General features: G+C 40.4%; 2 protein-coding genes across 2 annotated transcripts in view; both read left to right on the top strand.

The window, feature by feature from the left end:
• The window catches only part of LOC105038137 (protein POLAR LOCALIZATION DURING ASYMMETRIC DIVISION AND REDISTRIBUTION), a 17,546-nt gene extending 13,448 nt beyond the window's left edge, over positions 1–4,098 (top strand). Inside the window, exons 3-4 of the mRNA XM_029262501.2 lie at positions 3,489–3,765; positions 3,870–4,098. Coding sequence (XP_029118334.1) covers positions 3,489–3,755 — 267 coding nt within the window. The 3' untranslated portion in view covers positions 3,756–3,765; positions 3,870–4,098. The remainder of the gene's footprint in view (positions 1–3,488; positions 3,766–3,869) is intronic.
• Positions 4,099–27,285: 23,187 nt separating this feature from the next.
• Positions 27,286–31,335, top strand: LOC105038149 (uncharacterized). Its single transcript, XM_073256041.1, has 3 exons — positions 27,286–28,256; positions 29,264–31,032; positions 31,144–31,335. Exons 1-2 carry the CDS (start codon positions 27,404–27,406, stop codon positions 30,991–30,993), a joined length of 2,583 nt encoding a protein of 860 aa, XP_073112142.1. The 5' UTR covers positions 27,286–27,403; the 3' UTR covers positions 30,994–31,032; positions 31,144–31,335.
• Positions 31,336–72,089: the final 40,754 nt, after the last annotated feature.

Here is a 72,089-nt window from a genome sequence, read left to right as displayed (position 1 = left end):
TTCAAAAGAGAAAGTTTACAATCTCCAAAATTAAAAAAAGAATTTCAGACAAATATTAGATCAAAATTATTCATCCAAAAGAACTAATGGATTTTCTTTAGGTCCTAGACTCCTCTCTGCTCAACCCCAATCCCATTTCTTCCTCTGCATTTGAAAAATGGAATAGAGAGTGAGTTTTACAGGCTTAGTAAGTTACCTTTACCTCTAGCTGAATCAATATTATGTATGAAAAATAAATTTTCAGAGTACAGAAATTTCAATTATAAATAAAAGTATGTTGATTAATACATGATCTAGTATATGTCTATCAATATAGATTCCAAGATATTTAATACATCTGATCAAAATAAATTTTTAAATCAATATAGATGGACTATCCACTTTCACTCCCCTAGTCTTTACAGCAATAGCCACAATTGGCCCATTGCAAGCCTTGAAAGAGACTAGATCTTGATTACAACATGCCATCATTTGGCATGCACCAGCAATCTGCCATGACTAGTTAGGCCTAGAAGAAAACCATCTTTGTAATCACAAGAAAAAGAAATACTTCTATCATCATGCACTAGGGATCAATCTCTAAAAAAACTAGCTCCTGACTATAATACACTGTCAATTGACATACACTAGTGATCTCTCTGTTGGAGGCCCAAAAAGAGATTAGATCCAGAACCCATGTGAGCATAGTTGGAATAGAGAGCATATATGATTAATCGATGCAATAAAATCCAGTTCATGCCCTTGTGAATCATGTCATACTTGGTCCAATATTTTAAAAATCATTTTTATGCAGAGCATATAACATATATGCATAGATAATATCTATAATGTATATTGTAGATAACAATTATAAATCAGATCATGTGCATGATAAAATATTAGGGGTAGAGGCAACTTGGAAATTTTGTGCTACAATCCCTCAAAATTCATCCAAGAGGAAAATTGTTCAAAACCTAAAATAATTTAAGTGACTTATTAAGAAAGATTGTCCAAAACGTAAAATAATTTAAGTGACTGACTAAATTTCTCTAGGATATTATATATTATGTAATGTCTTATTTAGTTGCTAGACCTTCTCAAGCTCCATAACTTAGGGCTCTTTTCGAGATGTATGTGGTGATGCTAGATCTGTGAATCGGTGACATTGTCCCAAATGTAAGGTTCAATCTATGTCTAGACTACCAATTCTAGTCTAACATCCTAGGATCTCAATCATCCCTTGGATCTTACAATCCTCATGCTAACACGACTATTTCATAACAAAATAGAGTTGCTTGATTACTTGGATGTGAAGGGGTTGGTTCCAATCACACCTCTTAGCTATCAGAGGTTATGCCTTCCCCCCAATCAGATTAAGAATTTGGGTTAGATCTAATTGGCAATTAAAAGATAATTAAGCTAAATGGAAGGGATTAAACTCGATTTGGGTCGACCAATTAGGGGAAGAGAAACTTGGTCTAGGTTCAATTGGGTTTTGAGCTTGACCTACTAGGTCGGGGTTGACCAATAGGGGAAAGAAGAGAGTGACTTGGTCTGGGTCCAATCGGAGGTTCAGAGAATAGAAGCTTGGGAGCCTTCACCGAGTCCCCTGGACTAGTCAGTGTGACAGGGAGAGGGAGAGAAACAGAGAGGGAGAGGAAGAAGAAAATAGGGGACTCTTGCTTTTTCTCTTCTTTCTTTTTATAAATGGAATAAATTGTGTTGTTCTTGTAGCCTTCTCAAAGAAAGAGGAAGAGAAAGAATGAAAGGGGTTGTGGTTATGGTGGTGGTGGGTCAAAGACTAGTCGACGACGGTCGACGATAGTGGTGGTTGGTGGGAATGGGACAAAAACAAAAAAGAAATAGGTGGGACAAGGCACTTACGCTTGGCTGAAAATCAGAGGGATAGGGGCTCAGCTTTGAGAAGAAAAGGAAGATGAGGGAAGGGGCTTGCCAGCATCGATGAGGGCTGTGGTATCGATAGGAGGTGGCACCTTTCGGCAAAGAAAAGTAGGTGGTGGTGGATATCAAAATATGGCAAAACGAGGGCTAGTTTTGCCACTGGCGATCCTAGGTTTTGGCATCAGTCGCAGCTCGGCTTACTCGCCGATGGCCAAGTCCCCAATGTTGGCTATGGAGCATCAAGCACCTAGCTAGGGTTCTTGCTACAGAACAAGGAAGAGGGATTTGAAACAAAAGCAGAAAAATAGGGGCGTTTGGCCATGACGGGGCGGTTATGCTCAATTGTGGCGCCACAATGGCCACCAGAAAGGAGGAAGAAAGGAGAGGGAAAGGCTAGGGAGGCTCGAGGATTGGTAGTGTCTTGGCCGCAGGGAGAGAAGATAGATTTAAAAAAAATGTTTGAAAAGGTTATTGTCAGTGATTTCATGATTTTGATGGTGGTTGCGAATAGCCCCAATGGTTAGGCGACCATCCTTTCTGGCCTCGTGGATTCCACACTGGCCATAGGTGTCTGACTGTGGCCGTATCTTCTCACTAAGGCTCTAATAGAGGATCACAATTGTAATCCTCTTAACCCTCTTTTTTTTAATTTTTGAATTTGGGCCATCTCATAGTCAGACAAGTCAATGGACTTGGCTTGGTTTAGGGATAAGGTCAGGCCAAAGGGGTTAGGCCTCGTAATCCTTGCGCTCTAGTCACACATTTTCTTCTCTTTCTCTTCGCTTACATGCAGCTATTTTTATTCTTATTTTTAACATAGGGCCTGCATATTATCAGTGTTTCTCATGTTGATCATTGCTGTCCCTGCTTGGCCTTCAGGTGGTACATGCATTGTTTGGCATTTATTTATTCTAAGGCTTTGCATAATTGTAAAATTCAAAAGAAAATTAAAAAAAAAAAGAATTAGAGTGAAATGACAAACTAGATATATAGGAGAAAAGGGACATGAGTAACTAGATATGTAAGAAGTTCCAGTGGTAGAAAGTATACACTCTTTACCTAGCTAGTGTATTCTAGCTAATATGATGCAGTGCTATTTCACTGATACTTATTCAATTACTGCATAATACTAATAGTATTTTTCATCTAACCAAAATTTGTAACCTAGCATATGCCCTTTTCATTCTCATGTTTGTTTTTTGCCGACATTTTTTTCAAATTTTGTAACCAAAATGTATTAGTTATGCATAATACTAATAGTGTTTTCATCTAAACAAAATTTGTAACCTAGCTTAATGCCTTTTTCATTCTCATGTTTGTTTTTGGCCAACAATTTTTTCCAAATTTTTTAACCAAAATGTGACTGCATAGTCTTAAGCTTTCATCAATTATGGTTGTATATTAGTACTACCATTCTATACACTTCTCTTTATTGGTGACTTCAATGTGTATTAAATTAGTTTCCATCTCAACGCCATGATGATCTAGTAGTACCTAGGTTTACTTTATGTTGAAAGTAATTTGGCATTGAGATTCACCCGTATACACACTTTTTTAATTCAATATATATTTCTTTATGTTTTCTTATATGTTCTTCAAATACACAGTTGGCCAGTGAGAGCCATGATTCTTCTGAAAGCTTCAGTTTCAGTTTTGGACAAAATGTGGAACCTAAAAATGAAGACATTGGTGAATTTTCGGGAGTTCCTGCACTTGATCTGGAGAGAAGGTTGCATGAGCTTCTACATGCAAGACAGCAAGAGCAGATAGCAGAGTTGGAGTATGCATTAGAGTGTACCAAGAGGAAGCTTGTTGACAAAGAAATTGAGTTATGTAGCCTGAGGGACAGTGCTTGCTTCACATCACAAGGGTGAAACAATATGGGTAAGCATCAAAGAATGAACCTCTTTGGCCCTTGATTGTCGTTTTTGTTGTTGTTAGCAAGCATGTTGTGCCATGTTGGGAGTAAAATGTACCTTCATTTCTAGGTGAAGCCACATAGAAGAGAGCCGCTGTGCATCCCAAGTGAATGTTTGCTTCCAAATGAAGTGTGAGATTAGAACAGTCATGCACGAAGATATGAAATGCGACATTGAGAAACTACTCATTCCAAGTGAAGGATTCAAAGAAACAGCATGATGGTTGCTTGTAGATCTAATCATGGACCGGGCTTGGCACAAAAAATATCAAATTTTAAATATGCCTGGTCCAAAGCCCGACTAAAAATGAATATAGTTTAGGCTTGAGGCCCGGCCCATGATCAGCTCTAATTGCTTGGTATGTAGCTATTCCATGAAATGTATCAGACGTAAACTCTACACCTTGTGTTTTCCATATATTGGAACTCTTTTGCTTGTTTCAGCTCCATTTTCAAAAGTTCGAGTTGTAAGGCTGCAGGTTGAGTCACTTGCTGTAGAGTGTGAGTGCCTGGTGATTATCCTGATCTTTATGGGATGGTAGCAGCTCTTCCTGTCACAAAGGAAACCATTATTTGTTGAAGAGGCTAAATCTATATTATGATGGTATGATGTGTCAGCATGTCTTGATTGTCTACTTTGTTCATTTTTTGAGGCGAAAAGGCCAAGTTCAATGTGTATATAAATTTTTAGCATGACTAGCCAATGAGGCATATTATAATGGTGGTTGTGGTTTATCTTTCTTAGCCTTCTCATATGAGCTTCAATAGAATTGATGGTAGGGTCATGGAAGCAAATTGCTACAAATCTGTCGGAGGTGCATTGTATTACTGCTTCTCTAAATTTTTGCTTATTTCAAGCCTCATGCACCTAACATCTCTCTAGAAGGTTTTCAGGATGCAGATGCTATTAGTGTAACCAACTCTTGGAGTACAGCAAAATTTGGGCAATGGTAAACAAGAGTTGATCTCTGTTTGATAGGTCATGGTGAATAATATTGCAAATAGTGCAAATTTTTTCATGGTGAGTAAAGAAGGTAATATCTTTATTGAGGATAATTTCTTATTCTTGCATTTCATTGTTCTCCAATAGGAGTATATATAGATTACAAGATCTAGCTATTGTAGCAATTACAAGAAGAAGGAATATCTCGATTACATACTAAGTAAAGAAAAATCAAATGTAGAATAGCTAAACAAGGAGAAAGATCAAATAGGAGTGCCAGCCAAATATGAATGTGTTGACTTGCTAAACATAGAAAAGAGCCAAATAAGAGTACAAGTCAAAATAGAATGTTGGGTTGGAATGAGTGTGTGCTGATACACCCCCTCAAGATGAAGAATCGGGAGCACGAATCTTCAGCTTGTCCCTTAGGAACCTAAGACTGGAGGTACCCAAGGGCTTGGTGAGAATATCGGCAAGCTGATCTTGGGTGGAGATGAACTGAACAGATAGTTGATGTCTTGCAACACGTTCACGAACGAAATAAAAATCAATTTCGACATGCTTCGTGCGAGCATGGAAAACAGGATTGGCCGACAGATAAGTGGCCCCAATATTGTCACACCATAGAATCGGGGGACCATGTAAGGGATGGTCAAGTTTCTAAAACAATGACTCAAGCCAGATAAGTTCAGCTGATGCATATGCTAAGGCTTTATATTCAGACTCTGTGGACGAGCGGGCAACTATTTTCTGTTTACGAGATGTCCAAGAAATGAGGTTGGGGCCGAGAAAGATTGCATAGCCCCCAGTGAAACGCCTATCAGTCCCACTACCCGCCCAATCTGCATCCGAGAAAGCTTGGAAAGAGCGAGAGGTGGATCGGCGAATGTGTAACCCATGATCAGCTGTAGCTTGAAGGTACCGTAAGATGCGTTTGACCATAATCCAGTGATCAGTATTAGGAGACTGTATAAACTGACATACTTTATTCACTGCAAAGGAAATATCTGGACGTGTCAATGTAACATACTGAAGAGCTCCAACAATGGAGCGATACTGTGTGGAGTCCGGATGGGGAGCACCCCCTGAATCAGAATCCTTTGTCATGGCCATTGGGGTCTGAACATGTTTACAATCAACCATGCCTGCCTTTAAAAGAAGATCTTTAATGTAGCAGTTTTGAGATAATAATAATCCAGTAGAGTTCCGAACAACCTCAATTCCTAAGAAAAAATGAAGATCACCAAGATCCTTAATAGAAAATTCCTTAGCAAGCTGTTGAAGGAGAAGAGAGATCTGACTGGAGTCATTGCTGGTTACCAAAATATCATCAACATAGATGAGCACATAAAGGACATGAGACCTCATCCTTAAAATAAATAATGAAGGATCAGTTTTGCTGGCAACAAACCCTAGTCGGAGAAGAAACTGGGAGAGACGGTGAAACTAGGCACGGGGTGCTTGTTTTAACCTATATAAAGATTTGTGGAGATGTAATCTGGATGGTCGCGGTCCTCAAACCCTGGTGGTTGGGACATGTAGACTTCTTCTATTAGGTTGTCATGTAAAAAGGCATTATGAACATCTAATTGCCGGATGGACCAACCTTGAGAGATTGCAATACTTAGAATAGACCGAATGGTGGTAGGTTTGATAACCGGACTGAATGTCTCGTTGTAGTTGAGGCCAAGTTGCTGATGGAACCCTTTAGCAACTAGACGCGCTTTGTAACGCTCGAGAGACCCATCAGCTTTTTTCTTGATCCTGTACACCCATTTACACCCGACCAAATTCTTTTGATGAGATGAACGTGGAACAAGAGACCACGTACCATTACGAATTAAGGCATTAAATTCTTCAGTCATTGCAGCACGCCACTCAGAGTATTTAGAGGCTTGAGTAAAGCAAGTAGGTTCTATGGTGAGGATAGTGGTGGTGAGGACGGATGGCTGGTTGGAATGGGGTCGAAGTACCATGGAATGTGTACGGGTGGGTTAGGCAGGTGGGTCAGGGGAGGTTTTGTCTTGCTGGGAGCTAGTTGTAGGGGAAGGCGTAGGAAGGGAAGGTTTTGCTGATGAGGAATTGCAATAGAGGTCAGTAAGTAATCTGGTCCGAACAGGTGCAGAGTCGTTAATGCTAAAAGGGCTTGGAGTGGGATCGATCATAGGAGAAGGTGTTGAGGCAGACCGAGAAAAGGAGATGCAGCCGATGATGAGTTGGACAGACGATGCAAAGGAGAATGTGGAATCGGTGGAGGAACGGATGGTAGTGGGGTGGCCTCTTGTAGAGGTTGAAGTAATGTAACGCCCCAAGGTGGGGAAGAGGGAGATGATGGTGGTGGACAAGTTAATGAAGACTGAGATTGAAAAGGAAAGGTAGATTCGTCGAAGCGAACGTGCCTAGCGATATATGTACGATTTGTTTTTAAATCGAGACATCGATAGGCACTATGAGAGGGACTATAGCCGAGAAACACACACGGTTGAGACCAATACTCCATTTTATGCCGAGTGTAAGAATGAAGAAGAGGATAGCAAAGACATCCAAAAATTCGTAGGAAGGCATAGGATGGTGGTTTGTTGTGAATGAGTTCGAAGGGGGATACATCACTAGAGACTTTAGATGGCATCCTATTAATGAGAAAAACAGCCGTTTCAAAGGCATAGTGCCAGTATGACATGGGCACGGATCCATGAGCAAGAAGGGATAGGCCGGTTTTCGTAATATGACGGTGACGACGTTCAACAGCCCCTTGTTGCTCGTGGGTGTGAGGAGCAGCAACACGATGGGTAATGCCAATTTTACGAAAAAATTGAGGAAGAGAGCAAAATTCTCCTCCCCAGTCAGTTTGGATTGATTTAATAGTACGAGAGAAATACCGTTCAACCAAAGCTTGAAATTGTAAGAAAGTAGAGAATACATCAGATTTGCGCATTAATGGATAAAACCAAATATATTTACTTTGATCATCAACAAAAATTATGTAGTAGCGGTGTCCTAACAAAGATGGAGTAGGAGAAGGACCCCAAACATCACTATAAATAAGATCTAATGGAAACTGACTGCGACGATGGGACGGAGGTAAATGCAACTTACTAGACTTGCCTAATTGACATGAGGGACAAAGGGGACGAAGATGTGCAGACTTGCAGGATAGATTATTGGTCTTCACCATGGAGCGAAGCAAGCGATAATGGGGATGGCCCAAACGGTTGTGCCAGCCATCAAGAGTGGTGCTCTCGGCTACGTGAACAGATGCAGACAATGGAGAAGGGCTGGAATGGAGAGTGTATAATCCTCTTTTACTCGGACCGGATAACACTATGGTCTTGGTAGTTTGATCCTTCACAAGAAAATGAGAGGGGTGAAATTCAAAAAAGGCATTGTTGTCTCTTGCAAACTGTTGTACGGAAAGTAAATTTTTAGAAATAGAAGGAATGTGTAAGATGTTAGATAACTGAAAAGAAAGAGAAGAGTAGGGAGAGGAAAAAGAACCATGACCAATATGTGATATATGTAATCCCTTACCATTGCCTACATGCACCTGATCAGGACCAGTGTACTCATCATAGGAGGACATAGAATGAATGTCAGGAGTGATATGGTGAGATGCTCCTGTATCTGGGTACCAAGTGAGGGCAGTGGAGGGGTGAGGGGTAGGGAGAAGTGGTGGATTAGGGTGACGTTGAGATGGATTTGGATTTGGATATGGTGAATATGAAAAATTGGCATTGGGTTGTGGAGAGAAAAAGTATGGATATAGTTGTTGAGGGCGATAGAAGCAGGTGGCATTAGAGTGGTTGTTACGATTGCAAAACGAACACCATTGAGAACCACGGCCACCAGGTGGACTAAAACGACCACGACCTCGACCAAACTTGCCACGTCCTCCATGACCTCGAGTAAAGCCACGGCTAATAGAGGGCCTAGGGTCTTTAGAAGAATGGACGAACCATTGAGCAGTATTGACGGTAGGATTGGTAGGAGTGGCATCAGCAACAGTTAATTTTCTAAATGTCCGCATGCTTTCATGGCTAAGTAATAGCCCATGAAGTTTAGTGTATGTCGGAGGGGTGTGTCGGTTGAGAATGCCAGGGATCGCATCTTGTAGATCATCACATAGAGCACGCAATACATGAAGATTAAATTCGGTTGGCTTGAGGGCATTACCAGAGGCAGCAAGTTCATCAGCCACAGCTTTGGCACGTCGGAGCAGAGAGGTGACGGTCTCATCTGATTTTTGACGTAGATTCTGCAACTCTAGATGCAGAGACATGAGCCTGGTAGGAGATGTTGAACCAAAGGCTTCATGAAGAGTGCTCCAGCACTCAAAACTAGTCTCTTTGTCAAGAAGAAGAAGAACCAAATCTTCAGATAATGAAGCAACAAGAAGGCTTACGAGTTGGGCATCTTGTTGTTGCCAAGCAGTAGCGGCAATCGGATCGGTGGGCTGTGGGTGAGAGCCATCAAGGAACCCAAACAGGCCTTGACCCTTTAAGAAGGGAGTAATTTGCTTTCTCCAGATCAAAAAATTGGATGCATTTAATTTGATAGATAGAAAATGCTGTGCCGATGGAAAGGTGAGAGGGGTCGTTGTGTTGGGTGGAGGAGGAGAAGAGGGATTGGAGGAGGTGGAGATAGATGAACTGGTGGCCATGAGAGAGCACAGAAGGAGGAAGAAGAAGAGATGCTCGTTGGAGCTTCAAGGCTCTGATACCATAAAGAAGGTAATATCTTTATTGAGGATAATTTCTTATTCTTGCATTTCATTGTTCTCCAATAGGAGTATATATAGATTACAAGATGTAGCTATTGTAGCAATTACAAGAAGAAGGAATATCTCGATTACATACTAAGTAAAGAGAAACCAAATGTAGAATAGCTAAACAAGGAGAAAGACCAAATAGGAGTGCCAGCCAAATATGAATATGTGTTGACTTGCTAAACATAGAAAAGAGCCAAATAAGAGTACAAGCCAAAATAAAATGTTGGATTGGAATGAGTGTGTGCTGATAGTGAGTAATTCATTTCAGTTTTGCTGGGCAAATTGTGCGTAATTTTAGTTTTGTTGGCTGAAAGGTATTGAGTTCCAACTTCCAAACATGCCCAAGATCGTCAGGGCCCGGGCTTCAGGCTCTGTACGAAGTCTCCAGCGTCCACACCTTTGGCATTTTACCAAGCCACCATTCGGACAGCTGACATTACGTCTGGACTAGATTTTTTGCTTTATAACTTGAGGATTTTTTTTTCAGAAAACTCTACTTTTTTTTTTTTCATATACGTTGAAAAATACAAGTTCTCGATCGAAAGTGGATTTTGATAAAAAAAATGCACTTAATTATTGATTTTTTTTTTTTAGATTTGTTTTATTTTTGCAAAATGACATAGATCCTAATGCGAATCTGTCCTAGGTTCAAGGATGAGATGGACGATGGTAAATATATCTGATGTTCGGATGGATATGCGTTCCGTGTTTAGTTAATACCAATCGCTTGTCTCATGTGGTCCAAGAATAAAATTATATTAGAAAATTTTAAATATATACCTCCTTGGATGACAATGTTTTCTATAAAATTAATACTTTAGTGTGTTTTATGCCAAGTTCACTCATGGGAACAATTATTTTTTAAAGTGATCATATCTGCCCCATGCTCATCTTACGTCAGATCAAGGTGGTACAGATCGGCTCGGGTTGGATAGATAAGATAGGTTGAGTCGGATCATACTGACTTAATTTTTCTTTCATACAAATATTATCAAATGATTGTGAATGTAAAAGAAAAATTTAAATTAAAATTATATTAGTTCGGATTCGAAACATAGCATATTATTATTCATATCCAATTTAATTTGATTTAAATATTTTATTTAGAATTCAAACTCGTTTTAATTTTTTTTGGATCGGATCGAGCCCGGTGGATCGATTATAATTGCTATTCTCAAGGAATAGACAAGTTAGTAATCGATGCGTGTCCGCTACAAGTTGGTGCATGTGTTGAGCTACACTTAGCAGTCGTCAGGTATAAACCTTCATCAAATTTCGAGCCGGATAATTTCTATGAAGATGAAAATAGAATGCTCTTTCTTGCAAAATTTACTTGAAACAAAAAGAAGGAAGAATCCCTTGAGAGGGCACTGGCCCTCCCCTAAACCCACCTCGCGGAGGTGCCTCGCAGACGACATGAGGCTTGGATCACCCATTGGGTTCATTCCGGTCTGTTCCTCGGCCCTAGGAGGTTGAGGGAAAGGCCTGCTTGATGTCTTAAAGCATCCAAAGAATGCCAAAGAAAGCTTGCATGGAGTCAAAGCTTCATGTACCTCTGGATTCGACCATGATAGCATCTCTATAAATTATCCGCGAAGTTTTCCCAAAGATTAATAGTAATCTTCATATATGTCTGGGTGTGATGGAAAAAATTAGGGTTTTATGGATCCACAAGATGAGGTGCTTTGGAATAAGGCGATGCCAGAATCACGGCTTTCTTTTAGAGCGATCATGAAAGCCAACACTCTAGTTTAATTAGACCTTAGACCGTGGTGACATGCCTTAAAGCGAGCTGATCTTTTGGGCGTAAACATCAAGACTCAAGAGCACAAGCATAAAGGATGAGAGAAGAGCAGAGATTAATTTTTATACATAAATTGGTAATCTTGAGCAAGCAACATGATGCCTCTCTCTTGCACATATTCTCACTAGGTTGCAGCCTTGCACCATAGACACAGCTATGAGGCATCCTTTCTTTTTTTATTCAAGATATTAGTTAAATATGAGGAAAGTTTGCTACCAATCTTATCACTAATCTACCTACTATATGCAACATCAAAGCCTGAGTCAAACAACACTGAGGTCCACATTACTTTATTATGCCTCCAAAACTCAGAGAGAGAGAGAGAGAGGATATGCACATCCCTTCCAACAAAACCTACGTTTCTTCTAATAAATAACATGGAAACCTTGATCAAAGGGCATCACAGTCCTCCATCAAATACTCTCACTTATTCGGTAAGCCATGCGAGGACAGCATAAATGATAAAAAGTTAATCAAATTCAGGAATCACGATGGGTGCTCCTATCATACGCGTTCACAAAAAATCATCAAAACGTGCAGATGTTTCCTATTTTCCTAGTTACTGCAACGGGAAACAGAAGATCTATCTATTTTATTTATGCATGAAATAAAAATATCCATTCATGAAATAGTGATGGGCAGCTAGTGGCAGTAGGGTATCCCTAAGCACCAAATTGTACTCTTATAGCTGCAATAAGCGTCAAATAACAAGAGAAAAAGCTTCATAAGTGTCTTCAGTTCTTATACCAAATTTACCTGGAGATAATTACAAGGTTGCGATGTCCGCTCTGGTATTGGAGGTACAAAGTAGGCTAAAAAGTTTATCTAAAACGCTGAGAAATCATAGGGAAAATATGATATTTCATCTCTCCATCTTGTTTCTAATATATTTATATGTTGTATACAAAAGATTATACATACATACATATATAATCCTACTATTATCATGTGTTTCTGTGTACATACGTCTAATTTATTCTCCGTTTATGGAAAGCCAAAATTATTTGTCTCATAGATATCAGAGAAATGCCCATAATATTAAAAAAATACATGCACGGGCAACTAATTTAAAACTTCAGTAATTTTAGGTTTTGGTTAATTGACATAATTCAAGATCTAACTAAGTCTATTTCACTAATTCTTTCATTAGTATTATTATGGATCTTGATACACGTCAAAATTAATCTCTGCTGACAAAGCAAACCAACCAATCAAGCTCACCACTTGGTTGCAGGTTGAACTTTCAGAACTTGCTACATGGCTGACTTTAAAGTTGCACGAAAAGTTTTTTACATTTCAAACTTTCCTCCACAGTTGGCAACAACTGCACGATGATCCTAACTATTTCCTAACAAACATGATACTCGGGCATATCTTGCGGTCGAGAAGCGTGGGCTGCATACGTATTATGTCACTATATCAATTGCATATAGTCCCAAACTACTCGATGATGGGGTTTGATCCTTTCCTACATATGATGATCTAGGGGCTCTCCAAATAAGTTCTCCTTCAACACTCTTATACTTGAGAGTCTTATCTAACTCAAGTATCGAAGGATTTTTTATTGGACATGCTCGAGTGGACAAATTTTTTTGCTTTTATTGTTTTAGATTGAAGCCAGTACCACTCTAAGCAATTCTTCCACCATCCAACATTGACTTGAGGATACTCATCCGATCTCTTTGATTTGGATGGTGGACAAGCTGAGATCTCCAATGGCCACCACCAACTCCTAGGCCGGCTTGGTTTCCTATGCCAACAGAACTATAAGAGGATGAGATAGTAGTACCCAATTTAGAGGGTAGAAGTCATATTCTTAGCTCCTTGAGTTACTATAGAATCTTTCTCTAGTAGATTTCTGCAAAATTCCCGCATTACAAGGGCATCACATTTACTAGCATCTAATCTAAACCTTTATTATATCCACACCGCGTTAATTAACCTCATCCAAAATCTAAAACCCCAGCCCTCCAACACATTTCAACCTATCCAGATTTGGAGTAGACCTAAAAGTGGGTGAAATGATGGTCCCCTGTTCAAAAGGCAACTCTAATTGCATATGATTTAGGGTCCATGTTCGTGCAAACTTTAGGACTGGACAGGTGATAAAGCAGCAGAGAATACCAAGGCATCTCACATGAATAGGAAAGGAAAAAAGAAGAAAGGACAACAATCTCCCTTGAAAGAAGAGAAAGGATAAAGAAAATGGGACATGGTATTTAAAGACAAAGCAAAGATCAAAGCAGTCAATGAGGATTCTAAAATTCACCAGATGCGCCAACCAATGCGGACGAGGTTATTAAATAATTAAGGATTTCATTCATCAAAAGGAGCGAACAATCTGTGGCATGGTGTCATAAGCACTAGCTGCTATATTTTTTACGAGACCATGTGTACCAGGCATCAATGGAGCACACTTTCGCAATGACCTGATTTTTTTAGAAGATGATAGAAAGCTCGACCGATAATTGAGAGGTAGAGGCCATCAATGCTTTTTGTTTCTTTTTTCTCTAGCAATTAATGCATGTTATTTCCACTGGCATTGTATTGGAAGCGAGGAGCTTGGGACAACTCTCTACAATTTTTGACCGTTTGATATAGGAACAACCGAGCCGTATTGATAACTGAAAAGGTATTGAAGAAACAGGATAGTTTTTGGACAATGGCATGGGTATAAATAAACAATTATTGAACTTATTATCTTAATGAACAAGTTATTTCAATTATTTGATCAATTATGATTAAAGGCCACAGGGAAGACATAAAGAGAGAGGATGATTGACGTAGAGAAATGAAGGGGTAAAAGAATGATTTTGCTTTGTTTAAGAATGAGGGATAAGTTCAAATATATGCCAAGTGATTGAAATACAATCCTTAGAGGTAGGGATGCAGCCTGGCTTGCATGTGTACGTAGATTAGCAATCATGTTTTCAGAAACTCCGTATCGAATCCAGTGGGGTTAAGTGAGAGAGAGAAAATGATCGAGGGCACACAAGACTCCATCTCCATAAGTTAAAAAATGAGTCCGATCATTTGTAGTGTAGTTTTGCACCATAGAGAGCAGCACAATTTTAGATGATCATCATATCATCTAACCATAAAAATAGATGGCTATCAAAATATATGTTTTGAGTGATGTTGAGAAAAACACCTCGAATTCGACCTAAAGCGGAAACCCATGCGAGAAGGGAGCCCAGAAGGACGGAAAAGAGGCCCGAAGGCCAGCAGGGGGGCCCAGGCCTGCAAGTGTGGCCCAGCAGTGCACGGGCTCGGCCCAAGCGCGTGTGGGCCAGTCCAGGTGCGCGTGGATATACACAGCACGCCCAGGCGGACAAGTGCACAGGCACGCCCAGGCCTAGGTGATGCATGGGGCGTGCGACCAAGGCCCGAGCATCGGTCCACCGTGGTCTAAAATCACGATCCATGAAAACGGCTCCAGTGGTCCATGGGGCAAGCATGGTTCACGGTGGTCCATGAAGCCCATTTGTGCGATCAGATGGTTGAGAACCGATTTGACGGAGATCGGACGGCCAGGATGAGCGGATGTGCATGATCAATGGTAGTGAGTGCGAGAGAGAGCCTATTGTGAGCGATCGAACGGCCCAGAGATGAGCTGATCATGATTTGACGGTTCAGAGGTTGGTTTGAGTTGTAATTGGAGTCCTATCTCCGATCAGGGCTTGAATTCAGGTCTTTAAAAGGCCCTGGGTGATAGAATACCTGTGGACAGTCAGCAGAGATCCCAGGAGCCGAGAGAGAGAGCTTGACAACAGCAGCTGTAAACCGTGGAGAGGAGCCACTAGAGAGCAGAAGCAGGAGTGCTTCAGGCAGACTGTAAGGCGGCGGTTGGTACTACAGAGGGTCTTTTAGAGAGAGAGAGTTTTTGTGAGAGAGTGCTTCTTGTCGAGAGAGAAGAATTGATGTACAAGGGTTGAAAGTATAATCTCTTCTTGTAAATTTTTTTTTCTCATAGTGAAGTTTGCATGCTCCGTGGAGATGAGCCTTTTGGTAGATCTACATATTTAATTGTATTTCTTCTTTTATTTCTCTTTTCTTCTTGCTGCAACGAGTGGTACCGGATCTTGCATAATAAGTGGTATCAGAGCTAGGTGATACCAGGACGTAGGTTATGATGGTGGTGATCAAGATTGAAGATGGAGAAGATAGGCTCAATCAAGATAGAGATCAACAGGTTTGATGGAAAGAGCAAATTCTTCTTGTGACAAGCGAGGATAAAGGACGTGCTCATCTAGCAAGGATTGATCGATGCTCTCTTATGCGAGGAGGAGTCGAATACCATGGAGGTGCAGGATTGGAGACGGTTCGAGATGCAGACGGTGAGTATGATCTACTTATATCTAGCAGATGATATGGTGATCCATGTGCTTGGCAAGACTTCTCCAATAGCGATGTGGTCGAACCTCGAGGAGTTATACATAACGAATCCCTCACCAACACTCTCTTCCTCTGGAGGTAGTTTTACGAACAGCGAATGACCGAGAGACAGAGCATGCAGAAGCATCTCAGCCACTTTCAGAAAATTCTTACCGACTTTCTTAGTATTGGCGAGAAAGTTGAGAAAAAAATCAAGATATTGATCTTGCTAGCGTCGCTTCCCCTTCATATGAGTCCTTGGTGACTGCTCTTTTAGTGGAAAAGAGCACCATCAAGATGGATGAAGTCATTGTAACGATCCTCTAGAATGAGAACCTCAAGAGGGAGAACTCAGTTTCAAGCTCAATTGGTGGTAGCTCAACTTTGGTGATTTCTAAAGGAGTAGATGGCAATAGACAAAATGGCAGGAGATCGAGAGGTGGGCAGTCCAAGTTCAGGACGAGGGACTTGTGCAAGATCAGATATTACTGATGCAATAAGTTAGGGCATCTAGCCAAAGATTATTCACAACAAAGAGATTGAACGAGGGCTATTGCAATGATGGTCAGTAGCGAGTCAGAGGATGATGTCTTGATGATATCTGATGAGGTATCTACTTTTTTTCAACAGTGGATTTTAAATTTTGCATTCATCTATCATGTATGTCACAGAAAAGAGCTATTTGACTCTCTGAAGAGCAGTGAGGGTACTATTTCTTTATTGGATAGATCGAGCTGTGCAATCAAGGGCATTGAGATGGTTAGCTGGAGGATACATGACGGTGTAGGAGGAGATTGGGGGAGGTTCGATTCATATCCGATTTCAGAAGAAATCTTACCTCACTGAGCAAACTGGATTCGATTGGCTACAGGTGGAGAGCTAATGGAGAATCTTGAAGGTTTTGCACGATGATAAGATGATATTGGAGGGGAAGAAGAGGATGAGAGGATATTATATCTGATGGGGAGCTCAGTGCGAGATGAAACTTCAGGAGCCAGGAGGAGTCCGGAGCGAGATGGAGCTTCAGGTGGAGGTGGATCAGGCATGAGATGAAGACTCGAAAGGATGACAAGAGATATCATAAGGTAAAATTTTTATTACTATAAGAGGCTATCTCAAGCAAATCTCAGGTCAAGAGGAGCATAGCATACGATGGAGATGAGATCAAGCAGCCTGACTCGACTTTCATGTTTGTCCATCCATGATCAGTAGACATTTGCCTCAGGACATGGGGGTGAGAAGATTCAAAGTTAAGAGGAGGCCGAATATCGAGTCGAGATGAAGATTGTTGAAAAAAATACTTCAAATTCGACCCACAGGAGTGGAAACCCACGCGAGAAGGGAGCCCAGAAGGACGGAAAGAAGGCCCAAAGACCAGCAGGGGGGCCTAGGCCCACAAGTGCGGCCCAACAGCATGCGGGCTTGGCCCAGGAGTGCACGGGCATGCGGGTCAGCCTAGGTGCGTGTAGCAGGCCTAGGCGGGCGTGCATGCAGGTGCAACACAGACCCAGTCGACGCACGAGGCACGTGACCCAGGCTTGAGCACCAGTCCACCGTGGTCTAAAATCGTGGTCCATGAAAATGGCTCCAGTGGTCCATGGGGCAGGTGTGGTTCACAGTGGTCCATGAAGTCCTTTTACGCAATCGGGTGGCTAAGAATCGATCTAGCAGAGATCGGACGGCCAGGATGAGTGGATGCATGTGATCAACAGCAGTGAGCACTGGAGAGAGCCGATTGTGTGTGATCGAATAGCCTAAGGATGAGCCGATCATGATCTAATGGTTCGAAGGCTGGTTTGAGTTGCAATCGGAGTTCTATCTTCGATCATAGCTCGAATTCAGATCTTTAAAAGGCCCTGTAGGTGATAGGATACCTATGGGCAGTTGGCAGAGATCTTAGGAGTCGAGAAAGAGAGCTCGACAACAGCAGCTACAAACCATGGAGAGGAGCCAGTAGAGAGTAGAAGCAAGGGTGCTTTGGGCAGACTATCAGACAGCGGTCAATGCTGTAGAGGGTCTCCTAGAGAGAGAGCTTTTGTGAGGGAGTACTTCTTATTGAGAGAGAGAGATTGGTGTACGAGAGTTGAAGGTATGATCTCTTCTTATAATTTTTTTTTTCTCATAGTGAAGCTTGCATGTCCCATAGAGACAAACTTTTTGGCTGATCCACATATTTGATTATATTTCTTATTTTATTTCTTATTTTTTCTTTTTGCAACGAGTGGTATCGGATCCTGCATAACAAGTGCCATACACCATGTCCTGTTAGTTAGCCATATGAGTCTGTATTTGGATGATATGACATCCATCCAAGAATGTATCAATTGATATATCTAGAATACTTCATCTATCATGATGCTGGCATCCCAATAGCGGCTCTATGCATGTCCCTATTGATAGATACTAGAGTAGCCCCCGAATTGTCGCTACATGGACCCCCACGATCTCACTAGAGAAATTCCAGAGCCTTCCGCCTACTAGATGATAAGCTGCCAATTCTATACCTCCACTAGTTAACTCCAACAAATTCAAAACATGCAAGCTATTATTCCCTAACTGCTTAGGCATGCCTTTGCGGTCTCTAAGAGGGAGAAACGATTGTCCTCCAAATAATGTGTACCTACTTTCATCTATAAACTCTAAGTTCTTTGGATCCTCTAGGTAAGTGAACACTTTCTCTACGTGCCATCTTTGAGAAACAGATTCTATATGTACTAGATTCATCTCTCCCACACTCTAAGCTCACTTCGAAACCCACTGGTACACTTCAACTATTACTCGAAGTGTGCAGAATCTTTATAGTTTATGTCTCCATCTCTCTATTTCACTTCATACTCAATACTGATCACCGTAAATTCAACTAAAAAAGCTCAGATCTCTTCTGTTTACTTCTATAAAAAGCTAATTTAGATATTGGGGAGTTCGCCACTGGGAGCCCTCTATCTAGTGTGAGGACTTTTCCTATCTTTGGTAGTTTTGTAGGGTCTAGCTTAAGGATTGGGTGCTGACTTGTGCGCACATCAGAGATCTTGGCGAGCCCTCCAGAGACCACCGCTCCTCTCCTTCTCAATTCCAGCTCAACAGCTTAGGCTAGATTATCTCTCCGGCGGCAACACTAATATTTGTAGTGCAAAATACGTGTCATAGAGGATGCATGGGGCGTGCGACCTAGGCCCGAGTGCCAGTCCACCGTGGTCTAAAATCGCGGTCCATGAAAATGGCTCCAGTGATCCATGGGGCAAGCGTGGTTCACAATGGTCCATGAAGTCCTTTTGCATGATTGGATGGCTAAGAACTGATCTGGCAGAGATCGGACGGCTAGGATGAGCGAACACATGTGATCAGTGGTAGTGAGCGCGGGAGAGAGCCGATTGTGCGTGATCGAACAGCCCAGGGATGAACCGATTGTGATCTGACAATTTGGAGGCTGGTTTGAGTTGTAATCGGAGTCCTATCTCCGATTAAGGCTCGGATTCAGGTCTTTAAAAGGCCCTAGGTGACAGAATACCTGTGGGCAGTCGGCAGAGATCCTAAGAGCCGAGAGAGAGAGCTCGACAACAGCAGCTGTAAACCATGGAGAGGAGCCAGCAAAGAGCAGAAGCAGGGGTGCTTCGGACAGACTGTAAGACGGCGGTCAGTACTACAGTGGGTCTCCTAGAGATAGCTTTAGTGAGAGAGTGCTTCTTGTTGAGAGAGAGATTGGTGTACGAGGGTTGAAAATGTAATCTCCTCTTATAAATTTTTTTTTTTCTCATAGTGAAGTTTGTATGCTCCATGAAGGTGAGCTTTTTGGTTGATCTACGTATTTGATTATGTTTCTTATTTTATTTATTTACTTTTTTTGTTGCAACGAGTGGTACCAGATCTTACACAATAAGTGATATCAGAGCTAGGTGGTACCAGGATGCAGGTTATGGCGGTGGTGATCAAGATTGAAGATAGAGAAGACATACTCAATTAAGATAGAGATCAACAGATTCGATGGAAAAAGTAATTTCTTCTTATGGCAAGTGAGGATAAAAGATGTGTTCATCTAGCAAGACTTGATCGATACTCTCTTGTGTGAGGAGAAGTTGACTACCATAGAGGTGGAGGATTGGAGGAGGCTCGAGATGCAAGCGGTGAGTATGATCCGCTTGTACTTAGCGGATGATGTGGTGATCCATATGCTTGGTAAAACTTCTCTAATAGCGATATGATCAAAGCTCAAAAAGTTATACATAGCGAAGTTCCTCACCAATACTCTCTTCTTCTGGAGGTAGTTCTACTAATTGCGATGATCGAGAGATAGCATGCAGAAGCATCTCAGTCACTTTCAAAAAATTCTCATCGATCTTCTCAGTATTGACGAGAAAGTTGAGGAGAAGATCATGATATTGGTCTTGCTAGTATCGCTTCCTTCTTTGTATGAGTCCTTGGTGACTACTCTTCTAGTGGAGAAGAGCACCATCAAGATGGACGAGGTCATCGTGATGATTCTCTAGAATGAGGCAATTTTGAGCTCAGACGGTGGTAGCTCAGCTTTGGCGATTTTTGAAGGAGCAGATGGCAGCAGACGAAGCAGCAGGAGATCATGAGGTGGGTAGTCCAAGTCCAGGATGAGGAACTTGAGCAAGATCAGATATTACCGATGCGATAAGTTAGGGCATCTAGCTAGAGATTATCCACAATGAAGAGATCGGATGAGGGCTACTGCAGCGATGACTAATAGTTAGTCGGAGGATGATATCCTGATGATATCTGATGAGGTATCTACTTCTTTTCAGTAGTAAATTTTAGATTCTGCATGCATCTATCATGTATGTTGCAGAGAGGAGCTATTTGTCTCCTTGGAGAGCAGGGAGGGCATTGTTCATTTGTTGGATAGATCAAGCTGTACGATCAGGAGCATCGAGATGGTTAGCTAGAGGATATATGATGGTGCAGGAGGAGATTGGGGGAGGTCCGATATATATCCGATTTCAGAAAAAATTTTATCTCACTGAGCAGACTGGATTCGATCGACTACGGATGGAGAGCTGATGGAGGATCTTAAAAGTTTTGTGCAGCGATAAGATGATATGGAGGAGAACAAAAAGATGAGAGGACATTACTATCTGATGGAGAGCTCAGTGTAAGGTAAAGCTTTAGGGGCCAGGAGGAGTCTGGAGCAAGGTGGAGATCCAGGTAGAGGTGGATTGGGCATGAGATGCAAGACTCGGAAGGATGACAGGCAATATCGTAAGGTGAAATTTCTATTACCGTAAGAGGCTATCCCAAGTAGATCTCAGGTCAAGAGGAGCATAGCATACAACGAAGATGAGATCGAGCAATCTAACTCGACTCCCATATTTGTCCATCCATGATCAGCAGGTATTTGCCTCAGGACATGGGGGCGAGAAGATCCAGAAACTCTCAAAGTTAGGAGGAGATCAAATGTCGAGTTAAGATGGAGATTATTGAAAAAAATATTTTAAATTCGACTCATAGGAGCGAAAACCCATGCGAGAAGAGAGCCCAAAAGGATGGAAAGAAGGCCCGAAGGCCAGCATGGGGGCCTAGACCCACGAGCACGGCCCAACAGTATGCAGGCTCGGCCCAGGTGCGTGTAGGCATGCGGGTCAGCCCAGGTGCGTGCTGGTGCGTGTAGCAGGCCCAGGCAGGCGTGCGTGCAGGTGCGGCCCAGGCCCAGGCGACGCAGGGGATGCGTGACCCAAGCTCGAGCGTTGATCTATCATGGTCTAAAATCATGGTCCATGAAAACGACTCTAGTGGTCCATGGGGCAGGTGTGGTTCACAGTGGTCCATGAAGTCTTTTTACGTGATCGGGTGGCTGAGAACCAATCTAGTGGAGATCGGACGGCCAGGATGAGTGGACGCACGTGATCAGTAGCAGTGAGCACAGGAGAGAGCCGATTGTGCATGATCAAATGGCCTAGGGATGAGTCGATCATAATCTGACGGTTCGAAGGTTGGTTTGAGTTGCAATCGGAGTCCTATCTCTGATCATGGCTCGAATTTAGATCTTTAAAAGGCCTTGTGGGTGGCAGGATACCTGTGGGCAGTCGGTAGAGATCCCAGGAGTCGAGAAAGAGATCTCGGCAACAGCAACTATAGACTATGGAGAGGAGCTAGTAGAGAGTAGAAGTAGGGGTGCTTTAAGCAGACTGTCAAGCAGCAGTCAGTGCTACAGAAGATCTCCTAGAGAGAAAGAGCTTTTATGAGGGAGTACTTCTTGTTGAGAGAGAGAGATTGGTGTACGAGAGTTGAAGGTGTGATCTCTTCTTATAAATTTTCTCTTTTCTCATAGTGAAGTTTGCATGTCCCATAGAGATGAATTTTTTGATCGATTCACATATTTGATTATATTTTTTATTTTATTTCTTCTTTTTTCTTCTTGCAATGAGTGGTACCGGATCTTGTACCACAAGTGCCATACACCATGTCTTGTTAGTTAGCCATTTGAGTCTATATTTGGATGATATGACATCCATCCAAAAATGTACCAATTGATACATTCAGAATACTTCATCTATCGTGATGTTGGCATCCTAATAGCGGCTCTATGCATGTCCCTATTGATAGATGCTAGAGTAGCCCCCGAATTGTCGCTATATGGACCCCCACGACCGCACTAGAGAAATTCCAGAGCCTTCCGCCTACTAGATGATAAGCGGTCAATTCTATACCTCCACTAGTTAACTCCAATAAATTCAAGACGTGCAAGCTATTATTCTCTAACCGCTTAGGCATGCCTTTGCGGTCCCTAAGAGGGAGAAACGATTGCCCTCCAAATAACAGATACCTACTTTCATCTATAAACTCCAAGTTCTCTGGATCTTCTAGGTAAGTGAACACTTTCTCCGCGTGCCATCTTCGAGAAACAGATTCTATATGTACTAGATTCATCTCTCCCACACACTCTAAGCTCACATCGAAATCCACTGGTACACTTCGACTATTACTCAGAGACTGCAGGATCTTTATATTTTATCTCTCCATATCTCTATTTCACCTCATACTCAATACCGATCACCACAAATTCAACTAAAAATGCTCAGACCTCTTCTATTTACTTCCGCAAAAAGCTAATTTAGATATTGGAGAGTTCACCATCGGGAACCCTTTATCTAGCGTGAGGATTTTTCCTATCTTTGATAGTTTTGTAGGATCTAGCTTGAGGATTAGGTGTTGACTCGTGCGCACATCAGAGATCTCGACTAACCCTCCAAAGACAACCACTCCTCTCCTTTCCGACTCCAACTTAGCAGCTTAGGCTAGATTATCTCTCCGGTGGCAATACTAATATTTGTAGTGCAAAATACGTGTCATAGGGGATTTCAGGTCCAACGAAACACCTTGTGAGATTTTTGTTTCATGTTGGGGCCATGGGACCTGGATCATCCTTTCCGACTCTCCTACTCCGTTCCTTCTTTGACGCTCCCTTTCACCAACAAATACACCATAATTGGGTTTTATTCGAGCTAAAGGCACTCAACTGTTAATATCTTTTCAAAATAGGCATGTTATAAATAATCACGCTCGGGCTGGGCTCGAGGTGAATCAATTTAAATCCGAGCCTAGCCTATTTAATGGGTGAGCTCAAATTTTGATTTGCAGGCTAAAAAATCAGGTACAAATCTGTCTAAAATATTTCCAGCTCAGATAGGCCAGACAGTATTTGATCAGATCTACCTGCACCAATAGAAACCAAGTTCTCTGCCAATCTGGCCCAAGACAAACCTAATTTTGGAGCAACTTCTAAGAACCACAAAGAAACACTTGGAAAAAAAGACGACACTTTTTGTCAGTTGTCAGAGAAGGCTGCAGAGGGCTGTTTCAGCTCCAAAGTTGCAAGCTTGCGGTGGAATGTCTGGAGGGTTCCACGGCTCAACTGGTGGAGGTCATCATGGTAGACAGCTGCAGCGCAACTTCCGGAAATCTCTTGGGATGAACCCGATCAATTTGTGGATTTTCGCGACAAAATCAATTTGAGGATTCCAAATTTTAAGCGGTCTAACGGTCGCTTTTCGTGTGTCCTCGTACGAGGCCTGGTTTCTTACTCTAATGCGACGAGTGGAAGCTTCATCGGAACCTCCAGGTAAGGAGGTTGCCACCACGATTAATGTGCCCTTCCGAATGGTCAAGAGAGCTTCGCATGCCGTTGCCGGCGGATGACCAACTCCCATGGATTTGAGGCTATGCCTAATGCTCAAAGGCCTCGGTCTACCCTTCCACTTTCAATGGCCCGTATGCCCTTTTACTTTCTCCAAATTATTACCATCAAGTAAAAAGGCACTTGATACCTCACTGTCTGGCATGCTAGACTTGTCTGTAAAACTTTAGTCCTAGTGGAGGAAGAGGGAGCCCAAAAATTTGAATTTAAGTTCTAATATTTTTTGGATATGTTTATGATGCATATTTCCTATTCTTGAAATTTTTGCAAAGTGGTTCAATCAATTGTACATCCACCATCTGACATGTTCACTCTTCATAATGAAAATTTTTAATTAGATTTTATTTGAGAGAAACCTGTGGAATAACCTCCTCAAATTTCACTCGATGAAATTGTAGCACACCAAGAAGAAGAAGGTGGAAAGAGGGGAAGAAAAATATTCCGACAGAACTGCAGAAGCAAATTACATCTTAAACAAAAAGCCTGCACATTGATAAAAGAGATTCTGGTTCAATACTGCACTTTTCACCCATCCAAGATTTCAAAAGAAATATTTCTTATTAAGAAGAACTTAAGTTTGGACAAATAATGACCGCAAAATACCATTATAATAATAATAAACAATATTTTTAGAGCAAGGGTTATCCATGTTATAATTTATATTCACATTTTATTAGTTTAAAGTTCACAACTAATCATACGTGGAGACATCTTGGTGGTTGGAAGAAGGGGTGTGTGCCCGGAGGCGGCTACAGGACAAGGGGAATAAAAGAGAACAGCGACCGTACCATAAAAAAACTAGGTAAGAAGATAATTAAGAACGTGAATACGTGGCAAAATGCAAGAAATTTTAGTTATCATAAAAAATTAAGCACTATCTTTTCCTCTATTTGAGAACCTACATAGAAATTAGAACTATTTTTCATTCATAGTCTAAGTAGAAATTAATGTTGATGTGTCCCTAGAAAATGAAAGATATTGATGTAAACTACATAAACAAACAAAGAAATATTAAGGGAGAAACAAATATAAAGCAAGTTGTAAACCATAAATTAAAAGAGTAAACTTTTGGCGGGACTTTCCCTACAATGCTAATAAGATGTTCTTCATCGTAATTGTGAGAGATCAATGCATTGCTCACCGCACTTATTGGTTGGTTGAGTGTTCTAAACGATGCTACGAGGAGATTCACACGTAGTTTGATAATGTACAATTTTTCCTTTTGAAGTTTTATGTTTGAAGATTCAACATGAAGCATTTTGTGAAGGCAAATTCTAGAAGCTGATTGTAGCTATTCATCTTTGAATTAAGTCGCAGACAACCATGGTGCACGCCACTTTTTTTGATAAAATGGATAAATTAAATAATTTGAGGATAAATATATCCATAGAAATCAGAAATAAAAATATTTGACAATTAAATAAGAATAATTAACCATGGCCCGCTCTTTGCAATATTATTTTGCAACTAAAACAAAACAAAAAAAAAAGAGGGAAGAATCCTTGTGCCACCAGTAGATTGCCAAGGAAAATTGCAGAAAACACATCCATTTTCTGTTTCAGGATTATTTTCGCAATCAGATATTTCTTAGACTTTTTGAGAATTCCATGGACATATTTACAGCCAACTGCCACAAGATGGTTTGACTATGTTTCAAAAGGTAGACCTATTCTAGGGTCCCTATGATCAAGACCCACCAATGGCTTGTCATTAATTTATAGAAAGCTGACGGATAAATGTAATTAGCATAATGAGACATGATGAGGAGAAATGGAAAAGTAAAGGCTGAAGCTATCTATATATATCATATATAAAAGAAGGTGATATATATATATATATATATATGAAAAAAGTTCAAACAGTAAATCCATAGGGTTTAAAGGTGTTGTGGTCCCTTCCAAGCATCCTAATCTTACATGCTGGCAGGTGGACCCAGCTAGTTTCTGCTACTTTGGTGGTCAAGTTGCTGCCAAGATTGGAGTCCGAACCAGTACTCTCTGACACTCCAAAAGATCGAAAAATTTCAAAATAGTTGTATAATATTATAACTTGTGCCCCACATGATTGGGTTGCTAGCATGTTCCATGACTTGGTCCATAATTTTTTAAGCAAAGGTATTTATGTTTAGCTGGAGGGGTTGGGGTGTGGGGATACGGAAGTGTGGAGTGGTATTTGAGTGGTCATTGAAGGATTGGAAGGGTTCAATTCGGAATTCTATTATTTAGTATGTCTTGTTAGAGTTATGTCCTCTACGGAGTTGCGTACACTGATGGGGTCTTGATGAATGGTATAAATAGGAAATTTAATTATCTCTAAGGAGAGTTTTAGGGATACATGTTAGATGTCCGGATAGTCCCAAGTTTCTTAAGCTACAATCGATCCACACGGAGATACACACACACGCACGCACGCACGCACGCACACAAATCATCCGTTTTATGCACTCTGAGTTATATGAAAAGGATGGACTAACATACCTTACCAAAAAAAAAAAAAAAAGGATGGACTAACATATGCTTATGGTCATAGCATGATTGGAGGGTATAATTAAAGGATATATATCCTACATTTTGATACCCACCCTTTAAGGATTTCATCTTTACCTCCACACAATGTAGAACAACGTCATTGTCGGATTATAAATTGTTAAAGTCAATTTAGAAAAGATTAAGAAAAAGTGACAGTGAAATAAATAATTAATGTCTTGAAAAATAGAATAATATTTGTTGCATGTCATTCGCTGGATGGGTGCAGTAACGCTGCTGATCATATAACATAGAGAGTTTATTAATTATTAATTACAATTTAAGAAAAAAAATAATGCTAATTTTCAATGCCATTAAACTTTCAAATCTTCAATTTTATGCCTTTCGGTTAATTAGGTTTTTTATGTTATATAAGTTTTATTTTTTTGATTTGTTTATTAATTGATCTTTTCATAAAAACGTCCAAGGTATTCCTTTTATCTATAAATTAAAATATAAAACTCCATAATGTTGCTGAAGAATAAAATCTTAATAAGTGAAGTACTTTTTTTGTGTATGCATAAGGATGATTTTAAAAGCTACGTTACCTAGCAATATTGTAATTCAATTAACCTGCATGGACCACGAGAAGAGTAGGTATAAAGTAGCTATAAAGCTGAATTCTAGGCCGGCATACACCAAGACTAGTATATTTTTTTCCTTTATAATACATCTGCAGCGAAGAGTGAGGAAAAGATTAAAGCCAAATTTTACCTGATGTCCTGTGATTAATGGATAATTGATTAATTCCTTGCTTCTGTTTGCATGTAACAAAGAAAAGAAAACCCCACGCTCGACATAAGATGCCCAAGATTAAAGCCCAATATAATCATCAAATACAAATCACAGTTCGATAATTTGGTGCTAGCTATCACAACAGCTGTGTCCTAATGAACTTCCCTATAAATAGCCTTTGGCCAGTCTTTGTTCGCAAACCACTCCTCCTCATCAACTCCCTGATCCCCTCCCCTTGCCGGGGCCTTCAAAGACTTCCGGTGTCTCCAACTCCGGCGGAGGCTGCGAACCCTCAGGTTATTCATGAAACGAGGAATCGGCGACCCTCTAAAGGGTCACATATGGCCTACCCTTGTGGTGGCCATCGCCATTCTCACGGTGAGTGACAATGTAGCCGCCGTCTCTGGTGAACTGCCATACGCTTATGCCTCTCCACCACCTCCGTCGACGCCGCCTCCTCTGCCATACTATTACAAGTCACCACCACCACCACCTTACCATTACAAGTCTCCACCTCCACCATCCCCGACACCGCCACCACCTTACTACTACTATAAGTCACCACCTCCTCCCTCACCATCTCCGCTGCCACCCTACTACTACAAATCCCCGCCACCTCCATCTCTTTACCTAACGCCGCCGTACTACTACAAGTCTCCGCCACCAGCTTCTCCATCCAAACCACCACCTTACTATTATAAGTTACCGCCACCTCCTCGTCCCTTGCCTCCACCGCCGTATTATTACAAGTCTCCACCGCCACCTTCTTCTTCTCCCCTGCCACCATACTACTATAAGTCCCCTCCTCCTCCTCCTCCCTCACATCCAACACCTTACTATTATCAGTCTCCACCACCTCCCAAGAGGTATCCATCACCACCATACTATTACAAGTCTCCACCACCACCAGCGAAATCTAGACTGCCACCCTACTACTATAAGTCACCACCACCACCCGCTAAGTCTCCTCACCCGCCATACTACTACGCGTCTCCACCACCACCAGTAAAGTCTCCTCCTTCACCATACTACTATAAATCTCCGCCGCCACCTTACCACCATGGGCTTGTCGTTAAGGTGGTCGGAAAGGTCTATTGCTACAAATGCTACAACTGGGAACATCCAGTGGAGTCGTACCGCAAGAAGCCCTTGAAAGGTAAATTCGGAATAACTGCTGTTAAAAAGAAAGGTCATCTGATCTTCATTTCGGTAATTTGTTAAGGGTGGTTTTATCTATGACTTAATGTTTAAGGAATTTCTAAATTTTCTTCATTGTTTTATTTTATTTTATTTTTAAATAAACCGCGGTTCATGTCAACGAAAAATTAGGCTTCTTCCTTAAAGAAAATTCAACATTATTAAACTATCTATCCTTAGTTGAGAGAGAGAGAGACTCTAGAGAAGAGGTTACAAGGAATGTAAGTCACGGTAGTCCGACCTGACCCAGCAATCTGCTTAGCTGAGTTTTCTTGGGTGCCTAGCTCCCAACTTCAGAGGGAAATATTTTGTTTATATATAACAATTATATTTTTTTTGTTCTATTGAAAAGATGAGCATGGATCTTCTGATGATACACAATGTTCATGGTATGATGAATGGCCGTGAATAGATGCAGGATATGCAATGCATACCTCGTACAACCGTGTGCGGTCATTTATCGTGCAATGGATAATGCATACGATGCACTCTTAAAAGATACTATGCACTCTATTATAATAAATACTTCTAGTGTTTTTACTGTAGTGTTCCAATTAACTAATCAAATCTGGTTGATGTAATATTGCACATCTTTTTTTCTGATGAAAGGGGAGTCATGGCCATCCAATTACATATTGCCCATCTTGATTATCGAAAGCAGAACTAATTAATCAACCTAGTGTCTATTAATATATTATCACTAAATCAGATATATGCATCTTGTCAACGTACATGTGGACTGCTTTGAAAAAAGATATGCTAAAAAAAAGTTGGCATAAAGCATCTAATAGGGCCTTAGCTATTATCCAATCAAAGCCACTTTTTTTTTTTTTATTTTTCGAGCTCGACTCTATCCGCACCCATAAAATCTACTATTTGATTTTTCTCTCACACATATGCATTAGTCCACTCATTAAAATACTATCCTTCCTTCAATTTGTTTATTTTTGATCAAAACATAAGCAGGCGCCGTGGTCAAGGTAACGTGCACGGCCGGCGACGAGGGATTCGTGTCATTCGGCCAAACAAGCAGCCATGGTGTATACGGCGTCGCTGTTGAAGGCTTCCCCTACTGGAAGCATGGGGCCAAGGCCTGCAAGGTTGAGCTCCACGCTGCACCCAAGGGCTCTATTTGCAATGTGCCAACGGGATCCAACGAGGGCACCAAGTTGAAGGTTTACTCCACCTCTCATGAGGAGATGGTCCTCAAGGCCAAGCCATTGGCCTTTGCTCCCAAGAAGCCTTACAAGGAGTGCAAAATTTACCACCACAACAAGCCACCAACACCCGTCTGCAAGCCTCCTTCCTCACCATCCCCACCCATTTACTACTACAATTCGCCACCGCCACCAGTACCATATTACTACAGGTCTCCACCACCTCCGGCAAGGACGTTGCCACCATACTATTACAAGTCTCCGCCACCACCACCAATACCATATTACTACAAGTCTCCACCACCTCCGGCAAGGACGTTGCCACCATACTATTACAAGTCTCCGCCACCACCACCAGTACCATATTACTACAAGTCTCCACCACCTCCGGCAAGGACGTTGCCACCATACTATTACAAGTCTCCGCCACCACCAGTGAAGTCTCCACGACCTCCTTACTACTACAAGTCCCCAGCTCCACCTCTAAAGTCACCACCATCTCCCTACTACTACAAGTCCCCGCCCCCACCAGTGAAGTCTCCACTGCCACCATACTATTACAAGTCTCCACCCCCACCAGTGAAGTCGCCTCTACCACCATATTATTATAAGTCTCCACCTCCACCAAAGAAATCTCTACCACCTTATTATTATAGGTCTCCTCCCCCACCATCACCAACTCCTCCTCCTTACTACTACAAGTCGCCACCTCCTCCGGTGAAGTCACCATCTCCTTACTACTACAAGTCTCCACCACCACCGCCACCCTCACGTTCGGCCCGTGCTCCCTACTATTACGGTTCACCACCTCCTCCTAAGAAGTCACCACCGGCTCCTTACTATTACAAGTCTCCACCACCACCCTCTCCATCTCCACATCCTCCATACTACTACCAATCCCCACCACCACCCTCTCCTTCTCCATTTCCTCCCTACTACTACAAGTCCCCACCTCCACCTGTAAAGTCTCCACTTCCTCCCTACTACTACAAGTCCCCACCTCCACCATCTCCATCTCCACTACCACCGTACTACTACAAGTCCCCGCCCCCACCGGTGAAGTCCCTTCCTGCTCCCTATTACTACAAGTCCCCACCACCTCCATCACCGTTCCCACCTCCTCCCTACTACTACAAGTCCCCACCACCACCATCGCCTTCACCACCAGCTCCCTACTACTACAAGTCCCCACCTCCGCCAGTGAAGTCTCCTCCATACTACTACAAATTCCCACCACCTCCATCCCCATCTCCTCCACCTCCTTACTACTACAAGTTTCCACCACCTCCCTCACCATCGCCTCCATCTCCTTACTATTACAAGTCTCCACCACCACCCTCGCCATCTCCTCCTCCTCCCTACTACTACAAGTCACCACCTCGTCCAACATCTCCTCCACCTCCGTACTTCTACAAGTCCCCACCCCCATCATCCCCTTCTCCCGCACCTCCCTACTACCACCAGTCCCCTCCTCCCCCCTCACCATCCAAACTTCCTCCCTACCTCTACTCCTCCCCGCCACCACCAATCCATTACTAAGCACAAACCCATAAATGGCCTCTTCCCTTCTTCATCCAAGTAAGTTTTTTCACGACTCACGTTACAATTTATTAGCTTCTCATTATCAATCTAGCATCACACTGAATGCTTCATTTATATCTCATGCTATTTTATAACTTTGTTTTGTAGGTTCTTGGTTCAGTGATATATGCGAGGGTCTTTCGAAGTTTGGGTGGTATTGTTTTCGCCTTTTAGTGTCTCCTTAAAAATGGACGTATTCTTGTATTTGTTGTATGTATAGGTCTGTATTGGTCTACTGTTTCCCAGGCTACTAAAGCTTTTGCTACCGGAAAATAAAACAAAGACCTTTCCTTGTCTCCTCTTCCTTTGTTCTCCCAGCCCTCCCTCGCTCTCTCCCAGGCTTTTTAACACTTGACGGTACTTTAATCTTTAGAAGAGAAACTAAAAAAATAATAAAAGGTAAAGAAAAATCTAAGAAGCCGCGTACAAGCTAACTCCAGCTTTGCACGTGCATTATCTCAACTACAGATTCGACGCGAGTCTTGCATTGGGAAATATGACTATGGAGCCCAAGTTAAAAGCATCCGAGGAGGTAAAGAGTGGGCCCTCCTGATGTGTGGTACGTATCATTTGCCAGCGTAGGGAATAAAGACTAGGATAGAAGTTCTATAGACGGGTCCCTATGGTGCATAATACTGGGGCCTTTTAATTAGGAAATTATTGCTTAGACCTGGTCTACCAGCTTCGTTGTAGACCAGTCCAATAATATCACACCATGCCAAGATTTCCGTACGCATCAGCTGGCCGCTCTACCGGATTCCAGAGCTCTGTGGCAGCGGTCTTTAGCTTCTCCTCATCGCCCTCTACCCATCTCTAGACCTTTTAAAGCAAGATCAAACCGGCACCAAATCGAGCCAATCAGTTGTCGGTTTGACAATAATCAAATTATTTTCAATTGCATTAAGTCAGTTGTCGCCCATGGTGACTCTACCCTCAAAAAATTTCTATTTCAATCAATATGCAGGAAAATCAGTCACTGGAAAATGATTCTCTTCTCGAAGTCTTCCTCCTTTTTTATAAAAATTCTGTACTTGGGACTTCTCCTACCAAGCTTCCACCATGCTTTATTCTTTTCAAAAGAAAATCAAAAGACACACCTCTCCCATTAGAAACTCATAGGCTGATTTTCCTTTCATTCTTTACATAATGGAAATCAACTACAGACTCTCTAGTACACCATGAAATCAAAATAATTATATGAACACTATTAAACAAAACAAATAAAAAAGAACCCATACATTAAATTGGGTTTATATTCCAACATGGATCTAGGCAATAATTTTTCCTCTTTCATTTGTGCCATAGAAGTTAAAATATGAAACTCAAGATAGAGTTGGAGAAACTAGTTAGTGGAAGCAACAAAAACTCTATGGACCTGAGATTCTAAGACTTCCACCACAAGAATTCAGACTATGAGCAATGCTAATAGTCCATCAGCTATCGCTAATAATATTGCCATTGTTAATTCCGTCGTAACAGCCAATCTGAAACAATCTTATCACTAAATATCTTTATTAGCGATGAAAAATATCACCGTCGCTAATATGACTATTAGTGATGGCATTAGCTACAGAAAAACTTTGTCGCTAATTATTTTTTAATTTTTAAATTAATTTTTTTAAAAAAAATTAAAAAAAATTTGCCACGATATTTTCGTAGCTAATGTCGTCGCTAATAATTATTAGAGACAAACAATGTCATCGCCAATGCTGTCTCTATTTTTTTAGTTTTTAAATTAAATAATTTTTTTAAAAAAAATATTAGAGATGACGATATCATCACTAATGCCGCTGCTAATAAGTATTAGCGACAGTATTTTTTATCCCTAATAATTAATTTTATTTTTTTTAAAAATTAATAAATATTTTTTAAAACTTATTTTAATTAATCACAATGAATTATGGTTCTTAATATATATTATAATTAAAATCTAAAGATAATATGACAATCAAAAATTAAAAATTAATTATATTATATTAAAAATATAAATTATATAATTTTTTTACAACCAGTATAAAAAAATACAATACATCAAAAAAAAATCAGATCCGATTCTCATCGTCGTCTGCCTCCTCCTCCTCCTGTCCCTCTCCAGTAGCTGATGAATGAGAGCTGGATGTTCCAGCATCCTGTAATGAAAAAATAAAATAATATTAGTAAGTTTCAAAATGGTGGCGTATCTTTCGATATAGAGGTATATCTTTTGATATACTTCTTTGATTTTTGAATAAATTATTTTTATACATTTTATTCAATGATACAGAATTATAGATACCTCCGGCCCATCGATTGGATGGTTAGATTGAATTTTTAGCCTCTAGATCTCTTTCTCAGACACAAAACTAAATATATGAAGCTTCTAAATATGAAAACTTAAAACAAGTAAAAAGATTTAGTAATATAATTACCTGATGTGATGGTTGGGATGATGAGCCCAGTCAGTCGTACGCTGTGGATATTGGAGAAGCTAGCTCCACGATCGTATCGTGGATGACATTCAGTAGGCTCTAAAGTTGCTAGCTCAAAAGTCTCTGCACGACCTCCTCCATGTACATACGCATCGCTCCAGATCTGAGACCCGAGGTCTGTGAGGACACTGAAGGATATCGAGCCAATGGAGGGTTGAAGCTATGGTAGAATCTTATGACCCAGCTCCTACTCATCCCCCGGTGGCATTGAGCCATCACTACAAGAAAAAAGTATTTTTGTGACAGAATTATTTGCAACACAAATATTTTCATCACCACTAACCGTATTTACGATGAAAAAAATTGATTGTAAATAATAAAATATTTATGATTAAAATAATTTTTCATCGTAAATAGTTAACTATCAGCGATGAAAAAATTATTCCATCGTAAATATTTATTATTTATGATGAATATTTTTGTTATAAATAATACATCATTTATTTTAATTTTAAATTTTTAAATATTGACATCGAAAATATTTTCATCATAAATAATTTATGTATTTATAATGAAAAATATTTTTTCATCAAAAATAATATTATTTTCAATGTAAATTTTATCATCATCAATATTTAGAAAAATATTTAAAAAATTTAAAAATTATAGATTATTTATAATAAAAATATTCTATCATAAATAATTGAGTATTTGAGATGAAAAAAAATTTATCATAAATACGTGATTATTTACAATGAAAATATTTTCATCGTAAATAGTTTAAAAAATCAAAAATAAAAAAAATAAAAAATTACTCATTATTTATGATAAAAATTTTTCATCATAAATAAATACTTTTTTATGATGAAAAAAATTTTCATCATAAATACCTTATTATTTACGATGAAAATATTTTTATTGTAAATAGTTAAAAAAATTAAAAATAAAAAAAAAAATAAAAAAAATTACTTATTATTTATGATGAAAATTTTTCATCATAAATAAATACTTTTTACAGTGAAAATAAATTTTATTATAAATTTTTGATTATTTACGATAAAAATATTTTCATCGTCAATAGTTAAAAAAATAAAAATTAAAAAAAAATAAAAAATTACTTATTATTTATGATGAAATTTTTTTATCTTAAATAATAGTTTTTATGATAAAAAAATATCCATCATAAATACTCGATTATTTACAATGAAAATATTTTCATCGTCAATATTTAAAAAAAAATTAGTAATTTTAAAAAATTAAAAGTTGCTTATTATTTACGATGAAAATTTTTTATCGTAAATAATCAAGTATTTACGATAAAAATTTTTCTTAAGGTCAACGGGGGTTGAGAAGATGGATCATCGCCGTACCTGTCAGCAATGTACTCTGCATAACGCATCTGTACAGTTTAGATATATGTTAGTTTTAATATAAAAATTAGTCCTATAATAATTTAATTAGTAAATAAAATTTAAAATTCTTACCACGATCTGTCATGATATAGAATCTAAATGTCACCGGTCCTTCTAGACTGGTGTGTGGTCTCCCACAATCGCAGCTGGAAGAACAAGGATCTGATCACCTACATGGATGCAATACAGAGGTCTGACTCCGATAAGTGACTGGAAGTCATGAAATCTGAAATGGAGTCTATGAAGGTTAATGATATATGGATATTAGTTGACCCACCTGAAAGGATAAAATTCATAGGGTATAAAAGGATCTTCAAAAAGAAGAGGGATGCAGACGGGAAGGTGGAGACTTATAAAGCTCGTCTGGTTGCCAAGAGTTATCGTCAACTTTATGGTATTGACTATGACGAGATATTTTCTCCTATAGCAATGCTCAAGTCCATTCGAATCATGCTTGCAATAGTAGCACATTTGGATTATGAAATCTGGTAGATGGATGTGAAAACAGCTTTCCTAAATGGAGAGCTAGAAGAAGAGGTGTATGTGATACAATCTGAAGGTTTCATATCCACAGATGAATTTAAAGTGTGCAAGCTTTAGGGATCCATTTATGGACTTAAGCAAGTATCTCAGAGTTGGAACAGTATTTTGATAAAGTGATCAGAATGTATGGCTTCATTAAGAATGGAAAAGAACCCGATATATACAAGTGGGTTAATAACTCTGTGATAGTATTTCTTATTCTGTATATGGATGACATTCTCTTAATTGAAAATGACATCCCTGCATTACAGGGAATAAAAGTTTGACGGTCATCATAGTTCTCTATGAAGGACTTAGGAGAGGCATCCTATATCTTTGAGATGAAAATCTATAGAGATAGATCTAAAAGGTTGCTTGGATTATCTCAGTTCACGTACATTGATACTGTATTGAAAAAGTTCAGTATGAAAAATTTTAAGAAAGACTATCTTTCGATAGACCAGAGAATTTTTTTCTCGAAGAGAGATTGTCCGACAACTCTTCAAGAGAGAGAGCATATGAGTAGCATTTCATATGCTTCAATAGTGGGATCTATTATGTACATCATGATATGTACGAGATCGGATATAACATACTCACTAGGAATAGCAAGTAGATACTAGTTTGATTCAGTGGCTCATCTATGGAGAAATCGACCTAAAATTTATGGGATTTACAGACTCCAGTTTTCAGTCGGATCATAACAACAGTAAGGGCATGTCGGGATACATTTTTACTTTGAACGGTGGAGCAATCTACTAAAAAAATTTCAAGCAGCACACCGTGGCCGACTCTACTTATGAGGTGGAATATATCGCGGCATCTGATACTGCGAAGGAAGCTGTGTGATTATGAAAGTTCATCAGCGAGCTCAGAGTGGCATCCTCTCTTGATGGCCCCATCTTATTGTACTGTGACAGCACTAGCACCATTGCTCAAGCAAAGGAATCGAAGTCACATCAGCGGATCAAGTACATTTTGCGCTGCTACCACCTAGTCCGGAAGATCATGGATCGAGGTGACGTCGAGCTTCAAAAGATCGATGAAAAAAGAATCTGGCTAACCCATTTACTAAAGCTCTCGATGTCAAGGAGTTCAAAGATTATAAATCAAAGATGGGTATACGATACTATACCGATTGGCTAAAAGTCTAAGTGGGAGTTGTTAAAAATTATGTCCCAAAGTCAATCATCAGTTCGTTGATGGTTGTGCTAATCATTATAATTATATATAAATTATTAAATTAATAAATATTATTTAATTTTTTCATCACTCTGTGTACATCTTATTTGAACTCCTATCTTGTGATGAAGTCTTTAAGGCTATTTGAATCGATATAGGAGGATATATCATTTAGTCCTTAAACCCTAGTTCATGACTAAATGATATACTATTATTAGAACGATAGCTATATCAAGTATAGGTCATTGTGTGCCATGTACGTTGGTTGTCCTCTTAATCAAGGAGTGTGGTGATACTGGCATAGCATGCAAGTGAGAAGTAGGGGTACATCTCACTGAATGTGACTAATTGCTGAGTACTCTACTGTTAAGAGTAGCTCACGAAGGATATGAATATAAGTATCCCTCTGATCTGAGATCATTACGGTGACTTGCAAGCAACTCACTGTGTTTTGGCGTCGGACTATCTGAATTTCTAATTCAGTGATGAAAAAATTTTTAGACACAGTCAAGTACTTACGAAGTCGATTGTGAGTCATAATGGAATTGATCCCTACGAATAAGTAGGAGTAAAAGTATCAGTGTGTTTCGATTTAGTAAAATCTCGATCGGGATAATCCATGTGATGGATTTGAAAAATTGAAATACAATGTAGATGACCATATCAAGATTGATAGTTAAATCTTAGATCACTTTGAGCATTTCGATCAAAGAGATAAATTATACAGTAATCATATGCCAATAGGTTCTTGAATATTGCTTTACAATTTTTCAATCTATCCAGACGTCGGGTATCATTACTAGATGGTCACTTTGATTGGTATAGAAAGATTGTTTCTATACTACCAGCTTAGGTTCGAACCTATAGGATCACATTCAAAAAAAAATTTTGATTGATCATGCGGCTGATCAACGATTGAGAATCATTCTAGAGAATAATCGTCAATTTGATTGATGATTAATTTGGTACAAAAGTTGCAATACATTAGTTTGCTAATTGTTCGTAAATTATAGGAGGATTGATTAATGATTAGATTACTAATTATCTCAATTTGATTAAGTATTGAGGTTTGAATTAAATCTAATTGAATTAGATTCGATTTAGTTTGACCTGATTAGGTTATGAGATGACTTAATCACTAAGGATATTCGATTCCTGATTCGAGCTCGGTTAATTTCTAATTTGATTAAGATTGAATCGAGATCATTTGTTACCTAATTGGATTAGGTGATCTAATTGGGTCAAACCTAATTTGGTTGGATCAAGAACCTAATTGGAAATGAATTCAAATTCGAATTCGAATGGAACAACCCCTTGCACCACCTTTCACTGCGCTCTTCTTTTCTTCACATGTGAAAAAGATTTGTGCATAGAATTTCTCTTGCCCAAAAGGTGTTTGACATCTTCTTCTGATCCTATTTGGATTAGAATTAGGTTGGTTTAAGTTTGAGTTCAAAAATGTTTGAAATCGGATTAAAACCTAGAGTCGAAGTTTTATTGGACTCTTCCTTGCTGTCGACCACCTCTCTTCTTATGCACAAAATATTTTTTGCATGAATTCTTTGCACCAATCTGAGTGTTGTCATCCACCCTTTTTGAGTCTCTAAGATAGGGATTAAGTTTGGTTCAAAGTTCAATTCAAATCTGATTTGAATTGATGATAAGATCAAGCATTCTTTGAACTTGAACCAAATCATTCAAACTCTTATACTTATATTCATGGGATGCCACCTTAAGAAGGGAATTTTTTGTGCACCCCATTAGATGTGATCATAGGCAAGGGTAACTTCAGAGAGGGCTGAGAAAAATTAGAGAGGGGGTGGGCTTCCGTGCGTGAGAAATCAAGGAAGAAAGCTTCCTCTTGGACGTGAGGTCAAGGGTGGGTTTAGGGTTTCTGATTGTTCTAGTCTTATGTGAGAAAAACACAAGAGAGTCTTGCCTTCTTTCTTCCACATGACCTCCTCCTCGATAAGCTCCATCTTCTAATCTAGAGGTATCCGGATGATTTGAAGGAAGGAGTCATCATCAGCCATCCAGAGCCTTCGATGTGAGCTAGCACTCCCGAAAAGAATGATCTGATCAGAGCTTCGAGTGGATGATTTGTAGAGGCCGGACAATCTGTGCGGCCGCTCGACATTAGGAAGAGCCTCGTAGCATATCTATCAATAGTGGAGATCATCGATCCACGATAAGGTAATGAGTTCTGAACTCAATCAATGAGATCTAAAGGTTAGATCTGATTCAGGACATCGATATGATCGATGCAGTCTTTCCTTTTATATCTAATTTTTATATGCATAAATTTTATATCATAGATCTTTAGAAAGATAGTTTAGATCAGATCTAAAATATGTATAGGAGATTAAATTATTTGATCTACTATTTTCACTATAAAAATTTTAAAAATGCATGCTTTGGACCACCCATTTTCCCTATAATTGGTATCAGAGCTTTGATTTTTTATGACATGAATTTTCTGCATATAATCTGATATTAATTTGATTTTAATTATTTAGATTAAATCTAAATAATTAATTTAAAATTTGAATAGTATAGTAATCTGATTGGATAGATCCTCATAGCCGTCCAGTCATAGAAGAAAGTAGGGCTTTACAGCCCTCTTCTCCCATTCAATGGAGTTCTTCTATGGTATATAGGGGTGCTGCACGATCTTTTCTATGAAGATGAATAATAAAAAAAATTAAAAAATTTTTATTTTAGATCTAATATAATATATGTTAGATCTAAAATTAAAGTTTATTTATTTGTATAACAGTTTGTGAAAATATTTTACAAAATTTGAAACTATTTTCAAACATCGAACCCCAATTCGTGTTAGCTCAAAATTTAATTGAAAATTAAGTGATCTACATTTGAGAATCAAAGATCTAAAGCATTAATTTCATAATTCATGGGTTAGCTCGAGTCAAGTCCATTTAACTCGATTAGACCTAGGGTTAGAAATCATTAATAATGGACTATGTTAGTAATTGATTAAATCTAATTAATAGTTAATTCTGATTGAGTCAATTCTTCTCTTAACCAATTCTCAATAGTTATAGTTGGTCAAGTCTATGTCTTTGATTAGACCAAGATGGACTTTGATCGTAGCTCTGTGGTCGAACCCAAATCTATAAGTTGATTAAATTGAAGCTGACTAACCAGTTGATGTTTAAGGTAAGTATGGTAGTCTTGATCGATAGTCATTAATTGGAAGCTACTCATATAGATTGAGTCTATGATAAGTTAATGACATATCTCTCCCACCGATCTCACTTATCTGGCCAATGTGGTGAATCATGTTTTGATTAGATCACTTAATAATTGTGGTTAACCCATGCTAACTAGAAAATTAATATGACTGATTTAGGTGCCCCTAGTTTAACTTGTCTTGAATCCTCTTTATGACTTGGTGAAGTCAGTGGGAGGATTTATGACTAATTGGCTGGATCAGCTTATACCTAGTCTTCTTTAATCTGACTTGGTAAAGTCAGTAGAAGGATTAAAATTAACTGATCAAATCTTTTTTATCTCTTAATTCAACTAATTAAATCTTCTAAAATTATTAGGTCTCTAAAAATAGAATAGTTATAGTGATAACTAGATCATAGCCTCCCATTAAGTTGGATAATAATGGATCCAACAGTTTAAATGATCATTGGAGGTGCCACACGTCTGGTGCTCATCTGGCTGTTGGAATTATCATTCATAATATGTTGATTTAGTTATCTTTTTGATGATGGTCAGGTTGGTCGAGCCACACTCGGGCCTAATCACTTATTTATTAAATGTACTAAATTCTGACATGTTAGTGGTTGGACCTAATCAGAACTTTCAGTGAAGGCACCACACACCTACTGAAGAGATGTCTAGGGCAAAATTAATTGCTAAAAATTATTTGATAAAATAATTGATTAAGAACCTACTTATGGGTGCATAGAAGTTGGCCGAGCCATACTCGGGCCCATGTGTAACTTGTGAGGATTCTGGTACCTGCTAGAAAATTAGTGTAATTTCTCGAACCGGAGGTAGAGGCTACTCCTTCAAATAAAATAGTGGAAGAACTTTTAAACTAAAGTTTATGTCTTTAGGCTTAATCAATTTATATACTAACTAGATTTTGATTTTTCTTTGGCAATTATGGCCACCACCTTGTCGCTTCGATCACTATTGGATAGTGATAAATTAATGAGACTTAATTTTGATAGTTGGTATCGAATGCTCAAAATAGTCCTGGAGCACGAATGGATCTTGTATGCACTGACAGATCTGATACCTGAGGAGCCAGCTCCGAACGCCCACAGTACGGTCCAAGATGCTTATCAGAAGTGGCTCAATGATCGAACTATGGTTCGTTGCATTATGTTGGTGGTAATGAATAATGAGTTCAGCCATCAATTCGAGAATGCTCAACCTTGGGATATGTTACAAATATTGAACGAGTTCTTTGGTACACCTCATGATATTGAGAGGCACAAAACAAGTTGTGCCATCTTCAACGCTCAAATGAGGGAAGGAGCGTCAGTCACTGATCATATACTATACATGATCGAGATGATTGAGTGCTTGAACAAGCTTGATTTTTTTCTGCATGAGCAGTTGGGGAAGGATGCCATACTGAACTTTTTGTCCAAATCCTACCTCCCTTTCTTTACTGATTTTCTAATGACAAAGTCTGCAGTTAATTACCATGGTTTGTTAGGGTTACTGCAGGACTTTGAGAAGGATCACTAACTTTACAAGGAGTTGGTGAATGTGGTGGGAGGATCTTCTTCTGTACATCGATCCTTTAAGAAAGGAAAGAAGAATAAAAAGAATAAGAACAAGGTGCAAAGTGCTGGGGCATCCAAGTCCAATCAATCCAAGAAATCCAAGTCCGACTAGAGTCAGGCAGAATGCTTCTATTGCAAGAAGTAAGGACACTGGAAGAGGAATTGTCCTCAATACATTACCTCTCTAGATCTGAACAGGCTGAGAAAGAAGCAAGCTATTACTGGACAAGATAATTATATGATAACGTCTTGTAATTTCTCAATTTGTGATTCTACTATCTAGGGTATTAGATATCGGAAGCTCTTTTTAATATTTGTAATTCGTTGCAGAATCTGCAGATCAATAGGAGATTTCAAGAAGGTGAAAAATTTCTTAATATTGGAGATGGAAGATCAGTTCCAGTTCTAGCATTAGAGATTATTAAGCTTGTATTCAAGTTCAATATAATTGTTCTCAGTGAATGTCACTTTTGTCCTTCTTTTTTATTGAATATTATTTCTGTAGGCCTTTTGATTATGTACGATTATGAAATTTTAATAAAAAAAAATATTTTTAATATCATTATGAATGGTGCTAATGTGATGAATAGACAGCTGAATAATGAAATTTACATATTGTCACAACTTGTTAGTGTAATGTACACATTCGGCCAACACCCTAGAATTAGTGATGTCTTCGATATCTACTTTTAGCACTGTAGGTTAGATCATGTTAATAAGAATAGAATTAACAGGTTGTCTCAAGAGAAAATTTTCGAAGTCAATGATTGTGAATCACTTCCAATCTATGAATTCTATCTTCTTAAAAAAATGATCAAATCATCTTTTACTGAAAAAGATAAATGAGCCAGTGAAGTTTTAAGTCTGATACATACTGATGTATATGAACCCATGAACACGAGTGCCAGAAGTGAAAATTATTGTTGGGTATAAAATACCCACAGCCGGAACCCTCAGCGGAATCAACTACAGAACAGAACGGCTCCGCCCGGACTCCTACGGGAGCCAGGCTCCGCCTCCGACATCAACTGCAGAACGGCTCCGCTCGGACTCCTACGGGAGCCGGGCTCCGCCTCCGACATCAGCCGGAGAACGGCTCCGCCCGGACTCCTACGGGAGCCGGGCTCCGTCTCCGACATCAACTGCAGAACGGCTCCGCCCGGACTCCTACGGGAGCCGGGCTCCGCCTCCGACATCAGCTGCAGAACGGCTCCGCTCGGACTCCTACGGGAGCCGGGCTCCGCCTCCGACATCAGCCGCAGGACGGCTCCGCCCGGACTCCTACGGGAGCCGGGCTCCGCCTCCGACATCAGCTGCAGAACGGCTCCGCCCGGACTCCTACGGGAGCCGGGCTCCGCCTCCGACATCAGCCGCAGAACGGCTCCGCCCGGACTCCTACGGGAGCCGGGCTCCGCCTCCGACATCAGCCGCAGAACGGCTCCGCCCAGACTCCTACGGGAGCCGGGCTCCACCTCCAACATCAGCCGCAGAATGGCTCCGCCCGGACTCCTACGGGAGCCGGGCTCCGCCTCCGACATCAGCTGCAGAACGGCTCCGCCCGGACTCCTACGGGAGCCGGGCTCCGCTTCCGACATCAATTGCAGAACGGCTCCGCCCGGACTCCTACGGGAGCCGGGCTCCGTTTCCGACATCAGCCGCAGAACGGCTCCACCCGGACTCCTACGGGAGCCGGGCTCCGCCTCCGACATCGGCTATAGAACAGTTCCGCCCGGACTCCTACGGGAGCCGGGCTCTGCCTCGGTATCAATTGCTGGTAAGCTCCGTCCGGACTCCTATGGGAGCCGGACTTCACCTTTAACTTTGATTGTAGAGGACTCCGCCCGGACTCCTACGGGAGTCGGACCCCGCCCGCAGCCTCAGCTCTGAGAGGGTTTCGCCCGGACTCCCACGGAAGTCGGGCTCCACCCATGACCCCTACCGACAGGAGGACCCCTCCCGGACTTCTACAAAGGCCGGACTCCGACCGCTGCCAAGCTTCAATCAACAGGTCCGCACCCCCCTTTGTAGGTCACAATAACAACCATGATCCTGTTCCACTTCCTGTAGCGGATTCCGCGCGGCTCCATCACCCCCTGTGGCGGACCCATTACTCTCTGACAGGCTGTGTCAACGGCCACGATTCTGCTCCACTCCCTGCGGCAGGTGCTGCGCGACTCCACTACTCTCTGACAGCTAGCGGCAACGGACGCCGCTCCACTACCTGCAACTGGCTCTACGTGGCAGGCCGTAACAATAGCCACGTGTCTACTCCACTATCCTTCGCAATCAATTCCTCTGACCATGGGCGGCCCACTACCAGACGGTTACAAACGTCACCATCAATCCGTTGCCTCCTCCGCCTATAAAAGGGGGACCCAGATACGTTATTCTCTAAGCTCATTTTCTTATCTCAAAACTCTGCTAAATTCTCCGTTCGAGCACTCCATTCTTGTTGAGGCAGAGAACTGACTTGAGCGTCGGAGGGTCTTGCCGGAGCAACCCCACCTCCGATTTAGACTTCCCTTGCAGGTCCCGGCGGCGACCGCGGCTTCCCCGACTCCAGCTTCTCCGGTGCAAGCAGATTTTTGCACCAACAGGATTGGCACTAGAAGAAGGGCGAGTGTCTTTGCAGTACCCTTGTTCTTAAAGGAGCGCTCAACGGATCCGCTTCCGGCCATCTTTTTCGGCGCCCAATCCTCCTTCCCTCATCTGATGCCCTCTCACGAGGTCTCTGCACAACTACCTCCGGCTATGGTCGCCGATAAGGGGTGGCCGGATGACCGGTCTCTGCCGGATTTTATCAACGTCATCTCGGGGGAATCCCGACGGGAGGCAATCAACACACCAGCTGCATCCCCCAAGCGGCAAAAGATTGAAGAACCCATAGCCTTCACTGAAGAAGACGCCCAGGGAGTCCAATTCCCTCATAACGATGCGGTCGTAGTTTCCTTGAATATAGCGAATTACGACGTCCGTCGCATTCTCGTCGACAACGAAAGTTCGGCCGACATCTTGTTCTACAACGCCTTTTCGAGAATGGCCACTCTTGACGGTCATCTGAGACCAATTTGCTCCCCTTTGATAGGATTTACCGGTGACTCCATTCCGACGGAAGGGATGATAGCTCTGACTGTGACCGCGGGCCAGTATCCAAAGCAGTCCAGAGCTTCGGTGAATTTTCTGGTGGTAAAGGCGCCATCCGCCTACAATGCAATCCTTGGCCGACCCGGCCTCAATGCCCTCAGAGCTGTTGTTTCGACCTATCATTTGAAATTGAAGTTCCCCACCGGCCAGGGGATCGGAGAAGTCTGGGGAGACCAAGCCCTGGCCAGACATTGCTACAACATCACCTTGCAAAGGAGCGATCAAGCGGACCTCTGTCCGGTCGATGGATTGGATGCTCGCGATGACCTCACTGAAGAGAGGGGCGGTCCTATCGAAGACCTAATACCAATCCCTTTGAATGATGGGAACACGGAGCATGTGGTGTTAATTGGCTCCAACCTGGGGGAGGAGGTGCGGACGCGTCTCGTAGATTTCCTCCGAAGGAATGCGGACGTTTTCGCATGGGTCCCGACGGATATGCCGGAGATCGACACAGAAGTCATGGAACATCATCTGGCGGTCGACCATAAACATCGGCCTACAAAAGAAAAAATTTGGAGTCATGCCCCAGAGAGGCAGAAGGCGATAGCCGAGGAAGTGGATAAGCTTCTCAAGGCCGGATTTATTAAGGAAGTCAATTATCCTGAGTGGATCTCCAATGTTGTTCTGGTCAAGAAAGCAAACGGCAAGTGGAGGATGTGTATCGACTTCAAAAAGCTGAATAAGGCTTGTCCAAAGGACAGCTACTCCCTTCCCAGGATCGACCAACTGGTGGACGCTACCTCAGGCCATGAGCTCCTCACTTTTATGGATGCGTTCTCCGGTTATAACTAGATTAGAATGGCATCAGAAGATGAAGAAAAGACAGCTTTCATCACTAATCGCGACCTTTACTGCTACAGGGTCATGCCGTTCGACCTCAAGAACGCGGGCGCCACCTATCAACGACTGGTGAACAAAATCTTCAAAGAGCAGATCGGCCGAAACATGGAGGTTTACGTGGACGATATGCTTGTAAAAAGCAGGTCTTCCGGAGATCATGTCGCCGACCTCGAGGAAACTTTTGGCGCTCTTCGAAAGTATAAAATGAAGCTGAACCCGACTAAATGTGCTTTTGGGGTAACCTCAGGAAAGTTCCTGGGCTTCATGGTATCGGGGCGCGGGGTTGAGGCCAATCCGGAGAAAATTTGCGTCATCCAAAATATGACCGCCCCAAGGTCGATCAAGGAGGTTCAGTGCCTCACGGGAAGGATTGTGGCTCTTAATCGCTTTGTCGTGAGGTCAGCCGAATGATGTTTGCTCTTCTTTCAAACCCTCAAGCAGCCGAAGAACTTCTGTTGGACCTGTGAATGCCAACAGGCATTCGAAGAATTAAAAGGCTACCTTAGCTCACCCCCACTGCTGGCGAAGCACGAACCTGGGGAGAAACTATTTTTGTACCTGGCAGTCTCTCCCACAGCCCTCGCAGCTGTCCTTGTCAAAGAAGAAATGAAAGTCCAGCGGCCGGTCTACTACATTAGCCGTGTGCTGAGGGACGCCGAGACCAGGTATACTAAATTAGAAAAACTGACCTACGCCTTGTTGATTGCAGCTCGGAGACTCCGACCTTACTTTCAAGGGCACACGGTGATGCTACTCACCGATCAACCGATCAAGGCGATTTTGCACCGAGCTGATACCTCTGGAAGAATGGCAAAATGGGCAATCGAGCTCACAGAATTCGACATAAACTACAAACCTAGACCAGCAATAAAGGCCCAAATATTGGCAGATTTCATAGTAGAGTGCACCATCCCCGAGGAGGCCGAACCTGAGCAAAGCAAAGTTGACGACCTGAAGACTCGACCGAACTCCCCCAACGAAGAAGCCAGTCCCTCCGATTGCTTTTGAACCCTCTATGTGGACGAATCTTCCAACATGGCGGGCGCGGGTGCAGGACTGATCTTGGTCAGTCCGGAGGGAGTCATCGCGGAGTACGCTCTGCGTTTCGAGTTTCCCGCAACAAACAATAGAGCGGAATATGAAGCTCTGATTGCAGGATTAAGGGTCGCCAATGAGCTTGAAATAGGTCAACTCCGGGTGCACAGTGACTCCCAACTTGTGGTGGGGCAAGTCAGCGGGAGCTATGAAGCACAGGAGGACAGCATGACCAAATATCTTGAGAAAGTGAAGGAGTTCACCCCTACCTTTAGCAGTTTCGACATCAGGCAAATTCCAAGGTCGGAGAATACCAGAGCCGATCTTCTCTCCAAACTGGCGACGTTGGCTCCGGCCGAATTGCCCAAAGGCGTCCTCTTTGAAGTTTTAAAACATCCGAGTACGGAAGAACCGCGGCCCGTAATGGAGATCGACCACGAACCCAGCTGGGTCGACCCACTGACAACCTATCTTAAAGATGGGATTCTCCCCCAGGATGCGAAAGAGGCCCGGAAGCTCCGAAATCAAGCCTCCCGATACATCCTTTATGAGGGCAAATTGTACAAAAGATCATACTCCTTGCCCCTCTTAAGGTGTCTCCGGCCCTCAGAAGCTGACTACGCTTTATGGGAAGTACACGAGGGAGCTTGCGGAAACCATTTGGGTGCCAGATCTTTATCCCACAAGCTACTCCGCCAAGGGTATTACTGGCCAACAATGCATCATGATTCGATCGAATATGTCAAAAAGTGTGATCGATGCCAGAGATACGCCAACATCCAGAGACAGCCCGCTACCGAGCTCACACCCTTGAGTGCCCCATGGCCTTTTGCACAATGGGGGATGGATATTCTTGGCCCCTTTCCCATGGTATCTGGGCAAAAGAAGTTCCTCCTTGTAGCGATCGACTACTTCACCAAATGGGTCGAGGCCGAGCCACTAGCAAAAATCACAGAAGCAAAAGTACAGGATTTCGTTTGGAAGTCAATTGTGTGCAGGTTCGGTCTACCTAGAACCCTAATCACTGATAACGGACGGTAATTCGCGGGAGCAAGATTCGTCGAATTCTGTGAAGATCTAAACATCTCCCACAACTTCACATCAGTAGCCCACCCTCAGGCGAACGGCGAAGCTGAGGTAACTAACAGAACCCTTTTGCAGGGAATTAAGACAAGGCTTGAAAGAGCGAAAGGAACTTGGGTGGACGAGCTTTATCACGTGCTATGGGCGTATCGAACTACCCAGAGGTTACCTACAGGGGAGACTCCCTTTGCTTTAGCCTTTGGTACGGAAGCCGTCATCCCGATCGAACTTAAACTCCCGTCGGCATGAGTCGTGGCATTTGACGAACCCCAAAACGCACAAAGTCTCAGAGCCAACCTCGACCTGCTGGAAGAAAGGCGGGAGATTGCTCAGGTTCGAATGGCAGCCTACAGACAGAAAGTTGTCCGATATTACAACGCCCGAGTCAAGAACAAGGCATTTAAAGCAGGAGATCTAGTGCTCCGACGAGCTGCTGTCTCGCAACCACAGGGCCAGGGGAAACTTGCCCCAAACTGGGAGGGACCTTACGAGGTCAAGAAAGTAGTCCGGCCTGGAACTTATTACCTTAAGGAGCTCGGAGGAGCCGACCTCCCGCGACCGTGGAGCTCAGAAAACTTACGGATGTACTATCAGTAATTTCGTCTTAATCAAAAAATGCGTGCCCATATGTCTTGGGACAATTCAAGCAAACTGTATCAAAAACAAGAGGGCAACCTCATAAAGTCGAAGGCCCGATTCTTTTAGACCGGATGGGGGGAGAGGCCTCGCAACGCCCATATGTGCCCCCACAGCCCTGTTAGGGACAGGAGAAGAACCTCGCCCAAACTTGAGCAAAGTCGAAGGCCTGGTTCTTTTAGACCGGATGGGGGGAGAGGCCTCGCAACGCCTATATGTGCCCCCACAGTCCTGTTAGGGACAGGAGGAGAACCTCGCCCTAACTTGAGCAAAGTCGAAGGCCCGGTTCTTTTAGACCGGATGGGGGGAGAGGCCTCGCAACGCCCATATGTGCCCCCACAGTCCTGTTAGGGACAGGAGGAGAACCTCGCCCTAACTTGAGCAAAGTCGAAGGCCCGGTTCTTTTAGACCGGATGGGGGGAGAGGCCTCGCAACGCCCATATGTGCCCCCACAGCCCTGTTAGGGACAGGAGGAGAACCTCGCCCTAACTTGAGCAAAGTCGAAGACCCGGTTCTTTTAGACCGGATGGGGGGAGAGGTCTTACAACGCCCCAATGTGCCCCCACAGCCGTGTCAGGAACAGGAGGAGAACCTCGTCCTGACTCGAGGACCCGGTTCTTTTAGACCGGATGGGGGAGAGACCCCACAGCGCCCTAAAGCGCCCCCGCAAACTAGGCTGGTAACGCGAGGAGGACCCCACGCCGACTCGAGCAAAATGAAAGGTCCGGACTCCTACGGAAGCCGGGTTCCAACGACAAAAAAGATTCCACCTGGACTCCTTCGGGGGTCGGGTTCCGTCCGCGACGCCAAGGAAGACTTCACCCGGACTCCTACGGGAGCCGGGCTCCATCGCCGACATCAGCTACAGGACAACCCCGCCCGGACTTCTACGGAAGCCGGACTTTGCCTATGACTTTGATTGCAGGAAAACTTTGCCCTGACTCCTACGAGAGCCGTGCTACTCCAACTTCAGGAGGGCTTCTCCGTTCGGACTACCAAGGGAGCCGAACTTAGCCCCGACTTCAGCGGAGAAAAATTCAAGCAAAAAAGGAAAGCAAATAGTGCCTGAAGGCAATGGAAGCTCGAATCCCCTAATTCAAGCCCTAGGTTGAATCTCGGGCCCGAAGGGCCCCAAGCAAACCTGCAACCATCAACGGAATGACAATTGGGTATCTTCGAACGGCATAAAAGCCGAAAAGGAGCTCAGCAAATAACAACCCTACGCGAATGAAAGAGGCCATCGATGACCTCGGGACGACGTGAAAAAGAAAAGAAGAAAAGAAGGAAGAAAGAGGAAAGGAAAATGAAGAAGTTCGACAGACAACTATTTAATGCGAGATACAGACGAGGTAGCAAAATCTCTTTTTCATTTAACAAGAATATACGTTACAGGACCCGGTGGGTCAGGGAAAAAAGAAAAAAGAAGATACACGTCATCGCAAGCCTCGATTCGGGAAGGATGAACCGGAGGCCGCTCTGAGCTGCAAACTCCTCTTCCCGTCTCTGTCCTTCTCAGTCGCATTTTCCAGTACGTGTAACAGCTCTCGCCCCATCTCGCCTCATTCTGTCTCCGAAGTCCCAACCCTAGCGGAAAAAGGGTGGGATAGATCTTCGGAGGCGGTAAGGGCAACGGCGGCAGTAGCGAAGACCTGTTTCAAGAAGAACCGGAGTCACCTCGGAAGCGGTAGCAACGCCAGAGATGTGCCTCATCTCCGAATGCCCCACGACAGCCACCACCCAAAATGCTCCGGCAAAGTCGGCATGCGCTACTTCCACCGTCCCCGCAACAAGTTCCACTGCCCCGCCGTCGACGCCGACCGCCTTCGGTCCCTCGGCCCCGATGGCGTCAAGGATCCCGTCATGGCTTATGACGGTGGCTCTGCCCTCTTGACCGGTATCACCCCGCCTTGCTACTCCAAAATTCACGGGCAGAATAACTTCACCGACAGCCCCCGTTACTAAACCCCTGTTGTTGAAGGAATTCTTCCCCGAGCCCCCTTTAAAACGACGGAGATTCTCACCGGACGCCATTCTCCTCCTCACCTTCCTCCAAGCCCTAAAAATCCCCTAAAAAACAGCCTCCAGGGTAGAGGACATGGTGTGAAAACCCTCAAAGAAGGATTGGGGGGCTGAGGAAGGCAAGGACTGGTGCGAGGGAAGCAAGGCTCTCAGGCGAAAGAAGGGCGCCAAGATGAAGCCGTGAAAGGACTAGGGGGTTTAAATAGCCGACGGATCCTAGCGCAGTTATGGCGGCGAGTTTTCCTGGGCCAACTGGTGCGTGCCACGTGTCGCGCTTATCCCCTTCATCGCTATCGAGGGTTGACCGTTCGCAGATTTTCGTGCACGGTGCTTGGAGATCGCGTTTCGACGGGGGTTCCGAAAAGACTCTTCTGATCACCTTCATCGAAAAATGGGCTCTGACGTACAGACGTTAAATGCCAAAATATCTGGAGGCGGCAGTGCGCAGGATTCGAAGAGACGGTTCTGGCTGTACCCATCTCTTTCTGTACTTTCTTCGTTTGAAATTCAAACTCAGAAGTAGGGGGACTGGTGTTGGGTATAAAATATCCACAGTCGGAACCCTCAGCGGAATCAACTACAGAACAGAACGACTCCGCCCGGACTCCTACGGGAGCCGGGCTCCGCCTCCGACATCAACTGCAGAACGGCTCCGCCCGGACTCCTACGGGAGCCGGGCTCCACCTCCGACATCAGCCGCAGAACGGCTCCGCCCGGACTCCTACGGGAGCCGGGCTCCGTCTCCGACATCAACTGCAGAACGGCTCCGTCCGGACTCCTACGGGAGCCGGGCTCCGCCTCCGACATCAGCTGCAGAACGGCTCCGCCCGGACTCCTACGGGAGCCGGGCTCCGCCTCCGACATCAGCCGCAGGACGGCTCCGCCCGGACTCCTACGGGAGCCGGGCTCCACCTCCGACATCAGCTGCAGAACGGCTCCGCCCGGACTCCTACGGGAGCCGGGCTCCACTTCCGACATCAGCCGCAGAACGGCTCCGCCCGGACTCCTACGGGAGCCGGGCTCCTCCTCCGACATCAGCCGCAGAACGGCTCCGCCCGGACTCCTACGGGAGCCGGGCTCCGCCTCCGACATCAGCTGCAGAACGGCTCCGCCCGGACTCCTACGGGAGCCGGGCTCCACTTCCGACATCAACTGCAGAACAGCTCCGCCCGGACTCCTACGGGAGTCGGGCTCCGTCTCTGACATCAATTGCAGAACGGCTCCGCCCGGACTCCTACGGGAGCCGGGCTCCGCCTCCGACATCAGCCGCAGAACGGCTCCGCCCGGACTCCTACGGGAGCCGGGCTCCGCCTCCGACATCGGCTACAGAACAGCTCCGCCCGGACTCCTACGGGAGCCGGGCTCCACCTCGGTATCAATTGCTGGTAAGCTCCGTCCGGACTCCTACGGGAGCCGGACTTCACCTTTAACTTTGATTGTAGAGGACTCCGCCCGGACTCCTACGGGAGTGGGACCCCGCCCGCAGCCTCAGCTCTGAGAGGGTTCCGTCCGGACTCCCACGGAAGTCGGGCTCCACCCACGACCCCAACCGACAGGAGGACCCCTCCTGGACTTCTACAAAGGCCGGACTCCGACCGCTGCCAAGCTTCAATCAACAGGTCCGCACCCCCCTTTGCAGGTCACAATAACAACCATGATCCTGTTCCACTTCCTGTAGCGGATTCCACGCGGCTCCATCACCCCCTGCGGCGGACCCATTACTCTCTGACAGGCTGTGTCAACGGCCACGATTCTGCTCCACTCCCTGCGGTAGGTGCTGCGCAACTCCACTACTCTCTGACAGCTAGCGGCAACGGACGCCGCTCCACTACCTGCAACTGGCTCTACGTGGCAGGCCGTAACAATAGCCACGTGTCTACTCCACTATCCTTCACAATCAATTTCTTTGACCATGGGCAGCCCACTACCAGACGGTTACAAACGTCACCATCAATCCGTTGCCTCCTCCGCCTATAAAAGGGGGACCCAGATACGTTATTCTCTAAGCTCATTTTCTTATCTCAAAACTCTGCTAAATTCTCCATTCGAGCACTCCATTCTTGTTGAGGCAGAGAACTGACTTGAGCGTCGGAGGGTCTTGCCGGAGCAACCCCACCTCCGGTTTAGACTTCCCTTGCAGGTCCCGGCGGCGACCGCGGCTTCTCCGACTCCAGCTTCTCCGGCGCAAGCAGATTTTTGCACCAACAATTATTATTTCATTATGTTTACAGACGACCTATCGAGGTATGGGCACATCTATTTAATGATACATAAGTTAGAATCGTTTGAAATATTCAAACAATTCCATAATGAAGTAGAGAAACAAACTGAGAAGAGTATTAAAACTCTTTGATTTGATCGAGGAGATGAATACATCTTCGATAAGTTTCTGCATACTTAGAAGAAAATAAGATTTTCTCACTGTGGACCCCTCCTGGAATACCACAGCATACTGGTGTATCAGAAAGGAGGAATCGAACTCTATTAGATATGATTCGGTCCATGATGGGCTTTGCAAGTCTGCTGATCTCTTTTTAGAGATATGCACTTAAGTCAGCTTGTTATATTTTAAATAAAATTTCGAATAAGTCCGTAAGTAAAACACTACATGAGATATGGACACGTAAGCCAGTACTCTCTCACCTTGGGGTTTAGAGATGTCCGGCTTACGTCAAACATTTGAAAACTGATAAGCTTGGACCTAGATCTGATAAGTATCTATTTGTAGGGTACCCAAAAGAGACCAAAAAATATTACTACTATCTTACTGATGAACAAAAAATATTCATCAACAATAGGACAGTCCTTTTAGAAAAAGAGTTTTTTGGAGAAGAAACTAATGCCTCCAAGATTAAACTTGATGAAGCTCGATCGGTAGAAGAACTGACACAATCTAGTAAACCCATAGAATCAGATTTGATTAGATCAAATCCAGAATCTGTTATAGAAATATCTTTAAGGAGATCCGGTAGAGTACCGCATCAATCAAAAAGATATTACGATTTCTTGATCTGAGACGATGATCCAGTTAAACTCAATGAGAACAATGAGGATCCGATCACCTACATGGATACGATGCAGAGGTCTGACTATGATAAATGGCTGAAAGCTATGAAATCCGAAATGAAGTCCATGAAGGTCAACGATATATGGACATTAGTTGACTCACTTGAAGGGGCAAAACCCATAGGGGATAAATGGATCTTCAAAAGGAAGAGGTGCGTAGATGAAAAGGTGGTGACCTATAAAGTTTGTCTGATTGCCAAAAGTTATCCTAACATTATGATATTGACTATGACAAGATATTTTCTTCTGTGGCAATACTCAAATCCATTCGGATCATGCTTGCGATAGCAGCATATCGGATCATAAAATCTGACAAATAGATGTGAAAACAGCCTTCCTAATTGGAGAGCTAGAAGAAGAAGTGTATATGATACAATCAAAAAATTTCATATCCACAGATGAATCTAAGATATGCAAGCTTTAGAGATCCATTTATAGACTTAAGCAGGCATCTCGAAGTTGGAATATGTATTTTGATAAAGTGATCAGAATGTATAGCTTCATTAAGAATAGAGAAGAACCCTGCACATACAAGTGGGTTAATAACTCTATGATAGTATTTCTTGTTTTATATGTGGATGATATTTTATTAATCAAGAATGACATTCCTGTATTACAGAAAATAAAAGCTTGGTTATCATCACAGTTCTCCATGAAAGATTTGGGAGAAGCAACCTACATTTTTAGGATGAAGATCTATAGAGATAGATCTAAAAGATTGCTTGGATTATCCCACTCTACGTACATCGATACTATGTTGAAAATGTTCAGCATGAAAAATTTCAAGAAAGACTATTTTCTGATAGGTCAGAAAATTTTTTTCTCGAAGAGTAATTGTCCTATAACTCTTCAAGAGAGAGAGCGTATGAGTAGAATTTTATATACTTTGACAGTGAGATCTATTATGTGTGCCATGACATGTACGAGATCGGATATGGCATACTCACTAGGGGTAGTAAGCAGATACTAGTCCGATCTAGATGAGAACCACTGGAAGGTTGTAAAGACCATCCTCAAGTATTTGAGAAATACTAAGGACCAGTGGTTCATCTATGGAGAAACTGACTTAAAATTTATAGGGTTTACAGACTTCAGTTTTTAGTCAGATCATGATGATTTAAGTAAAAGCATGTCAGGATATATTTTTATCCTGAACGGTAGAGCAATCTGCTGAAAAAATTTCAAGCAGCACACTATGGTCGACTTTACTTGAAAGGCAGAATGTATCGCGATATCCGATGCAGCGAAGCAAACTGTGTGGTTACGAAAGTTCATCGATGAGCTCGGAGTGGCACCCTCTATTGATGGCCCCATCTTATTGTACTGCGACAGCACTGGCGCCATTGCTCAAGCAAAAGAACAGAAGTCACATCAGTGGATCAAGTATATTCTACACTGCTACCACCTGATCTCAGAGATCGTAGATCGAGATGACATAGAATTTTAAAAAATTGACGAAAAGAAAAACCTGACTGACCCATTTACTAAAATCCTTGATGTTAAGGAGTTCGAAGATTAAAAATCAAAGATGGATATAGGATACTGTACCGATTGGCTTTAGTCCAAGGAGAGTTTTTAGAAATTGTGTTCCAAAGTCAATCATCAGCCTCTTGACGGTTGTGCTAATCTTTATAATTATATATGAATTATTGAATTAATAAATATTATTTAATTTTCTTACCACTCTGTGTACATCTTATTTGAACTCTTATTTTGTGATGAAGTCCTTAAGACTATTTGAATCGATATAGGAGGATATATCATTTAGTCTTTAAACCCTAATTCATGACCAAATGATATACTATTATTAGGATGATAGCTATATCAAGTATAGATCATTGTGTGCCATATGCGTTGGTTATCTTCTTAATCAAGGAGTGTGATGACACTAGCATAGCATGCAAGTGAAAAGTAGAGGTACATCTCACTGAACGTGACCAATTGCTGAGCACTTTTCTGTCAAGAGTAGCTCGCGAAGGATATGGGTATAAGTATCCCTTCGACTTGAGATCACCACGATGACTTGCAAGCAACTCACTATGCTTTGATGCCAGACTATCTGAATTTCTAATTCAGTGATGAAAGATTTCTGTGCACAAGGTCAAGTACTCGCGAAGTCGTTATGCGAGTTAAGATGGAATTGATCCCTCCGAATAAGTAGGAGTTAATATATTAGTATATTTCAATTCAGTAAAATATCAGTCAGGATAATCCATGTGCTGGATTTGAAAAATTAAAATGCAATGTGAATGACTATATCAGGATTGACAGTTAAACCTTAAGTCACCTTGAGCATTGGGTCAAAGGGATGAATTATACGGTAACCATATGCCAATAGGTTCTTGAATGTTACTTTGCAATCTTTCGACCTATCTGAATATCAGATATCATTGCTAAATGGTCACTTTGATTGATATAAAAAGATTATTTCTGTACTACTGACTTAGGTTTGAATCTATAGGGTCATACTCAAAAGAAGTTTCTGACTAATCATGTGGCTGATTAAAGATTGAGAACATTTCTAAGATATAATCGTCAATTTGATTGATGATTAACCTTATGCAAAAGTTATAATAAATTAATTTACTAATTATTGATGAATTATAGAAGGATTGATTAGCAATTAGATTGGTAATTTATTCAATTTGATGGAGCATTAAGGTTTGGATTAAATCTAATTGAATTAGATTTAATTTGATTTGACCCCATTAGGTTATGAGATGACCTAATCGCTAAGGGTGTTCGATTTCTGATTCGAGCTCGATTAATTTCTAATTTGATTAGAATTTAATCAAAATCATTTGCTATCTAATTGGATTAGGTGATCTAATTGAGTCAAACCTAATTTGGTTGGATCAAGAACCTAATTGGAAATGAATTCGAATGGAACAGCCCCTTGCGCCACTTTTCATTGCGCCCTTCTTTTCTTCATGCGTGAAAAAGATTTTTGCTTGGAATTTCTCTCTCCCAGAAGGTGTTTGACACCTTCTTCTGATTTTATTTGGATTAGGATTAGGTTGGTTTAAGTTTGAGTTCAAAAGTGTTTGAAATCGGATTAAAACCTAGAGTCCAAGTTTTGTTGGACTCTTCCTTGCCACCGATCACCTCTTTTCTCATGTACAAAATATTTTTTGTTTGAATTCTTTGTGCCAATTTGCATCCACCCACTTTGAGTCCTAAGATAGGGATTAAGTTTGGTTCAAAGTTTAATTCAAATCTAATTTGAATTGATGATAAAATCAACCATTGTTTCAACTTGAACCAAATCACTCAAACTCTATCCTTATCTTCATGGGACACCATCCTAAGAAGGGAACTATTTGTGTGCCCCATTAGATGTGATCTTAGACGTGTGGAACTTCAAAGAGGGCATGAGAAAAACCAAAGAGGGGGCGGGCTTCCGTGTGTAAGAAATCAAGGAAGAAAGCTTCCTCTTGGGCGTGAGGTCAAGGGTGGGTCTAGGGTTTTTGATTGCTCGTCTTGTGTGAGAAAACATAAGAGAGTCTTGTCTTCTTTCTTCCACACCACCTCCTCCTCGATAAGCTTTATCTTCTAATCCAAAGGCATCCAGGTGATCCAAAGGAAGGAGTCATCATCAGCCATCCAGAGCCTTCGATGCGAGCTAGCACTCTTGGAAAGGATGATCCGCTCAATGCTTCGAGTGGACGATCTGTAGAGATCGGACGATCTATGCGACTGTTCGATATCAGAAAGAGCCTCGTACCACATCTATTAATAGCAGAGATCATCAATCCAAGATAAGATAAGGAGTTCTGAACTCAATTGAAGAGATCTAAAGGTTAGATTTGATTCAAGACATCGATATGATCGATGTGGTCTTTTCTTTTACATCTGATTTTTATGTGCATAAATTTCATATCACAGATTCTTAAAAAGATAGTTTAGATCAGATCTAAAGCATGTGTAGAAGATTAAATTATTTAATCTACTATTTTTGTTATAAAAATTTAAAAAATGCATGCTTTGAACTATTCATTTTTTCTGCAATCAAGCCGTTAGAGGGTCGAAGCTGTGGCAGAATCCTATAACCCAGCTCCTACTCATCCCTTCGATGGTGCTGAGCTATCCCTCAAGGTCAAGGGGGTTGAGAAGATGGGTCATCGTTGTACCTCTCAGCAATATACTCCGTATAATGCATCTGCATAGTTTAGAAATATATTAGTTCTAATATAAAAATTTGATCCTGTAACAACTTAATTAGTAAATAAAATTTGAAGTTCTTACCACGATCTATCACGATGTAGAATCTAAATGTCACCAGTTCTCTTAGACTGGTATGTGGCCTCCCACAATTGTAGCTGGTCTGGTGGACGACCCAGCTGTAGTATCTACAATAAGTAAATAATAAAATTAAATTAATTAAAATATGCATATGAGAGTTTTTATAGTTTTAATGAAGAGTTTTGGTATAAATTTCTTATCAGTCTATCGGCCACAACATATTGTTGAAAAATATATCTTAAAACCAATCGTTTGACGATTGTGCTAATTACAAATATATATGAATTGATAAATAATAAAAGTTATTCGATCTTTCTCATCACAAGATTACATCTTCTAATGAACTCCTATATTGTGATAAAGTTCTTAGGATTACTTTGATCGATAAAGGAGGATTTATTACGTAAGCTTTAAATTAGTTCGCGATCAAATAATATGCTATTATTAAGACGATAGTGATATCAAATGTAGGTTATTGTGTGCCATATGCGTTAGTCGTCCTCGTAACCAAATAGTATGGAGATACTGATGTGACATACAAGTGAGATATAGGAGTACATCATCACTGAATGTGACCAACTGTGAAGCACTCTGCTGTTAAGGATAGCTCGTGAAAGATATAGGTATAAGTATCCCTTTGACTTGAGATCACCATGGTGACTTGCAACTAACTCACTATACTTTAGTGTCAGACTAACTGAGTTTCTAATTCAGTGACAAAAGATTTTTGGGTGCAGTCAAGTACTTGTCAAGTTGGTACATGAGTCAAGATGGAATTGATCCCTTAGAATTTGTAGGAATTAATGTATCAATATATTTCAATTTAGTAAAATCTGAGCCCGGATAATCCATGTGATGGATTTGAAAGATTGAAATATAATGTAGATGACTTATCTAGGATTGATAGTTAAATCCTAGATCGTCCTCGAGTATTAGGATTAAAGGGATGAATTATACGGTAACCATATGTCAATAGGTTCTTGAATATTGCTTAACCATCATTCGACTTATCCGGACGTCGGGTCACCATTGCTAGATGGTTATATCAATTAGTTCAAAAATTTATTCTTATACTATCGACTTAGGTTTGAACCTATGGGATCATACTCAAAAGAAATTTCTGACTGATCATATGGCTGATCAACGATTAAAAATTGTTCAAGGACTTAATCATCAATTCGATTGATGATTAATCTTATGCAAAAGTTATAATAAATTAATTCACCAAGTGTTAGTGAATTAATAAAAGATTAACTAACAATTAGATTACTGATTAGTTCAATTTGATTGAGCAAAGAGAATTAAATAAAATTTAATTGAATTAGATTCAATTAGATTTGATCCGATTAGGTTATGAGATGACCTAATCGTTAAAGAAGAATTATCCTTGATTTGATCAGAATTTTGATTCAATCAATTCTTAATTTGATTAGGATTTGATTATAAAATTAAAAACCTGATTAGATTAAATTTTATATATTTTATTTGGACTAAACCAGATGTGATTTGGTTTGGATTCAAATAAGAAAACCTAGAGTCCATATAGGATTGGACTCTTCCTCCCTATATGCCTCCCACTTTGATGCCAAGTTTCTCCATGCTCAAGAGATTTTTGCATGAGATTTTTTGACACCAAAGAGATCTTCTTCCTTCTTTTCTCTTATCCAAATTTGATTTAATTTTGATAAAAGAAAGATTTTAAAATTGGATTTCAAAATATTCCTCATCAAGATAATCTGTTCTTATCTAAATCACTCTACACGCTAACTTATTTTTTTCTCCTTATGTGTGCAACATTTTGAAGATATTTTTTGTGAAAAATCAGCTGGAGAACTGATTTACCATGAAAAATATGGAAAGGGGCATCCCATATTTTTTGGGCATGTTTTGGCATGGAATTGGGAGAGGGTGCGATATCTCTTAAAAGAGTCCAAGATCTCTTGGACTCTTCACCCATCTCATTACATGCCTATAAAAAAGGGGTTTGTTTCTCTCTTTTGTACATGTAAGAGGCTAGAGAAAAGGGCTTTCATGGTGAGAGGTCTTTGGGCATGAGTTCATGATGTGAAAAGGGAAGGAGAGTCTTTTCTCTTTGGGTGTGCACAAAAATCTGAATTCTAGATTTTTAGTCCTAAGAATTTGGGAAGAGAGAATAAATTAGAGAGAAATTATTTTCTTCTACATATTCATCTCCTCTAGGAGTCTATCTTCAACCTCTGAAGAGGTTTCAAAAATTTGAAGAAAAGATCCAAATCAGCTAAGAAGAAGGTCTTCGTGCGAGCTAGCACTCCCAAGAAGATCGATCAGATTGGAGCTTCGAGTGAATTTTTCGTAGAGATCGAGCACATGTACGGCTATGAGCAACCAGCAAGGATTATCTTCACCATATCTTCCAGCAGTGGTGATTGTCGATCCGTGCTCAGGTATCGAGTTCTGAACTTAGATACATGTAGGTATGATCTACTGCTTACATCCATGCATATAGATTTTATCTTCAGTGTTATTTCATATTTTATATGCAATATATCATATCATAGATTCTAGAATAAATTGATTTGATAATTAGATCATATGCATGTTAGATTAATTTGATTAATCTAATTATCTTTCGCTGTAATTTATTCAAAAAAAATTTAAAATACATGCATGAAATCGTCTATGTTCTCCAACAGTGGTATCAGAGTTTAGATTCGTTATGATATGTTATATGTGTATATTAAATTTAAATTTAAATTTTATGTAGATCTAATACATGATATCTTAGATTTGAATTTAATTAATGATTGATCACATAAACTGATATAAAGTTATCCTGCTATAAGGTTTACCCCTTATAATGAAAAGATTGTTCTAGTTTGTGCTGATCGTTGATAAAATCTGATTTTATATATTGTATGTAATATTTATGATCTGATTTAGATGTAATCTAAGATTGTAATTAGATCTGATGTAATTTAGATTAGATTTAAATTCAAGCATATATGATATGTGATTAGATTAGATGATCCGATTAGCAAGTATTTGAATTGGATTGATCACCAAGCCATCTGATCATAGGGGCAAAAAGGATTTAAAGGCCCTCTCTTCTCATTCGATAGGGTACTCTTATGGTGTGTAGGGATGCCATGTGATTAGATCCCATGAAAAAAAATACGAAAGGAAGAACTTATTTTTCTGCAAAATTTTAGATCTTGAAATTCTAGATTTATTGTATGTGATACAAAGTTGTATGAAAAATAAAATATCCAATCTATATGATTAAAATTATTTTAATCATGAAAAAATAAAATCTTGAATCATGACAAGTTTAGATATGATCTAAAAAGGTATTTATGATCGATTTTATTTTAGGATTATACAAAAATTTTTAAATCTGAAATGTGTTCGTACAATTATTGAGCTGATCCAGTTTTGAATTGAGTTGATCCAGTCTCTTTGTATAGCCGGCTCAATGTTGATTGAGTCGACCCAGTTTCAGAATAAAAAATCTTTGCATAATATTTATTATAAATTATTTATAAAATAAAAAATTTAAATTATTTCAAACCTAAACCTAAAGTCATGTTGATACTAAATTGAGAAGTAAGTGAAGAATCGATTAGATCTAGAATTATGAATTAAAGATCTAATGTCATTCGCATAAAATATGGGGGCATGGATTAGCTCAAATCAGGTCCTCTTAATTGGATTAGATCTAAGGTTAGAATCAAAGAGTTAATGGACTATGTAAAAAAATTAATTAAATCTAACCAAATATTGAATTAGATTAAATCAGAATTTCTCTAGAACCAATACAATAGTTGTAGATGATCAAGTTCATGTATTTGATTAGATCAAATGGACCTTGATTGTGGCTCAGTGGTTGAATCCGAATCATTAGGCTGATCAAATCAAAATTAGTTAACCAATTGATGTCTAAGGTAAGTTTGATATTTCGATCGATGATTTTTAATTGAAAGCGGCTTATCTGATCATTTCGATGGTGTCTAAGGCAAGCTTAGCAAAACCTCCCATCGATCTTACTTACCTAGCTAATTTGATGGATTATATTTTGACTAGACCGCTAAGTGATTCAAGTTGACCCATGCCATTAAGGTTGATCAGTGTGACTAATCTAGGTGCCAGTTCGATCAGCATGATCCGAATTCGATTAAGTGACTTGGTGAAGCCAGTGGGAGGATGCGGTCTACTGATTGATTTCTTCTTCTCTCTTCTCTAAATTAATTAAATTTTTTAAATTATTAGGTCTATAAAATGAGCTACTTATGGAGATAATTGGATCATAGCCTTCCATTAAGGTGAATGATAATGGGTCTATTATTTTTGATTGACATTGCAGGCGTCATCCTTCTGGTGTTCTCTCTGAATAATGAAATTATCATTCATCATATGATGACTCTATTGTACTATCTGATAATGGTTGGATTGATCGAGCCATCCTCAGACCTGATCATTTATTAGTTAGAATCACCGAGTAGGTTTATGTTAATGGCTAATTAGAACTGTCAGTGGAGGTCCATCACCTACTAAAATGAAATCTAGGGCTAAGTTAACTACTAAAAATTATTTAGAGAAATAATTAGTTGAGAACCTACCCATAGGTACATATGGGTTGATCAAGCCATCCTCAGGCTTGTATGCAGTCAGTGTGGATTCTAGTACCCACTAAGGGATTAAAGTAATTCTTCAAATTGGAGGTAGAGACTACCAATTCGTAAAAATAGTGGGAGAACCTTTAGACTAAAGTCCAAGTCTTTAAGTTTAATCAATTCATAAATATTGAGATCTTATATTTTTCTTTCAGTTATGACTAGATATCTGTTGGTCCATTCACTGTTTGACAGTGACTTATTTATAGGATCCAACTTCGATAGATAGTATCAAAAGTTGCATATAGTTCTAGAGCATGAATAGATCCTAAATATGATTATGGATCCAACACCTGATGTTTCCACATCTAACACACATGATGCGATCAAAGGTATTTATTAGAAGTGGCCAAATAATCATATCACTGTGTGGTATTTTTTGAGAACAGTAAAGAACATAAATTTAGTTATAAATTCGATAATACTCAGTGGGAGAAAATTCTTTAAATTTTGAAGGAGTTCTTTTGCACCTTTGAAGATGTGTCTTCGGTGGGCAATAATCTTTAAGAAAGAAAAGAAAAGAAAGGTGCAAAAGAGTCATGCTTGGGCAAATGAGTCCGAACTGACAAAAAGGTCTCAAGTTAACCTAGTCTGACAGAATCTCTTGATCCGAATAGGCTAAAAAAGAGAAATCAGTAAAAGATTGCTGGATAAGGTATTTATATGATGACACCTTATGATTTCTCTATCTGTGACACTACTATCTAGATATTGGATATCAAAAATCTATGCAAATTATTGCAATAACTTCAGATTAGTAGAAAGTTTAAAAATAATAAGAGAATTCTGAACATTAGAGATGAAAATTATGTTTCAATCTTGATTTTAGAAATCGTCAAGCTTATTTTCAATTCTAGCAATACCGTTTTAGTGATTGTCACTATTGTCTAATGATTTTATGATATCATTATGAATAATGTCAAAATCATGTGGACAATTAAGAAATGATATTTACACAGTCTGTTAGGGTACTGTAGACTGTACACAACAAACAAACTCCTTAGAGTAGATAATATCATGGAAGCCTACCTTTAGTAATTTAGGTTCGATCATATAAACAAAAATAGGATTAACAAAAAATAATTTTTAAAGTCAATGATTGTGAATCATTATCAACCTGTCAATCCTATCTCTTTAGTAAGATGACGAATCACCTTTTGCTAGAAAAGATAAACTAGCCAATAATATTCTGAATCTGATACATACTGATGTATTGGATCTACGAACATATTTGCTATAAATTTATATTATTTGAAATGTTCGAACAATTTCTTAATAAGGTAGAGAAATGAATTGGAAAGAGCATTAAACTCTTTGATCAGTCCAAAGAGGAGAATGCCTTTTCGGTGAGTTTTTGACATATCTAAAAGAGAATAAGATTCTCTCTTATTAGAATCAATTTTGTTAGATATAGTACGATTCATGATGGGGTTTACAAGTTTGTCAATCTTCTTTTAGGATTTTGCTCTTGAGACTACTTATCATATTCTGAACTGGATTCTAAATTAATCAGTCGCAAAGACTCCATATGAGATATGGACTAGGCGTAAGTATATACTCACTTACCTTAAGGTTTGAGAGTATTTGATTTATGTCAAGCAAGTGTAGACTGATTAGCTTAGATCTCGATCATATATATATATTATTTTGTAGGATAATCTCAAAGAATCTAGGAGATATAACTTCTATCTTGCTAAAGAACAAGAGTTGTTCAGCATTTCTTTTAGAAAAGGAGTTCCTTGGTGAAGGAATCTATGCCTTTAATGTGAAACTTATGAAGTTTGACAGGTAGAAGAACTGACACAATCTGATGAACCCAAAGAATTGGATTTGATTAGATCAAATTCAAAATCTGTTGTAGAAGCATCATTAGGAAGATCCAGTAGAGTACTGCCTCTGTCGGATAAATACTTTAGTTTCTAGTTTCGAGACATGATCCTGTTGAACTCGATGAGAATAATAAAGATTTGATCATCTATATAGATGCCACGCAAAAGTCTGACTCTGATTAGTGGCTTAGAGCCATAAAGTCCGAAATGAAGTCCATAATGGTCAACGATGTATGAACACTCATTGATCCACTCAAAAGGGTAAAGCCCATAGGGTGTAAGTGGATTTTCAAGAGGATCAGAGAGCACAGACGAGAAAATGGAGACCTACAAAGCTCATCTGGTTACCTGAGGATATTGTCAATGTTATGCTATTAACCGTAACGAGATAATTTTCTCCTGTGGCAATACTAAATATTTCAAAGTTGGAACGTGTATTTTGATAAATGATCAAAACACATGGCTTCGTTGAGAATGAAGATAAATCCTGCAAATACAAATGGGTTAATAGATCTATGAGTGTATTTCTTATTTTGTATGTGAATAAAATTTTTTTAATCGAAAAATAACATTGCTTACATTACAGAAAATAAAGATTTCGCTATTATCATACTTCTCTATAAAGGACTTTGGAAAAGTATCTCTCATTCTAGGAATGAAGATCTATAGAGATAGATCTAAAAGCTGCTTGAATTATCCCAGTCCAACATACATAGAGTGTTTATGAGTAGAATTTATTCTATCATGTACATCATATATGAAACTGGATATGGTATACTCACTAGGATAGTGAGTGGATACCTGCAAGATCCGAGTGAGAATCACTGGAAGGTTATCCTTAAGTATTTGAGAAATACTAAGGACCGATAATTCGGTTATAGAGAATCTGACTTAAAACTTGTAGAGTATGACTTTAATTTTTAGTTGGATATAATAATAGCAAGAACGTGTCAGAATACATCCTTACTCTAAATAATGGAGTAATTTGCTGGAAAGGTTTCAAGTAGAGCAATATAGCCAAATTCAAATTGCAAGGCAGAATGTATTGTAGTATTCGATGCTTGCAAGGAAGCTATGTGATTGTACAAGTTCACTGGTAAGCTAGGAGTGGCATCCTCCGATGATAGTTCTGTTGTATTGTATAGCACTGGAGCCATAGCTCATGCCAAAGAGTCGAAGTGTCATTAGCTTACCAAGTATTTTGCATCACTACCATCTTATTCAGGAAATCTATTAAGGTGACGTCGAACTTTAGAAGATCGATAAAAAGAAAATCTGACCAACCCATTTACTAAGGCCTCGGTATCTAGAAGTTCTAAGATGATAAATCGAAGATGGGTATATGATACTATACTAATTGGCTTTAGTCTAAGTAGGAGTTATTGAAAAATATATTCTAAAGCCAATCATTTGATGATTGTACTAATTATAAATATATATGAATTGATAAATAATAAAAGTTATTTGATCTTTTTTATTACAAGGTTACATCTTCCAATGAACTCCTATGTTGTGATGAAGTTTTTAGGATTACTTTGATCGATAAAGAAGAATTTATCGCATAATCATTAAACTGGTTCGTGACTAAACGATATGCTATTGTTAAGATGATTGCGATATCAAGTGTAAGTCATTGTGTGCCATATGTATTGGTTGTCCTCATAACCAAATAATATGGAGACACTGGTATGGCATGCAAGTGAGATATAGGAGTACATTGTTACTAAATGTGACTAACTGTGGAGCACTCTACTGTTAAGGATAGCTTGTGAAGGATATGAGTACAAGTATCTTCCCGATTTGAGATCACCACAGTGACCTGCAAGAAACTCACTGTACTTTGGTGTCAGACTAACTGAGTTTCTAATTCAGTGATGAAAAATTTTTTGGGTACAGTCAAGTACTTGTCAAGTTAGTGCATGAGTCAAGATGGAATTGATTCCTCTGAATTAGTAAGAGTTAATGTATCAATGTATTTCAATTTAACAAAATTAACCTGAGCTTGAATAATCTATGTGATAGATTTGAAAGATTTAAATACAATGTGGATGACTTATCTAGGACTGATAGTTAAATTCTAGGTCGTCCTCGAGTATTAGGATCAAAAGGATGAATTATACGATAACCATACGCCAATAGATTCTTGAATGTTGCTTTGCCATCATTCGACCTATCTGAACGTCGGATCACTATTGCTAGATGGTTATATCGATTGATTTTAAAATTTATTTCTATGCTATTGACTTAGGTTCGAACCTATGGGATCATACTCAAAAGAAATTTCTAACTAATCATGTGGCTGATCAACAATTGAGAATCATTCAAGGGCTTAATCGTCAATTCGATTGATGATTAATCTTATGCAAAAGTTGTAATAAATTAATTTATCAAGTATTAATGAATTAATAGAGAATTAATTAGCAATTAGATTATTGATTAGCTCAATTTAATTAAGTAAAGCAGATTAAATAAAATCTAATTGAATTAGATTCAATTAGGTTTGACCCGATTAGGTTATGAGATGATCTAATTGCTAAGAGAGAATTATCTCTGATTTGATTAGAATTTTGATTCAATCAATTTCTAATTTGATTAAAATTTGATTATAAAATTATAAACCTAATTGGATTGGGTTTCATATATTTTATTTGGGTTAAATCAGATGTGATTTGGTTTAGATTCAAATAAGGAAACCTATAGTCCATATAGGATTGGACTCTTCCTCCCCATGCACCTCCTACTTTGATGCCAACTTCTCCACGCTCAAGAGATTTTTGCATGAGATTTTTTCATGCTAAAGAGAACTTCTCCCTCCCTTTCTCACATCTAAATTTGATTTGATTTTGATAAAAGAAAGATTTTGAAATTGGATTTCAAAACATTCCTTATCAAGAGAACCTGTTCTTATCCAAATCACTCCACACACCAACTTATTTTTTTTTTCTTATGTGTATGATATTTTGAGGAAATTTTTTATAAAAAATTAGTTAGAGAATTGATTTAATATAAAAAAAATATGAGAAGGGGTGTCCTATATTTTTTGGGCATATTTTGGCATAGAATTGGGAGAGGGTGTGACATCTCCTGGAAGAGTCCAATATCTCTTGGACTCTTCACCCATCTTATTACATGTTTATAAAAAAGAGGTTTGCTTCTCTCTTTTGTGTGCGTAAGAGGCTAGAAAAAAGGGCTTTAATGGTGAGAAGTCTTTGGGTGTACGTTCATGATGTGAAAAGAGAAGGAGAGTCCTTTCTCTTTGGGTGTACGTAAAAACTTGAATTCTAGGTTTTTAGTCTAAGGATTTGGGAAGAGAGAATAAATTAGAAAAAAATTATTTTCTTCTCCATCTTTTTTCACCTCTTTATCTCCTTTAGAAGTCCATCTTTAACTTTTGAAAAGGTTTTAGAGACTTAAAAAAAATTCAGATCAATCAAGAAGTAGGTCTTCGCGTGAGCTAGCACTCCCGAGAAGATCGATCAGATCGAAACTTCGAGTGGATTTTCTGTGGAGGTCGGATGCATGTGTAGTTGTGAGCAACCAGCAAAGATCATATTCATCATATCTCTTAGTAGCGGCGATCGTTAACCCACACTCAGGTATCGAGTTCTGAACTCAGATAGGTGTAGATATGATCTACCGCTTACATCCATGCATGCAGATTTTATCTTCAGTGTTATTTTGGATTTTATATGTAACATATTATGTCATAGATCCTAGAGTAGGTTAATTGATGATTAGATCATACATATGTTAGATTAATTTAATTAATCTAATTCTCTTCCACTATAATTTAATTTAAATTTTAAAATACATGCATAAAATCGCCTACATTCTCCAACACATATATATCGACCGAGCTGCTCGTGTGCCTGACTGGATTCTGTTGGATGGTCTGATTTTGTCGGGCCCTCTACCATTTATCGGAGTACTCCTCGCTACTCCACTGATCACAGAGGGCCTGCCATATGTCCCTCCGCATCTAGTGATCCGTGAAGGACCTCCAGTCTGATGGTGACTAAAAATTGATGTGTTGGATGGCAAACTGCTTGAGGCTATAGAGGCCATCTCGAAACCTCCGTGTGGCCACCTGCAAGAAAGTTCGACGGCCAACCTCCTTATCTTGGGGAGTCTCGAATCGATAGTACTCCTGCGAGATAGAAGCAAGCGTGTATTAATATGTAATTAAAATACCAACATACTGAAAAATTAAAAATTAAACTAGTTTTGACTTATCAAAAATATCTCCCAGATTGCATCACGAGCTTTCGATGGCCAACTCGAGAACTCGTTCACCAATCCTGACATCAATCAGCATATGATCTCAGTAATGACATGAGATGTAAAAGGCTTTCTAAATATACTATAAAATTAATTTTGAAGAATAAATATTAACTCTAAAATTACTAAATTCTGAACATATTAATTAAGCATGTAGTACTTACGAGCGGCTCTGGATATTGATGATCTCTCTATCCTCCAATCGAGTCAAAGGTGCTGTGAGCTGGATGGGGCCTCGACCACAGTGCTGTGTCTGAGAGCCGACGGTCACTACTGCATGTGACTGTGAGGTCACTGGTGACCCCCGATCCTCTGAACCTGAGCGCAAAATATCTAATGCAAAGAATATTATATTAGTTAATAAATGATAAAATAATATAAATAAAAATATATAAACTTAAGTGTTAGAGCTTGCCGTCTGGTGAGAGAGATGCAGAACCATATGAGTTGGCCGCATGATTGCTCTCTCCTCGAGAGCTCTATCTTCGATTGGTACAGCTCCAGCCTTTAGAAGATATGATGTATGCTCTCTAAAAATAAAAATAAATAGATTCACTAAATTAATTATATAATTATGGATAGCAATACAAGATTTAAAATGATATAAGATAAGAAATTAAAATGATCCAAGAATTATATACTTAGCACTACTCATCGGTCTCTTCAAATGTTTGGTATCCTTCGAAATCTTCTTTCGATTCTTCTTCCACCTCTTCCTCTTCTTCTTCCTCTTCGTGGGGAAGATTGTCCTTTAAAATAATTTTAGTTGGATCTACCTCCTCATGTTGGCCATCTTCACGTAGGAGAATTCTTAGAGGATCTAATTCTACATTATCGAATGATTGATGAACTCTTACTGTCTCATCCTTTTGAAATTATTCTGGTAATTGGGACTCTTTTTTTTTAAACGTGTAATGAACGGTTCAAGATTTAATTTTGCATACAGCCCACCAATCTTTTCTTTCTCTTTTCTTTAATAAAAAAAAATATAATACACTTGAGCAGCTTGTGCAGCTAGTACAAATGGCTCATTGACATAAGCTTTTGATCCACGTTTGATTTCAATAAGCCCTTGCTGTAGATCAACCTTCATATCATTGTTGGTATTGAACCATTGGTACTTAAATAAAATGATACTTTTATCTCCAATATAGCTTATCTTAATCACTTCTTCGAGAATTCTATAGTAGTCACTTTCTGCCTTATCTTCCCACTAGCTGTCTTTTATACACATACTACTGTTCATCGTACTTTTATAATTTTTATATTGTTGGATGTGAAATTTGAAACTATTTATGTTACAGCCATTATAGCATGTCACATATATTTCAAGTCTGTAACCTAATGGTCTCAGCTTCGTTGGTATGGACTCGCTCCCTTGAATGACCTACGTATTGTAAAAAAAATAAATTGATAAAATTAAAATATATAAAATGATAATAGATGCTTATCAATTGACGAAACCAACATGTAAAGTTCTCTGAGCACTATGTTGATATTTCTTCATCACTTATGCTCGAATTTTCTCTTTTCAGCATCTCATCATATTGTCTAAACATGCATAAGATAAGTATACTGGAATAAGTGATTAAAGAGTTGGGATTGTAATGGACACTTACAGGACATATGGGTCGACCTCCATGCAGTTTAGCAAAATATATCTCTGTCAATCGAAGTTCAGTATCGGAGAAAACTTGACAAACCTCGTGCCCAAATTTTCGAGTGAGATAGGCAAATATTGAGATTCCTACTTTGATCCCTCAGCACCACCGTCATCATTTCGACCTACTTGAGTCAGCTTGGTTTGTACATTGGGATTAAAGTAGTATCAGTTGAAATTTGAAATTTTTTTTATTATATAAGCCTCCATAATAGAACCTTCGACTCGGATTTTCACTTTCTTCTTGAGACAGTGCATGTATCTTTCAAATAGATACATCCATCTATACTACACTGGACCTTCCACCCTAGCTTCATACACCAGATGAATCACAGGATGCTCTATGGAGTCAAAGAAGCTAGGAGAAGATATCTTCTCCAACTTGCATATGGTCTCTACACTGCTAGCCTCAAGATTGGAGATGTAATTGGTGGATAGTTCGATAGCATAAATATCTCTAAATAGAAGGCTAAGCTCGATCAAAGAACTTTATATAGATTTGGGAAGGAGATCATGCAAATCTAATGGGAGTAATCGTTGCATGAATACATGGCAGTCATGTCTCTTTAGTCCATAAAACCTGTAATCTTTGATATTGACGCATCAAGCTAGATTATTTGCATAACCATCTAAAAATTTAAGGCTCTTACACCATTTGCAAATATCATTCAGTCGCTCCTTTGTTAAGGTATAAGATGCTTTCGGTTAAAAATTTTTTGGGTGACACCTCAACCAGCTCTAATAGAGGATGCTTGTATATGTTCTTTATATTGGCTCGAGCCTTGGGATTGTCCTTCATCTTACTCTTGACATCCATAACTATGTAGAAAATATTATCGAATATATTCTTCTCGATATGTATGACGTCAAGATTATGACGGATCAAATTGATGGATCAATAGGGCAATTCTCAGTAGATGTTTTGCTTCACCCAGTTACAAGTTGTACCGAACCCCCGAGGCTTCTACTTGTCAAATTTAATGCGAAACAGAACTTCAGTCAATTGGCATACCCTCTGAAATACTTTCATACCACTGAGGTGTTGGGGTGCATGGTCCTTCTCTATCTTATTCCTCCTGAAACTATCCCGCTGCTTTCGAAAAGGATGATGCTCGGGAAGAAATTAACGATAACAATCAAACTAGTAGAGTTTACGACTATGCTCCAGCTGAAATGATTTTGTATTCTCCATACAATAGGGACATGCTAGCTTTTCATGAGTGCTCCATCTTGATAGCATCCTATAAGCAGAAAAATCATTAATGGTCCACATCAATGCAGCCTTCATTACAAAATTCTGCTTCTTTGATGCATCAAAAATACGAATGCCATCAGACCATAACAATTTTAGCTCATCAACAAAAGATCTTAGATATACATCAATGCTTCTACCAGGATGTCATGGTCCAGAAATGATTAATATAAGAAAGATGTTATATTCTTCATACACATCTCAGGTGGTAGATTGTATGGAGTGATAAAGACTGACCAACATGAATAAGGGGCTGCTGCATGACCGAACAGTGTAAAGCCATCCATAGATAGACCTAGCTAGACATTACGTGATTCCTGAGCAAATAAAAGGTGGCAAGCATCGAATTGCTTCCATGCCTTATTGTCCGACAGATGACACATCATATCAGGATGTTTGCATGGTCTTTCTTTGTGCCATCTCATCTGTCTGATGGTACTTTTAGACAAGTAGAGCCTCTAAAGTCTAAGAGTGAGGAAAAGGTATCGAAGAATCTTGTATGGTATATATTTATGATTTCTATCCTCTTGCCTCGGCTTAAATCAGCTTGCACCACATACGTTGCATGAGCTCTTCTGTTGGTCCTCCTTATAGAAAAGCATGCAACTATTATGGCATGCATCTATCTTCTGATATCCTATGCCCAACCCTTTCACCATTTTCTTCGAAGCATAGAAGCTCCCAACAAGCTTCTCATCGTTCGGTCATATTTTTTTTATTATTGCTACTATCCTATCATAACAAATGACCGTCATATTAAACTTGACCTTCAAGTTCATCAATTCTGATACAGCTGATAGTACAGTGTGTGTTTCACATTCCAACCAAGTGGTTCATCAACATCTTTCAGCATACGATAGAAATCACTGCTGCTAGCTTCTAGATCATTCTCTACATCCTAGTTAAATTCAGGATCAGTCGCATCCATAACCATGTCCACCATTCTATCTGTATCTATGTCATGCTCGATTCTAATCCTTGCAACTTTCTCCCATATCTCTCCATGTAGGTACCAATGCTTA

Source organism: Elaeis guineensis, chromosome 1, assembly GCF_000442705.2.
Source record: "Elaeis guineensis isolate ETL-2024a chromosome 1, EG11, whole genome shotgun sequence".
NCBI lineage: Eukaryota > Viridiplantae > Streptophyta > Magnoliopsida > Arecales > Arecaceae > Elaeis > Elaeis guineensis.
This window is presented reverse-complemented; position numbering and strand designations above follow the sequence as displayed.

What these genes read in the sequence shown, in the direction of transcription:
- LOC105038149 (XM_073256041.1), top strand. Translation starts at nt 27,404, where the DNA reads ATGAAACGAGGAATCGGCGACCCTCTAAAGGGTCACATATGGCCTACC. An exon ending in CCGCAAGAAGCCCTTGAAAG is followed by an intron (nt 28,257 to 29,263) that starts GTAAATTCGGAA and finishes AAACATAAGCAG; the next exon opens with GCGCCGTGGTCAAGGTAACG.